Source organism: Cyprinodon tularosa, unplaced genomic scaffold, assembly GCF_016077235.1.
Source record: "Cyprinodon tularosa strain WSP-4 unplaced genomic scaffold, ASM1607723v1 ctg585, whole genome shotgun sequence".
NCBI classification, from domain to species: domain Eukaryota; kingdom Metazoa; phylum Chordata; class Actinopteri; order Cyprinodontiformes; family Cyprinodontidae; genus Cyprinodon; species Cyprinodon tularosa.
The window spans coordinates 1-56,634 of NW_024039324.1; the positions used below are offsets into that span (position 1 = coordinate 1).

General features: G+C 38.6%; 2 protein-coding genes across 3 annotated transcripts; one reads left to right on the plus strand and one right to left on the minus strand.

The window, feature by feature from the left end:
* The first annotated feature begins 761 nt into the window (after nt 1-761).
* olfml2ba (olfactomedin-like 2Ba) lies at nt 762-11,584 on the plus strand. The gene is made up of 6 exons (XM_038306554.1): nt 762-920; nt 3,015-3,161; nt 3,962-4,196; nt 7,207-8,106; nt 8,452-8,628; nt 10,642-11,584. Exons 1-6 carry the CDS (start codon nt 789-791, stop codon nt 11,253-11,255), a joined length of 2,205 nt encoding a protein of 734 aa, XP_038162482.1. The 5' UTR covers nt 762-788; the 3' UTR covers nt 11,256-11,584.
* A 2,875-nt stretch (nt 11,585-14,459) lies between these two features.
* Nucleotides 14,460-55,966, minus strand: atf6 (activating transcription factor 6). 2 transcript variants are annotated; one of them, XM_038306562.1, is made up of 16 exons: nt 55,864-55,966; nt 53,852-53,928; nt 53,581-53,659; nt 51,884-51,981; nt 51,118-51,241; nt 47,019-47,222; nt 42,988-43,157; nt 36,145-36,330; nt 35,953-36,044; nt 33,893-34,039; nt 32,120-32,215; nt 31,912-32,014; nt 31,146-31,219; nt 30,776-30,887; nt 25,066-25,150; nt 14,460-16,034 (listed from the first exon to the last, which is right to left on the minus strand). In XM_038306562.1, the coding sequence occupies exons 1-16, from the start codon at nt 55,964-55,966 to the stop codon at nt 15,838-15,840; spliced, it is 1,947 nt and encodes a 648-aa protein (XP_038162490.1). In that variant the 3' UTR covers nt 14,460-15,837. The 2 variants fall into 2 exon arrangements, with proteins under 2 accessions (XP_038162490.1, XP_038162491.1); XM_038306563.1 differs by having other exon boundaries at nt 15,838-16,034; nt 31,146-31,216.
* Nucleotides 55,967-56,634: the final 668 nt, after the last annotated feature.

The window sequence follows — 56,634 nt, forward strand, 5'->3', positions numbered from 1 at the left end:
GACAATCAGTGGTGGCCTTTATATTGGAGCAGTTTCCTGGAGCATGCTGCCAGTTGGTTCCGCTCTCTCAGTGGTAAAACAGGTCAAGCTCTGCTAGTGAACTAAGCTCCCAGAGTCTCCTCTAATCTCTCCTTGCTTTCGTTCTCCACAGAACCAGATCAGACGCTCACCAGGATCAGGTCCGTTTCCTCCACCTCCTTGCTGCTCTGGAACTGTCTCCTCTCTGGGGAGCCCATACAGGAACAATCAGCCTGCCTGTCCACCCTCAATCCAACACAGGACAATCCTCTGGATAAGGATCCAGAACTCAGACTCTCTCTCCCTGTTTTTGTCTAAGTTGACTGAGCTCTTCTCCATTTAACTAGGAAATAAACTGTTAAATCTGCCTCTGTGTCCGCAGTTGTTGCTTGCTTAAGAGTCTGGTCTAGCAGTATGTCAATCTGGGGCATTTACTAATCAGGTGACCTAAGAAAGCAGCCATTTGTACTAGATTTAAAAGGTTGAGTGGCTGAAGACATGCACGCTTCTCTTTTTTTTTTTGTATAAAGTGTGAAAACAAGCTATATCTTACTTCCATTTCACAGTTTTGGACTACTTTTGTTTTAGTCTATTACATAGAAGTTCTTTGAAGGTAATAATTAAAATGACTTCAGATGGGTTTCATTAATTTATGAAAATACCAAACATTGATGTTACTTATTCATTTCCTGGGAGGTTTGGATCTCTAGATGGATTGATAACATTCAAAAAAGGACTAATGCCACATTTGATGTAAACTATGTTTTCTGATGGCGTTCACTCAATCATTGCAGCTGTCCACCATCCTGGAGCTGCTGGAGGGTTCCTTCTATGGGATGGATCTACTGAAGCTGCACTCTCTGACGAATAAGCTCCTGCAACGAGTGGATCACATCGAGAAGGTAAAATTCAAGCAGTGGTGGAATAAAATGCAATAAAAACCTTAAAATTCCAACTTGATAGGTTAGAAACCTTCCTTCGGCTTTAGGATTCACAAGACTTTTTCCTTTTTTAATTTAGAACAGCTTAAGAGAATGATGTCAAAGAAAGAAAAAAACCTATACCTTAGATCTTTCCTTATGCTAAACTTAAAGATTAATAGAAAAATAACAGAAAATGGGAAGCATCTCTAAGATGAGCTGGACTAGAAATAAAAAACAAAATCTGACCGGGCGCAGCTGGCGCGACAGAAGCAGCGAGTTTACATGCAAAGTCAATGGTTGACGCGCGTCAAGGCGCAGCAAAAGGTCCCGCGGTATGGCAAGCCAAGAAGGTCATATTTCGCATTGAATTGTCGCGTTAAGATTGAAGTTAACCCGCAAAAGCAGCAGACGCGATTTTGCTGCATCCGGTCTGAACGTAGCATTATCCACCAGCCTCATCTTGAGCATCCACTCTGTTTGCTTCATATCTATGATGACAACCTTTACAGCTAAGATAGAAGAGGAGCAGCTGAGACTGTGCTAAAGTCAACATACTAAATATACAGTTGATTTTCAAGTTAACCCATCCCAACAGGTGCAGGAGAAACAAATGGAAGGTTTACACGGCAAGTTTGAAGAAAAGAATGTAGCGAGCTAAACAGTGCTGCTTTATAAGGGATCTTTTTATGTCTGGAAAACAAACATGAAGTAAATAGTTATTGATATGCTGGGCCCTCTCAGGGTCTGCCATTAATATATAACAAAAATGGTCCTAACCAATCATCAAGTTAATAACAAAAAAGCTGCACAATGCTAAAAAGTTGAAATGCCTACAGCAAATGGTTACGATAACATTTTCCTTTATTCAAATATGAACACAAGATAAGTTGAGTAAATGCAAAATGCAGTTTTCTGTGATGGTTTTATTTACTACAAAAAACCAACATCCGGATCAATTAAGCTCCATGTAAAAATATAATTGGTTCCCTTTAGTAAATCATGGGTTAATTTATCAACCCCATTTTTGGTCTATTTTCAACCGCCAAACCCAGACCTGAACATGTGTAGAATAAGGAAATCCCTTCAATATAACCTGTCAGAAAACAAGAGGATGCCAAAAGATCTCAAAAGGCGACAAAAGATTCTAATAAAAAAAAGTGAAGAAGAAAATCATAGATGACTATAAGTCTTGTTAGACTTAAAAAAAAAAAAAAACAATTTCTAAAGTTTCAAGGCAACCATGATAAATGATTATCTACAAATAGAGAAAACCTGAACCAGTGGAGAACCCCTGTGGACATGAGTGACAAACCAAAAGTATCTAAGAGCTCACTGACACCCAGGAGGTCGCAAACGAATCCAGAACATCTAAAACCCTGAAGGCCTCATACGCCTCAGTGAGGTCAAAGTTCATGGTTCAGCATGAAATTTGGCAAAACTGCACTGCAAAAAATTTAAATCTAAGTAAGAATTTTTTTCTTAAAACAATTGTATTTTTTGTTAATTTGAGCAGATAAGAGTCAATTTGTTAATTGAATAAGACAATTTACATTAAAAATGAGAAAATAACTGCAGTCTCTTATTTCAAGTGCATAATAAATAATTACCTTATTTTGATGGTAAAAATGCTAATTCCATTGGCAAATAATCTTATTTTCCTACTCAAATTAAGGGTAAATACAGTTATTTTAAGAAATTTCTACTCATTTTCAGAACATTTTTGCAGTGTGATGTCCAACAGAAAAACCTCAGCTGACCATCAAGAACACAAAAGCTTTTCTCATGTTTGTCAAAAATATCTGTGAGACACCATATCAATGTTTCACTGTAGAAGTAACCTGAAGGTAAAAGTTTGAACATCCTCTGATCAGGTTAGCAAAAAATATTGGTGTTTTTCTGTCCCAGACTTGTGTAGATTGTGGATGGAGGGAAGGTCAGTTTGGATGATCCTTTCTGCAAAAGTAGCGGCAGGAAGGATTTCTATTCTTCTGCTTTCATTCATTTTTAACCAGTTCTAAAATCTAGTGTAGAATCTTTAAAACCTTTGTTTATATTTGGCTTCATATCTTCCAGGCGGTGTCTGTTGGCCAAGCAAAGACTCAAGGGAGTCCTGTATTAAAAATGAAAGTAACTGAAAGCCCAGCTACTCCTCTTCCTCAGCCACATCAGGAGGAGAGATTTGGTGATGTTAGTAAGGCGGCAGCTTACCACTATCCAGAGGTAAGAGAGAGCTTGACATGTCAATGAGGATTATTATAATAATAAAAGAGTCGCTATAAAGTAAAAATATTTATACTGCATAAGATATTTATCCTACTAAGGTAATTACATATGACCCATGCTTTTCATTATCAGTAATTTAGCATGATCCTGATTCTAAATTTGATCCTATTTATATGATGAAATAAAACCTTATTTCATTTGTGCAATAAATAGTTTTAAGAATGAAAAATTCTGGGACAGATATCAGATTTCTGACCTTGTAAAACAAAATGTATCAACAGTGAATCCATCAATCTCACTAAACAATCCAACAGATGCTTTACTATATCCCGTTGAAATAAGAAATTAAACCTTTGTATAAAATGCAAAATAAGAAGGGCTCCAAGTGTATCAAACTCATAAACCTAAAGGACAGTTATCACATGTCAGTTCTTTCTTTCATCTTATTTAGATAAATCACACGTCTTCACTGATTTCCCCTTAAAATCCCAGTTCTGTAAAAGGAATGTGTAAAAGAGTCCGTGAGGCAATATGAATGTTTGGTGGGATCAGTGAACAAAAGCAGACTCCCTAACTGTGACTTTCCTGCTGGGTGTTGATCCTTTCCAGCTTTTAACTTTCATATACTGGGTAGAGTCCAACCAACCGGATTCTGCTCTGTGTTTAAAATTGAAAAGTTATCTTCTAATAACTGCTGTTTTATTTTTCACTAGGATTATTTATTAGCAATTGTACACATTGGAATGCTCCACCAATAAAAAGATGAGACTAATCCTTGCTGTTTTTATGGTCAACAGGAAAGATTCAAAGAAAAGTTTACGACGGAAAATCCAGCCACTCAAAAGCCCGTTGGCTCTGATAGGATCGCTGAGATCAAAGTTCTAAATACCACGGCCAACAAAGAGGATTCTCAGGTGTCGAAGGCTGGATCTAATGAAATGATCATCAGAGGGATGACTTTTTATAAATCTGAGCCTGATGCTGTGGAGCCAGACCCCATGGTGGCAGATGACGGAGAGCCTGGCGAGAACAGTAAGCTTTAATTAAATTGAACTGAAAATAATAAGGTGAAGTCTGCACATAGATTGATTGTACTGCACTGAAAAGAGTTCAAAGCAGAGCATATGGTGCTTTGATAAAGTTTTTACACCCAATTAGCTTTTAACAATTTCTTTTTTTGGTGGGGGTGTTGGTATCTGACATATTAACACAAAGTAGAATATAATCCAAAAAAGGATCAATATTCATTGGAACTAATATTTTAAGGTTCTCTGCAACTTGTGATGTTTATTAGCAGCTGAACAAAGGAGTAGGTTAGAGATAGCAGGTGCAGAGTTCACCTGAGTAACATGATCAAGACCACTTTTGTTGCAGTTACAGCAGCAATTATTTTGATATATTTCTTGCAGATCTACAGGCATATATCCCTGCATATTCTTCTTTCTACAGGAGCAGCAGCTTGGTCAGATTAGACAACATAATTTAACACACATTTTCTTGTTTTGTTACAAGGAGGAGTATTAGAGAACCTCATTTCAAGTGGCAAGATCTTTGCAGCCTCTAATATGTTTTGCAGGATTGCTTAGTAACATGAAGAAAAGCCTCCCTAAAGTACCTTGACGATGCTGTTTTGCTCAATGCACCATGTCAGTTTTACAAGATGTATTCCCTGATATTCAAAAGATTGGAGAAAATTAAAACACACTTTTTTTTTGCAAGGGCTCCCCTATCAAAGTGCAGATCATATTCTAATGACGGAACGACACCAACTTATAGCTTGAGGATATGCAAATGTAAATATATACTACCTTCAAGGTGATTTTTCAAATCTGAAACTCAGCTTGTTGCATGGTGCGGAAACAATCATGTGAACAAAAGAAGAGAGATAATTGTAGATTTCAGAAGAAATAGGAACAAGTTGAAACCTATTACCATCATGGAAGAAGAAGTGGGTGTGGTGATGGAGTATGAATACCTTGGTGTTCCAGATTTTCACTTGTATTTAGTCATTGACTCTTCAACAATCTTTTACACCAAATTTTCATGTAGCAACAGTGGAGAGGAAAACTCCCTTTTAATCTCCAGCAGAACCAGGCTCAGTGTGAGCGGCCATCTGCCAACACTGACTGGGCTTGAAGGAGACAAATGCAGAAATACAGAAAGAAGCAGATATTTAAAAGGCAACTGTCAACCAGCTCTACAGGTGGTACCGTCCAAGAAAACAGGCAGACGAGCTCCGAGCCAACACTCCTCATGAGGATGAGCATATACAGTTAGTCATAGTAAAAGAAGCAGGACTACACTGTAAACAAATCCAAAGATTAATTCTTCATGAAACGAGAAAATAATGAACAACAGCGTGTCTTCAGTCTATGACCTCTTCAGATCTGGCACAAACCAGACCGCTACAGCTATCATCTACAGCAACTCGTTAAAAGAAAAGGAAATTGTTTACTACAACATTTAATTTCCCTTAGGGATTAATAAAGTATTTTTAATTGAATTGAACTTCCTATAGAGTATGCAATCTGCTGATTTTAAAAGGGCGGGAATTTTTGCATGTAGATCCAAAAGGCGAGTTTGGCTTCATCTGATAGGTAAACCTTTAACGGTTTGCCTTAACCTAAACAGTTGAGGCAAACCGTGTATTTATTTTTTAAAAATTGCAAACGAGACTCCATAAGGCCTTCCCTCAATAATATATATAACTGCCATCCCGTAATGAATGACTTATGTTGGGTGCACAGTTAGTAGATTCCCCCAATTTAGCCATCTGCTTCTTTGATGCATGGTTTTCTCTCCCAGTCAGTAGTTCAGGTGGGATGCCATGTCTTAGTGGACGTACAGAAATGCCATACTTCTTCCATCCTTAGATGCTGCAGCTCTGTGAGATGCCGACAGCTTGAGGTGTTGTTCAAACTGTAATCCTGCTTTAGATCTCTTTAACTTAATCTCTCATCCTTTGGTTTCATGATCTCTTTGCAAACTTTTTGGGGCCTTAACACCAAAGCTGTATTAGTAATGATCACAAATTAAACACTGATGGTTTCTTTTAGTACCAGTGGGTTGATTTTAAGCCTGGATCAGATTTAATTCAAGGTTATTATAATCAGCAGAGCTGAAAGTAAAGGCAAGACACACTAATCAAATGAAAACATTCTAGAATTTTTCTTCCATTTTGTAATAATTCTCCAATTTCTCTTGGTATATTATTGAAATCACAATAAAATACAAAGAATGATTGTAACAGGGTAAAATGCAAAGATTTTTAAAAATGTCTTATTATATTGGCTTTTATGTAATCAGATAAAAAAATAACCCATTGAGACAGAAGTCTGTTTCAAGGGTGAACTGACCAAGAGGTCAACAATTGCTTCTCAGAAACACAAAGCACCTTAAAGTAATAATATTTTACACATGGAATGCAGTTAATTACATATGAATGCTGAAATAAACAAATAAATGTAGTAGTAATTGAAATATAGCGAAGTATAGTTAAACCAAGTCGATTTTAAAAAGACTAGCTTCTCACCTAAAGAATCACTGTTTTGTGGATGCCTTTTATGTCAAAAAAAGTTTTAAATTAGATCATTTTGGACTATGTCTGTTCAGTTTGGAGAGCATTCCAGGTAGCAGGGGTAAAATAACTAAAAGCATGCTTTCCCAACTCTGAACATGAGCAACTTGCTGATGCATAAAATCACTTGAGCATAGAGTTAAAGGACTGCTTGTGTTTTGGAGAAGCACACAAAGAAAAGAAATGGAGATAGATTAATTTCATCCAATAAGTACACCTCTGTATGCTCAAAGAAAGCAACTCAGCTTGTGCATGCAGATCATCCTCAAGGCAGGACAATAAATAGTTTTCAAGGACTAAAGGCGTCTGAGGTATTTAAGTGTCTGAGATTTATGATTTATACACTTGGGTGTATTTAGCTTTATTTCCATTTCTAGCTCAAGTTGCAGTTCAACAATTTTGATGATTTTATTTTGTTTTCAAGCAAAAACAAAAAGTTAAAATCTTCAATTTTTCTGCCCTCAGTGTTTGAATACCATGAATTCAGCGGAGACGGCTCCATCAACCTCTTTATTGAAGAGAATCTCCTTCGTCATCAAGCCACTCGGCCCAGGACACGAACTTGGTTGAGATCATTTAGGCCGAAGTCCACTGATCCTGTACCCAAGAGGAACACCCCGTCTTTAAAACTAAAGGAAACAAAGCCCATCTTAACGTCTCATAATGAGATCATTAGTGATAGTGGAATCAAGTCCTTGGAAGTGTCTGCAGAGGTGGCCACAGCGAGAAGCGTTAAAGCTGGACCAACCAGTACTGCAAACAGTTTACAAATCAAAAACCGGGAACCTCTGACAGATTGGCCCGTTCCCATGACAACAGCTCCAGGAGCTTCCTCAACTATCAGCCCACCTGAAAACACCAATCAAACTAAACTGAGTCCAACCCAACCCTCCAACAGGCCAGACATGAAGGAAACGGTAGAACCGTTATCCAAGGGATATTCTCCCATCTCCAAGATGGAAACCACAAGCTTTGAGCTCAAAGATCAAAAGCTGACAACTTCAGATCTAAACTCCATGGCAGAGGCTCAAACCATGAGCCGGCCATCTGCTACAACTATTACCCCCTCACCCTCAGCTCCGGCACATCCCACAATGTATTCCACCTCAGTGCACAGCAACGCATCAACACTGCAAGAGGAAACTACTCCCACCCACTCATCTGATCCCACTTTACCTGGTGACATGGCTCTACGCACCATCACAGCTGTAACCCGCTCCCCTAAAGTCACCAGCACTCCCAGACTGACTGCTGCAGTCAAAAGGAAATACAAAATTAGCTGGGAAGAAGAAGATGTGGGGGCAGAAAACCTCGACATACAACAACCAATGCAAAACCAGAAGGAATCAACTTCAAGAAAAACTGGTAAATGATTATTACTTTATATATGCACCCCATCTGTAACATGGGTGAAAAGAGAATAATGCACCAGTGTTTACCAGGATTTAGCTAGAACAACAAAACATTATTTGACTTTTTCTTATTCACATTGAAAGCAATTACTGAGCCTAATGTTCTCATTTGGAGCAAACAAATGGAAATTTCCCTTTTAGAAATTCCTAAACTTATTCCTCCTGTGGGAAATCTTACTTGTTTAATTTATTTTGAAGAAAACAAATGCCTCTAATTATTTTCAGACTCCTTGGCATTGGTGATGGTGGAGTTAATAGCTGCCTCTAAAATCTCCACCTTTACCTGTGTTTGTGACAGGGGAATGTAAGGACACTTTGGCAAGTATATCTGAGCCAATCACTCACAACACCTATGGTAGACCTGAGGGAGCTTGGATGAAGGATCCCAAATCCAATGACGAGAAGATCTATGTCACAAACTTCCATTATGGGAATAACCTTCTGGAGTTCCAGAATCTGGAGGTTTTCAAACGAGGTGAGACTCCAAATCTTTCTACTAAATTTAGGATTGTGTTTTCTTTACAATAGAATAGAATAGAAAAGAAAATCTCTTTATTGTCCCACAGTGGGGAAATTGTGGCCTTACAGCAGCAAAAGGTTATAGCTAAAGTGGCCATACAATTTGGACCTTAGAAAAGTGTGCAAAACTAACAGATAAGAACATAGACAAATAAATACTGTACAGTGTTTTTACAATATAAATTGTCTGTATCTAGAAAAATGAAAATTCAATAATCAGCTGTGGAAAATTTAACAGTAATGGATATGTGAATAATAGCAGCAACATCAGAGATTTGCTGCTAGAGACGTATTTAACCTACTAAGACAGAAACTGTCCAAAATCAACATGAATGTAACAACTTATGGAGGCCGTTGGCAACAGTGGTGGTGGTTAGAGACAGTAGTCTAGTTGTAAAAAGAAAAAGAAAAAAAGAAGGGAGACGGTGGAATTTTTTTTCAGAAGCATACATAGCCTAATTAATATAGTCTATTAACCTAAGGCAATATGTTGTTCCATGTCAGGCACGTCTGTCTTTGACCAAGGCACCTAACAGTAGAACTGCAGTCAGTGCCTGGAATGATATGGCTATCACTGCCACTACAAGCGTGTAAAGAAGATGGATGGATGGATGGATGCCACTACATAGTTAGGGACAAATTTCTCACTGGGATCAGCTTCATAGTCATTGTAGGCCACTTCTTCGATTTTATTTCTATTATTGCTATTACTGCTAATATATAGTAGAAATTTTACACATTCAGTAATGAAATGTCAGGGATGGTATGGGGGATGGTCATTTAAGAAGGGGGATAGTTTTTTAATGAAGGGGGATGCCATCCCCCCTCAACTTGAGTACTGGTTATAGTCTTACAGCTGCTGGGAGGAAGGATCTGTGATAACCCTTCCTGGTGTATTTAGGGTTCACCAGCTTCATGATTGGGGTGAGAGAAATTACCAAACAGAGATGCTATTTTAATTAGGGTCCTTTTGGCTACGTTCACACTGCAGCCTGAAATGACCTGTGTCTGAACGGCCGGGGCGCATTGATCCGACCTGAACGACCTTAATACCAGACTAAGATCACTGTTCTGGGTCTTGCTATGAAGAAGCGGCAAGAAAAACAACAACCATGGCGGACGATGATGCGGAGAGAAGTATTTATGTTTAACCATCTTGAAAAGTTTGAGTTTTTATCGTTGGGAAAGACTGCTAGATGTGCGCCGGCGCTACCATCCATTTTTATTTCCGTAAACAGAGCACGCTGGCCTGTGACCTCTACTGCTCATGCGGGTCACTTGCGTTGTATGACTACAGTTTATACAGGAGATCACATGTCGCATATATTTGGAAATGTGAAATGTGAACGGCAAACCAAAATAATTGGATTTCACAAAAAAAATCGGAATTGAGCATCAAGGCCTGCAGTGTGAACGTAGTCTGTTTCCCACCTGCTGCACCGAGTCCACAGGGCATCCAATCACAGACCTTTCAACGGTCTCATTCATCTGATGTGAAATGTTGATACCCAGTTAAAATTCTAGGGTCATGTGATGAAAAAAATAGGTCAAGATTAACCCTTTCAGAGCTTTTTAAACGTTATCTGTTGATTACAATCTCTTACAAGTTTAAAGAAAAACACACAAAAAAAAAAAAAAATTTGCATTCATTAAAATTCAAACTTTTGTTAGATAGTGGTTAGTACACACATGACCCTGGTGAATCCCAGATATCACATCAAAAGCTGTGAATTATGGAAGGCTTTCAAAGCAATTAGAGGTGTTAAATGGTATCAATACAGTATACACAATAATTTAAAACGTATCAGTTATCAGTGGGTCTTGAGAAACAATTAGTTTAATGATGTGTTCAGTTTTTCTTCTGGTAGAAGCTTTCCAGGTTTGGCTCTCTATTATAGCTGTAAAAAGTTGCAGTTTATGTTGTGAAACCTCTCTTTTAATGATGTTGTCTTTCTGGATAAAATCTCAGGCCGTTTCACCAACTCCTACAAGCTCCCCTACAACTGGATCGGCACCGGACACGTGGTCTATGGTGGGGCCTTCTACTACAACCGGGCCTTCTCCCGCGACATCATTAAGTACGACCTGCGGCGGCGCCAAGTGGCTGCCTGGACTATGCTGCATGACGCAGTGTTTGAGGAGTCCTCGTCACCATGGGAATGGCGCAGCCACTCGCACGTTGACTTTGCCGTGGACGTTAGTGGGCTTTGGATCGTCTACCCGGCACTGGATGAAGAGGGGTTCTTACAGGAGGTGGTCATCCTGAGTCAGCTGAACCCCATAGATCTCAGCACTCAAAGGGAGACCACCTGGAGGACTGGGCTTAGGAGGAACAACTTTGGGAACTGCTTTGTCATTTGCGGAGTCTTGTACGCCGTGGACAGCTACAATAAAAATGATGCCAACCTGGAATATGCCTTTGACACACACACAAACACTCAAATGATTCCCAGGATGCCCTTCATCAACAACTACACCTACACCACCCAGATCGACTATAACCCGAAGGAAGGGGTTCTGTACGCATGGGACAATGGACACCAGGTCACATACAACATTACTTTTGCTTATGTAGATCCTTAAGAGCCTTTTTGTCTTTTTTGTTTTTTATATTTTTGAATGGATTGTAGATCAGTCCACAATGGCCACAGAAATGAGACAAACGAGGCCAAATGTACAGATATACTTAGTGTTTACATTGTTTATATTAAAGTTTACATTTTGTATAAATAGATTAACCTTCAATATTTGTATCATGTTTCACTGAGAACTGTCTTATGCCAAATGATTGAATTGCTTCATGCTTTGTCAGGTGAAAACCCCAGACAAGCAGATAATTATAAAGAGAATGAAAATAATACATGCCTTTCACATTTTCTTTTAACCAATAAAAGTTTTAATGGTACTGTTTATCCACCTCCCGAATGAATGATTTCCACAACTATCTTTAGTTGCAGTAACAGCAGCAAGTCTTATTGAATATTAACCAGCTTTATGGATTCTTATACAAAAATATCTCCTCACTGGTTTTCCTTAAGTAGCTCAACCTAAGATTAGATGCAAAGTATCTGGGGTCCGTTTCACGAAGCAGGTTTACCGAAAAACTGAAAACAGGGAAATTCTGACTTTTCCGTTTCACAAAGGGAGTTTACTCAACCTCTGTTTCAGTCTGTGTAGAAAGATTCTCCCCAGAGCTAACCTGGTGGGGAGCAGGGTTTTTTTTAATTTTCAGTAAAATCGGAGTATCCTGTCTCCAATCTCCTTACAGCCAATCATGTTGTTTTATTTCCTGAATTAGTTAGATTTTTGTCGTAGTATTGTGAATAAAAAAAAAAATAAAAAAAATTTGATATATATGTATATATATCGTTAACTAGGTCCGTTAGACATATTAGGTTTTAAAAACAAAGATTGCTTGTCTGTTTGACGAGGATCTTCACAGAGAATTAAATATTTATAGGGAGAGGATTCTATAACTCAGCTGACTGGGCATGAGTATATTTGTTTTTTGTTTGTTCAATATGAGCGAGACATGGATTTTTTTTATTCTTATTTAGCTATATTTCCAGTACATATAGAACTACTGAAATTGTTTTCATATTATATACATAAATAGATTCATTATTCCGTGGGTGGAAAGGACTTACTTTAGGGTTAGGATTCCCTCGATGATAAAAACCTAATGATCCTACTGGCACAATCTGAAGCCGTTCTATGAGTCTGATAGCTGCTTATAACAGCCATTTATTGGGATGATAACATCCGAGGCGCGGCTGCAAACATCCTTTTAGTATACTGTGTAAAAGAAGACTGAATCAACATGAGGACCATGAGATAATCCACAGGTTCTACATATTAGAAAAACTCCTTTATGACTCAATTTTCACCTGCTGCCAGAATATTTCTCATTAATAGATACATTGATCTAATACCATTCAAGAAATAATTCCATAATATTATCGCCGTCACAATAACTATGGCAAGCCGTTTGATATGTACCGGTACTAGTTTAACTGAATATGTATTCTTGATTTCTGAAAAAAATATTTTTTCTTTGTCTAAATGAACATTTCAAAGCAAATGAAATTCTCCACATCTAGAATAAACATTCTGGATGTCTATAAATTAATTTCAGATCTCCATATTCCTAATATTACTGCTCAGAATTTGGATTGTTTCAACCAGGAAAAAATGTTTTTCAGGTATCATAAATACATTTTCAGTCAAGCTGATAAATGTCAGGACGGCCAAATAAAATGTGTAAATTCCATAAAAGTTTAAAAATCTATACTTCCAATCCTTAACAATCCAAACTTTTATGGAATGACTATGACCTGGATGACTGAGAATCTTCATCAGCATAAAATGTGTAAACAGTTCTAGATATATAAAACTTAATTCTTGTATATTTTTTAAAATACATTTTTTGATATAAAAATGTAATTTAGAAAATATATTATTACAGTTCCATCTATGAGTGTGATTTTTATCAGGAAGAATCTTATTTTAGTGATCTACAAATGGAACAACACAGAGGAGAGTGTTTTAATAAATCTAAAAACAGGCTGCCATAGACCACTTGATTTAAACTTACGCATTAACTTGAGCAACAACCTTCTCCTTCGCCATCTTCCTCTCCTTTGCAGCTGTGGCGCTGTTTCTCTCACCTTTAAACACATTCTCCCTTTTTTTATATTATTTCTGCATTAGAAACACTAGTTCCAATGGGGTGAAATAGGCACTTCCTGTTGCCCGTTGTCATGGTGACTCGTCAAATCGGTGCTCCACTGATAATGGCTTTTCAACCTTGTTGGGTACATGCTAAACTCTGATTGGTTCTACTTGGAGTTGATTGAACTTATTCATAGCAGTCGTTGTGAAACCGAGTTCCAAACATTAGGCTAGATTAATTTAGAGTTGTGGATTTTTTAAACCTGCTTTTTTAAACAGACCCCTGTAAAGCTTGCAAAAGAAACACAACCCCACAGCATGAGAGCTCCACAATTTGTCCTATTGTGTGCTAATGTTAACCAATCGCCTGCCCAGAGCACATTCCTTGCTTTTTGACACTGCAAATAGTAATTCTTCTGGTTTTATTTAGGGGCATCAGCTAAAAGGGGGATAAATCCAAATACCCCACCAGTCAAATTTCCATTTGCACTATATGCACATTACTTTTTTGTTCATCTGTCATATAAAACCCAAATAAAATACAATGGAGCTTGTGGATGGGTCGCTAACTGCTCAAGGGTTATGAATAATGTCACTATCTGTATTCTTTAAGGATTTTAGAACTAATTAATCCAAATTTCTAAGCAGAGCTGTGATAAAAAACAAAACAAAAACAAAGTTAGAACATTTAAGCAACACACAAAAAAATAAGAAAGTGTTTTTTTTTTTTTTAGATGACACACTGTATTTGTTTGGATCATAATCTATACCAGAGCTCCCTTTTCTCCTAAAACACATTCTTCCTTCTATAATAAATCCCAACAAAATTGACATAGGAAGGATGCGTCTTTGTTCTGTTAAACAAAAGGTTAAGGTTGCTTTAATTGTGGCTTGAAAGTGTTACCTGAAACAAAAAAAGAAGGCAAAGTTGAAGGAAATGGCAAAAGAATGTAGAAAATGAAGGCCTAAACCAGTAATTTAGGGTAAACTCTGAATGTAAACACAGACATTGTGGGAGAGGTGATTATGAATACTTAAGCTTTTACAATAAAGGAAAAATGTTAAGTAAAGCAGTGAAGGGGTTCCTGCAAGCAAACCAAGAGGTGCACACAGGTATACTTTAAGAAAATCCAGTGTTTATTTCAGTTTAAACACATGAAAGACAAAACTTCAGAAAAAGGTTTTTTCATATTGTTGGGCGAACAGAAAAAAATTAATGTTTGAGGGATTCTGTCTTAGAAACAACAACAACAAATGCTACATAAAACGAAACCCGACAAGGAAAACAAAGCATTTCATGATTTTTCAGCAAAAACAAACCATTTGCAAAAAGAAATACACTTTCTGCCTTATATGAGATATATAAACAAAAACTGACCGAAATTAACAAAAAGAAAAAAATTATTTTGTTCACATCAATTCACATAAAAGAAAGAAAATGTTTCTTTAAGAGAAGAAGGGGAAAACAACAACAAAATGAAAAATAATAAGGCATTTCAATGCAAAAGTCAATGCTCCATCATTCCTAATCTTTAAGTCTATAATATACATTGATGCTTTGTAGTTGGATAGATAAACACCGCACAGAAATTCCATCAGGTTTAAATTTTCATAAAAATAAAAAAAGAAGCAAGCCTTTAGAGGTCTTAAAATGTTTGTGATAGTGGCTTTATGTCTGTTTTTTCTTAAAAGACTGACAAAAATGTTACATTTTAACATTTCAAGTGTTATTTCTCTCCATCTTCCTTCATCTTAAATAAAAAAATTTACCATTGAGGACATTTCAGTTGGTATAAAAAAAACAAAAAAACATGAGAAATAAAAGAATAAAAGGACAATTTTAAGCAAACACATAAAACAGAAAGAGACACATGGAACCAGGATTATGTACTGTTACATAATATTTAGCAATAAATATGTACAGTATTAATATCCGTTCATGATCAAGAGACAAAGACATCGTGCAAAGACATAGAAGCTAATTACTAGATTTACTCATAGAGCAAGTGCTGAAAATGGAGCACATGGAATATTTAAATTAAAGCCAAGTAGCTTAAAACCTAAAACTCCCTGAGTTTACTGAATGCTGTTAAAGAAAGTTTAGACAGAAGACATTTACACCTTCTAAGCACCAACATCACAAATATACCTTTACTGTCTTTAACGAATATTATTGGGTAAAAAGTAGACAGAGGTGTCTCACAGGGAGCTTTTAGAAGTTGTGTTATTATGACGGGGTGACTCAGAGTTCAACGCTCGGCTCCCTGCAGACTAACAATTACCCTGAGTGATGTGTGGGGCGGCGGGGGGAAGTCAGTGTTGCCACCCAAGCAGGCAGCCTCTCCTGTTCTATTCTAAGAGGATCCAATCCTGTAAAGGAGTCATGGGGAACAAACTGTATTTACAAAAAAAAGTTCTTGACTGAGGAGTTGTCTTGGATTTCTTCTTAATGTGGTTTGCTGGGAAGTTACAAAAAAGTGCTGAAGAGAAAAGGTTAAGACGAGCCCATGAGCACGCCGACAGGAGGCGCAGGCTTGCCATCGGTCGAAGCGCGCTGGTAAAACGTGTCCGTCTGGTTGACCCGCAGCAAAGGTGGGATGCTAGAGGACCTGATGTGGATGATCTTGGTGTCGGTGACCTCACAGTCAATCTGCATCATCACCTCAAACTCTTTGTCCTTGATGATGCTGTCTGTAATGGCAAGAAAAGAAACAGGATGGTTTTGAAGTCTTAAACCATGACTAAATATGCAAATAAAATAAAAATTGAGTATTTATACTGTGAAACAAGTTCAGCTGCCACGCTAAAGTATCAAATGACCCATTTTACTATTTGATCAGGCAGAGGAGACCAATATGCTTTACATAATTTAATAGACATATCAAACAAAGCTTCATATTTTCATACGAGTCAATCTTCGCTGTACGGATTTCCGACACGAAAAACAGAAGGGGCCAAATTTTCCTCAGCTTTTCCAACTAACCAACACCTACCTAAATCATCATCGATGGCATAAATCTTATTTGACACATAAAACTTCTAATTTCTTGCAAGAGTGAGAACAACAACAAAATGTCTCCCTTCTCGTGGAGTATGTAGGGACCTTTAGCGTAGTGTTAGATAATTACAATGGAATATTCACACACAGAGAAATCTGGAAAGAATACAAACTTTAGTTGGAATAAATTCATTTTGAGGAGGAGTTTGTGAAATTCAATAAGGATTTAGTATCTGATTTATGCCTAATCAGTAATTCATGACTTATCATTTCCCTGGGGCATATATAGATGTGACACAGGAGCAGACTTGTTTAAGCCTTAGAGACGTCCCACTCAAGGAGAGCAGATGTGAGTTGATCTTTAAGTGAGGAAATGTCTGATAGACTACAGATACCTAAATTTCACTATTCTACAGTCAGAGGAACATTAAATCATCATTAAACCCGCTGGAACTCTGACTCAAAGTTTAGAGCTGCTGCTGACAGGCCCCCTAAACTCACCAAGTCTAGTGTGCCACAAAATGATGAACGTAAACAATACAGGTATGAAGTTTTCTCCAAATGATCTGATCTAAAACTGATGCTACTTTGTCCTAAGATAGCAACAGATCAATTTAGAGTTGCAGCAACGAGCAACCAGATGGATTTTTTGGTGTGTAACAAAGGATAAATAATTCTATCTTCATAGTTAAGTATAGTAAATATGTGAAAAAACTTTAAGAGTTTCTGGCACCATGAGCTCAGAGGAAAAAAAGAAAAAAAACTACTTACAATACAAATATGGTGGTGATTTAAACTTTAAAGAGGATAATGATCCAAAACTTTTTCCAGATTAACATAAAACATCTTGCAGAATGTTAAAGAGGACCAAACATGTTCTTATTGACAAAAGGGGGGCTGGACTATGTGATAATATCACTCTCATTAAATAAATATACAAAAGAAAATCTCCAGTGTATTATTACAAGCAACAAGTTTAATCCAATGTTAAACATCTGGTTGAAAACAAGTGATTTTACAAAGAGTGTTGTTTGAGAAAGTGGGGGAAGGAAGCAACAAGCTGAGCTACAAATGGAGCCCAGAGGTGAGTCACACACCGGATTTCGCCTTCGCCCAGATAAACAAAACCTCACTAAACAACAGCAGGACATGCAAGTTGCAGAACAGAAAAGGAGAAAAGTCTGAGGGGAGCTTGGGAAGTGAACGCTGACGATGAGTCAGGATCCCCGTAGCTGCGTTCAGCAAAGCAGAGAAAAAGCTGGGCAAAGCCTCAAAGACTGAAAGTAATTTATGGTCATGAGTGAGGCTATTGTGTTGGAATAACTCCTTCCACCACAGATTGTGTACTGTACTGTTATCACACATAAATACTCTGTATTCTCACAGTCATCTTAACCTAAATATAAGTCATTATTTAGGTTTCCTTTGAGGAATTCAAACTTGGAATCAGATCAGGGACTAAACAATGGTGGTTTGTGGTCCTCCACATCCAACCCTTAAGAAGCCTAGAGTAAGACACACTTTAAAGTGGTTACTCTTGTGATATTCTACAAGGAGAAAAAAAAGATATTAGCAAAATGCTTAAACCCCCAGCTAGCATTTATATCAAAGCTTGAAAACTTGAAGATTTGACTGTCAGCCCATCATCTGGATCACACCTCCCACCTCTGAGCGAGGTGTGCAAGTTTAAAAGCTGCAGGCGGTTTTTCAGACACCTGCACCAAGACACAAGCTTCTCCTTCCCTGGAGCAGGATTTTTTAGGGATGTATTAAGCCAGCAGATCTCATCAAACTGGACCATATGATCACTTCAACTGCAGCTGGAGGGATTTCATGGATAAATAAGTTTTGGGAAGGTGAGATTTGTTCTCGCTCGGTATGATTTTATCGGCTGACAAATCTGGATCTTATGCACCTGCAGTGAAATTTAGACGCTTGAAATGGCTTCAGTGTTTGGAGAGACATCAAAGGAAATCATTTGTTTCAGCACTACACTACAGCTACTAGAAAGAAAGAAAAAACGGGGCTCTGTATGAGGTAGACTCAGAAATATCAAATACAAATCCACACAGGTGCATCTGAAGAGACTAGAATAACTTGCAGAAGTTAATGGCCTTCAGCATTTATTTATTTCTACATCAACACATTTCTGTGATTGTGATTTATTTTAGGAGCTTATGCTTCCTTTTTAGTTTCTGAATAAATAATTTATTGTATCCTGTCATGACAGCACATGCATTACATGCATACATTTCCGCTTTTAACAAAATACTATCTGTAAGACACATTCAAGTCAACCGGTGATGCCCTCACAATCAGTTATGTTCTCAAGGTTTAAAAAAAAAATCCTCCTGCCCAATTTAGAAACACTCCAAGGCTTTTCTGCTGCATCATTACCTGATCCTGTGTGACCAATTGCTTTCAGATGGCTTATCTTTGCAAAGGTTGTAGTGAGTTTCCGTATAGTAAACAAAGTAAAGCTAATGGTGGTATCCAATGTAATTAAGTGCACAACAAACATATGAAGTCAAATGTCTTGCATAAAATAAATCTGGATCTTGCATTTATTGTCCGAGTCTCTTTTTTCCATCTATCCTTCAACAGCTTATCAAAGAATTTGATCTTTAACTTCTTAAGAAGCCTGAAAGGCAAAAGATGAAACACATCTGCATGAAAAAACGAGGTTTACCTCCAAATAGCAATGCTTTGAAGAGGCTGCCAGATTTACCGTCTAACTGCTCTTGGCCTTATTACCCCCTATTTTACTTGTGCCATCTGGAAAGCATCCAGAATGTTTCAGCGAGCTGCTGTATGCTGATAAGGGTCTAATGTCTTACAACAATGCGTTAATGCACTAAGAAACCCAGGAGAGTCCGTCAGCAGGATGGGGGAAGCCAAATTGGAACAAACTCAGAGAATCCATTCATGAAGGAAGCTTTTCTTCCCTTCTGTATATAAGGAAGCATATCATCAGCAAATATAATCACACCGGAGTAGAGCTAATCATCATTTTTTTTTACTTTTTCTGCCAGTCAACACACAGAAATATGAAACATCGCAGGTTGAATGGTCGAGGGCAGGATCACTACTGAATAACAAGATTTAATGTTTGGCGATCAGGAAGCAAGTTCATTATTTTTATAAAATAAAGGACAATTGAAATGGGAAAGATAAGACATTTCTACATTTAACATATACAGTACCAAATTAAGTGGCCAGTGTTATTTAACCTCACACTTCCTGCTTGAACATGAATGGAAATAACTCATTTGTAAGAGTGAGATTCTTGGTGTCTAAAGCTTTCTGTGCTCAGATCACAAGCTGTAGATCCTCAGTGGGGACAGAAGGGGTCAAGAAATAGATGTTGCAAAAAGTATGGATTTCTGCCGTAACCTACTGATAAAGTTAGTGTTTTAACAGCAAGACAAATGTTCCACGGTAGCTTTCCAGGACGTGCATTAAGTGGGCATTTTGCGGGTGAACTAAAAAGATCGCTTGGAAGTTGCTAAGATGTGCTGCCCTATTAAGATGCAGATTCCATGTTCTATATGCATTTAAGAGCAGTTGTAAAGGAATGACGAGGTTCTAAGCAATCTGGCTGGAGGCAAGAATGAAAATCATATAAAGGTATATCGGAGGATGTTCTTTTTCCGGGTTGATCTTTAAAATAAGTGGTCCTCCTAACTGTCTGGTGATAAGTTTACGTAAGGCCGTCCTTCGTCCTAGTCCCCAGTTACAGTACTTATCTTTCTATGTGCATGCGCACATTCAGGCGTATGTATGTGGTGAGCTACAGTTTCAGCCAGTCATTGAAGCTTGCCTTTCTCACTGCAGTTCTTTGAAAACACATAAAATATAACTATGGTTCCTGCTTTTTTTAATTGAAATCCCTGTTGTTAGAAGAGATGAGGACTGCATGGAAAATCGCTGTGCAGGTAATAAATGTTTAAACTTGAATAGTCTCCACTGATGAATTTACGCCATTTGGTTTTCAAACCAAATGGCTCAAGTTGTTTGAAGGCACAAAAAAGGTTTGCACACGCTATGTGCTGAATGCAAACACAAATCCCTTTGCACCTTTATTTGTTTTAAGACATGAAAACCATTGGTAGTTCTGGATATGTGCCAATAGTGCCGCAGTAGAACTGGTCCTGACCCCCTTATTGTCCCCGTATCAAAGAAATAATACAAAATAAATTGATGAGAAATAAATGACGATATGTACTGGAGAAGAAACCCCATCTAAAAGGTCACTTCAATGATTAACATTTATATTTAAAGTGTTTTATTTTATAGATGATTATAGATGATGATTTAATTAAGTTGTTGAACTTTTGGCTTCAGTCATATCACAATAGGGTCACCATTTCATCTGTAATGTCTGAGGTTTTCAGAGCTGCAAATGGCTCTTTAGTTTACTTAAAGCTGAAGTCTGTAAGTTTTTAAAAATCACTTTTTGTCATATTGGGTAAAACCGTCCCTATGCCCAGACAGCAGTACATGTGATATGTAACCTGTGAAAAAAACTGCTTCAATTGGTACCGCCTACTGCCTGTATTTCAATCTGGAAAGAATATTTCGGGACGAGACAAAACAACCAATCACAGCCAGAGGAGCGTCTGATGGAGTGTCAATCACAGCTCACACACGCTGAATCCCCCCCCCCCTCTCACCGCTTAACCTGCCGCTGCCGCCGCAGTCAGGAGGACGCGCGTGGAAGTCATGGCGGAGCGACAACTGCCCTTACTGCCCCTGCCGACAACTTCTTACACGGCAAACTTCGGTATAACCAGCATCTTATATCTAGCTGCTTGGAGGTGAGTGTTATCGCTCTTACCGGTTCACACTCCATGCCGCGTACGCTGCTTCGACGCTTCTGGTCGCATGCGGTAGCCGCGCAGATGCTGAGAGAGGGGTGGAGCTTGGAGGTGGGGTATGAGTGAAGCAGAGAGGGTGGGGGAGTGGCGTGAAACCTGTTTTTCTTCAAATTTTCAGTCGAAGTCTGCTCTCTTCTCAATGTTACAGACTGCAGCTTTAATATATTAAGCGATGAACTTTTGACTTTTTGTTTTTGTTTGTTTCATTCCTTTATTTGGTGCCCCGATGAATAAACAAAACAAACAAAAAGAAAAACATGGACCCACCATGCCCCCCTGCTAAATATGGGCTAGGACCCAGAACCTCCACTGGTGCAAACCTTTATAATATCAGGCCCAATATGTAGATCAGACTATCATTTGAAAACTGACTAACATTTAATAAAACTAAAAACAAACATAGAGTCAGCCCAAGGTGTATGAGGAAGACTGGGTTTGATCCCAATAAGTGTTTCCTTTCCATTAAGACCTGAAGGTCTGAAAGTTGATGTATTCTTGCCTTTATGCTAAAAAAAAAACTTGAACAGAGTTTTAGACAAAAATAAATAGAGTACTGTGACCCAGATCCTAATGTTTGTTCAGAATAGGAGATATAACAATAAAAGGATGAGGAAGGGACATGTAGGTTAATTGTAAACAAGTTTTTTAGTTAGTTAAGTTTTAAAAAGCACTTAAGTTTTCTACTATATCATTCTTATGGATTCAATTTTATGTTATAAGATGCAAGAGCAGGTGATGAAGAGAAGATTTCTCTCCCATTGTCCTAGGAATAGAGAAAGGCCCCCACCACAGCCGCTGCTGTGTAGGGCTGGTCAGCCAGCTGCTACACTTCTCCCCCTCCTTAATCAGAAAGAATCATTTTACCTTTCAAACTTTTCCAGTTGAGAGGATCATGGAAAGTCATTAACAACCTAATAAGGCAAGAGAGTTTTAAGCTACAGCTGGGACCAGTATGTCTGTTAACCAGCCAAGTACTGGCCTCACAGGCAGAGACAGCCTGACTAATCAACAAAACAAGCTAATTGTTACTCTAATAAGTGCAAACTGGTCCTTAAAAGAAACTGCATGCAGCGTAAGTACTACTAACTTAAGGGAATGTTTATATTTTGGTCAAAGTCTGTTTTTTTTAATGAAAATATCTAAAATTATAAATCTATTGACAACAAATAAAGACAATTATGGCACTACTTTGGTTTGAACAAGTGGTTACTTGATATTATACTTTTTTCTATCAAGTGTTTTCGTAAATATTGTGAAACCTAGGCAGTTTTCCAGGGTTAATATAATGAATATATCCTGAAAGGCTAAATTGTCAAAACTATTTTACCATCTTCACACACACGACTGTTTCCACCTGACTGGGCTTCTTTAAAACTGGATCATTAAACAAACACACCGTTCAGTCCTTATAAGGTGTGCCGATCAAAGCGATGCCATTTAACAGAACTGCTGGGGCAAAACACAGAAATACTCTGATCAAAGCTTCTATCAACAGCATTTGGTTTTTAACCAAGACAGACCGGACAATCACTGCAGATTAAAACATCAAATCTACCTCCTCCCAGATGAAAACCATTAAGTGACTTTAGGAGGAAGGCATTCCTAAAGGAGTGAACCCACAGGGAGCTGGAAAGCATTATCGTCCAGCGTGGAGCAATCAAGCTCCTTTAAGAGAGCTGGGCCTTTCTTTTTCTAATGGCATCAGCCCTTATAAATATATAGATTTGAAGTTCATCACTTTCAAGTTGGCATAAATCAACTGCGCTACTAGAAGCTGTCATCTCTGTGTGACACGTGGGGGTTAAAGAAAAGAGAGCATCACGTGTGTGCTGTGCTGCACAAAATCACAATCTGGCCTCACTTTGTTATCGTCTGTTAGCTTGTTTTTCATTGCTTTTCTTGAAGCTGGGTCAAAGATGTCAGGTCAAGCATCTTGTAAAAGAGGATACCGTATTGTCTTGTCTGCATGTTGGATGCAAAGAACCTGAGGTGATCCAAATACTTTGCAGGCATTAACGACAAATGGTGCAAATGGAAACCTTTCTCTTTGGGGAACCAATGACTTTAAGGTCTTTATGAACGCCATCTTTGTTGGCATCTTTTGGATTGGACACAGTGGCAGTTTAATGGCTCATCAGACAAATACAGAACTTAAAGTTTCTCAACAACAATACAAACCAAGAACAATGTTCATTCTCATTGGCCTATATCCAAATATTCTCAATCTTTGTCTTTCTTTCTGACAAACCGAAGAACTGGAAGATTTCAGTTAAAAAGCACTGTTAAGCTATCAATAAAGATAGGGCCATCTTAACAGCTAGTAAAGTCCTGAACACAACATCATACAGTTTATTGTGCAAAGATTTTGTAAAGGTCAACCACAACTAAAAACATTTGTTAGCTGATGCTCTCTTTCCACCAACACCCTAAGTGACCTAACTCTGGCAAACTGTCCTTATGGACCAGCAGGTCTTAAGGCCTTACATGAGCTCATGGAAATATGAAACAAATTGATTAAATGATTCATCAAAGAACAATTTGGCAACCACAGTGGGAGAAAGTCAAAGGTTTTATGCCTTTAAATATTCAGAGGTAACTCATGTATAACAGTTTTTTATATATTTGCAGGCATTAAAATGTTTGCATGACAGGTTCTGAAATGGGGCGGGAAAAATGCCTCAGATCCCATCTCCCCAAATGCAACCAAGCAAATACTCATTCCCACCCAGTGAGACCAGGAGAGAGACCCATGTCTTCAATAGGATCCAGATTCAATTAACAGTTGAAAGCATTTAGTTGTTGCTTAAGGTCTTTAGACCTAGACAAACCTTATTGTTATTTTCTATGCATGGAGTGTATACAAAATGAAATTTTGTTGAATACAGCTTCCAACAGTGTAATGAGGTGGCAGTTGGAGTAAGATAAACATTATCAATATAAAGTGCAGCGGTATTAGAATGTAACAATGTAGGAGAAAGAAGAAAACTGTTTAAATAGTGGTGCAAAATGGCATTGATGTGAAAAAGTCCAATGCAGTGTAAAACTCAATATGGTGCAAAATACAGTAAAACATTTGAGATGTGTCCTATTTAAAAGGATTAAAAATGTTTGGCACATTGGTAGTGCAGAATAATGATGCAAGTGTGATGCAGAGTCCAGTTTAGAGTTAAACAGTTCAACAAACAGCTGGGATTCTTCCAGTCCAAGGTTATACTAATCAGGAAATAGTACAACCTTGTTTATATCAGTTAGTCTTTAAATCCCTTAATGGATCAGCACCTCAATACATAACAGATCTGTTGTCTGTGCTTCAACCTCTCAGATCACTCCAGTGTTCTAGGTTAAGTCAACTCTGTCCACCCAGAACTAGAACCAAACATGGAGAGGCAGCCTTTAGTTCCTATGCTTCACTTATCTGGGAAAAAAAACTATTGACAGTAAAAGTGCTGAATGCCTGAGTTCTTATAAATAAAAGTTAAAAACCCATTTCTTTAGACCTGTTAATTACTGTTAATTGGGGTATCATTAGTTAGTTTGTGGTCCAGCTGCTTTATGTGCTTTACTACCTGCTTTTATCATCATCTTTATTGTTTGCTTTTATTCTGCTTCTATTTTATTGTTTCATTCATGTCAAACACATTGAATTGTCTTTGTGTTGAACTGCGCCATACAAATAAAACCTGCCTTGCCTTGTAAAATTATGCCTGAACTTACTTGGATCCAACTGTAATCCTGAACTGTAATGTCAAGAAAGTCTGTTTACAAAGTTCATTTCTCATTTTAAGTCTCCAGTTCATTGATTTTTTAATAAACACCAACAGTCATGTGCGTGTGTTGCAGCACTTACCATTTATGTTCATAGCTGGCAATACGACAGACATCTTAGGTCGACTCCCTTTGTTGTGGTTAGTGGCAGGAAGTAAAAGATGATCCTAAAAAAACAGAGAGGGGAATGTCATGGAATGGGGAAAAATCAATCCACTCAGAGGTAAATAAATGCTGGCTGAGGTTGTAACATTCTGAACCTTAACACTTCCCTGGCTTTTGGTGAATGAGAGCTGTGGTCTCATTCACCAAAATTAAAACCATACGTTTTAGGATGCATTATAATGTAGATGGCTTTGGAATCACTTGCAAGAAGTTGTAGAAATTATCCTTGTTTGATCTGGACCAATAGTCAATTTTGTTAAGTGTGGTTTGCTTTCACATTGTCATTTTTGAAAGCAAACTAAAACTTACAACGAAGCGACAAGTATGATGATTGTGGCTCAATTTGGACCAAATGAGTATAGGGCCAAACAGAGCGCAGACCTATGAGGGAGTCCTGCTTGAAACACCTCTGCTTTGCAAATACAGTATGTGCTGCTATTACTGCTACAAAGTGTCAGTCAGTGTCAAGATAAGCTCATTCAATTCTGGTTACAAGACCTTTTATTAATTTTCTGAAACACTGTCAGAGAATGAGGCTTAGCGTTTGTCAAAGCAATGGAGACAGGGCAGTTCTGCTAGAAGAAGACCAAGAAAGTCTGGTTGCTAACTGGTCCTGTAGTGCTTGGTGGTCCATTCCAAATGGGGGACTGGCGGCCTAGTGATTAGGGCACACAGCTTGCAATCCTGAGCTTCTGAGTTTGAACCCCACTCCCACAGACTGTCACTCCAGGTTTCTGAGCATCACCTTTAACCCCACACTGCTCCTTTGGCGCTGCACAATGGCAGCCCACTGCTCCCCAAGGGGATGGGTTAAATGCAGAGAGTTCATCTTATTGCTCTGTACTTGTGACACTGTAATGAAACTGTAACTCCATGTAGTCCTTTTGTATTGTGGGATAACACACTTAGAGCCCATTTTGCCACGACGCTTATACAGTAGCATCCATTCAAAATGGCCCTTCCCAGTCAAACGCCAGCCGAATGGCAGCCCACTTCCCTGCGACTCCCAGCAGAATCCCATCCAAATTCCAGCCACTGGAGTTAACCCATCCTTCTCCCGGGCATGCATATTTTTTAGTCCGACTCTAACCTTTCACTGAACTACAGGGAGATGACGATTCTTTTTAGATCTTAATGTATGCAAATCATGACAAAAAGAATATTTTAGTACAAAGATTGATGTTTAAAAAGGACCAGCCAAGGACCAGCCAAAGGCCCGTTAAGGTAAGTGGGGAAATATTGATTGGCTACTACTGTATAAGACTTTTATATTTTTGAGGCTCCAGACAGATTAGTTTTTTGTTTTTTGGTCCAATACGGCTCATTAAGCAGTTTTGGTTTAAGACCCCTGGGTTAGATAGTTGCCAGGACAACAGCATCTGACTGAATGTATAGTGTTATATCTGGTAGAGGAGCTGATCATTTTTCCAGGAGCTGGGCTTGGTTCCTTACTTCTAGTGAAATGAACTCTGATATGTTGGTCAATAGTTCCAAGCTTAGAGTTTAGAAATTGACTTTTTCTCTTCTGACACGTTTAAACCTTTTACACCAATGCACTAACTAAGGTCCATAATGAAATGTATGAGAGAGTTTAGTTTTGGATGTGCATGGAAGGTTGCCCTAAATCAGACAGAAAACCTCTGGTGTTAATTAGATAGTGGACTGAAAGCCAGGCCTTCTCGTCCAACATCACCAATGAGCTGCTGGAAGAATATATGAAAATTCTCTCCTAATTGTTATGTTCTGTAATATGGGTTGAGCGCTGTATATGCACTCAGCAGTGCAAGATAAAGTGTGAGCTTTGGGCCAAGATAAACAAGGATTTCAAAAGAGTGACCAGGCATCCGTAACTGTAGGGTGGAGGGAACAGCAGTCACATAGCTGCTCCTCATCAGCGCGCTGGCCTAACGCCGAACCTGTGAAAGTGACGTGCAAGCTGCTGCTCTTAGCACAACAGATGGAATTTCCATCAGACTTAATGACATAAAACACAATAGTAGTCAGGGGTGACTCCATGACCTCATCGCTTTACAGTTTTACATAAAGGTACTGATGTTAAAACAACACAAAAAGTCCTGCAAAACAAAAGAACAGGAGTCTCATATTTTCTTCCCGTTTTTCATTCCATTGAATCACCCCATTTTGTAACGTCATAGAGATGCAGGTGGTCGACCTGACTGCCCATACTGACCTTGACTGTCTGACCCAACCCTGGTACAACATGATTAAATCAGGGACCTCGACTGCAGGAGACAAGCTAACCGGACATTATCAGCTGCAAAGGATTTTCACCTTAAGAAACACAAGTCAGCCCTGGTGGTGAATGGCCTAATCTAAACAAGATTTAAATTTAATCCAGAGCTTTGGCAGTTTTAGAATAGCAATATGAGAAACCAACAGCTCACATTTTTTATGCACAAACACACATACACAGGAACCCAGGAAACAAAACAAATAAACTGAGTGAGAGCAGCCAATAAAGCGATGTAAGAAACAAACTCTCACAGTGAGAAACAGGACCTTATCCTGGACTGCTGCTTTCAGCGTTCCTATAAGGGCTTCTTTCCACACAGCCTTTCATTCTAAGCCTCATTCTTTTTTCACTTAGATACAATCAAACATAGAACATTATATTCTAGTAAAAACAAATCCAAAAAGTAAGGCTGAACTGGGATAACCTAACCTGGCATAAGCCAGATTGAACTGTGTAGTTCAATTTAAACTCTACATCCATCTGGAAATGCTCCAATGGAAACGTTTCACAATAGGGAGGGACATTCAGTACAGTTCTTCGAGCTGATCGGCTAAATCACCTAATGGCACCTGACTCCTATGTCGAGCTTTAAGCATATCACAGCAGCAGTAGCAGATGTGATGCATCACAATTTTCCCAACTAGAGGATTTAACTGATAAATCAAACTCTTACCAAAGAGTGGTCGGGAGAAACGGCCAAACATCTTTCCCATCCACAAAGGCACACATCGTGTCTTTGAGCTCGTTTTTCAAAAATAAATAGAGGGTACTGCGGTAAAATCCTGGTGCCTTCTGCTTTTAAGTTGACGTCATACACGTCACTGCATTTCATTGGTCCCAAACGTATCCCCCTCTCCTCCAAGTTCCTGCCTCAAGTGGAGGAGTTCAAGTAACTTGGGGTCCTGTTCACGAGTGAGGGAAGAATGGAGTTGGAGATCGATAGACGGATCGGTGCGGCTGCTGCAATAATGCGGACGCTGCACCGGTCTGTCGTGGTGAAGAGAGAGCTGAGCGAAAAGGCAAAGCTCTCAATTTACCGGTCGGTCTACATTCCTACCCTCACCTATGGTCATGAAATTTGGATCATGACCGAAAGAACGAGATCCCGGATACAAGCGGCTGAAATGAGCTTCCTCCGCAGGGTGGCTGGGCTCTCCCTTAGAGATAGGGTGAGGAGCTCGGTCATTCGGGAGAGGCTCAGTGTAGAGCCGGTTCTCCTCCACATCGAGAGGAGTCAGTTGAGGTGGCTCGGACATCTTCTTGGGATGCCCCCTGGACGCCTCCCTCGGGAGGTGTTCCAGGCACGTCCCACCGGGAGGAGGCCCAGGGGGCGACCCAGGACACGCTGGAGAGACTATGTCTCTCGTCTGGCCTGGGAGCGCCTAGGGCTTCCCCCAACAGAGCTGGAGGAGGTGTCTGCGGAGAGGGAAGTCTGGGAGTCTCTGCTTAGTCTGCTGCCCCCGCGACCCGGTTCCGGATAAAGCGGGAGACAACAACGAGTACGAGTACCTGTCTGTATCGAGGCCAAGGCATCTGTTGGCTTCTGGGAAGATGCATTCTAGGGAGTTTATGAATTCACAAATCTCACAACAATCCATTTTGCTTTTAAGGTTAGGGACAACCCGCCACAGCAGAATTATTCTTGAATATCACAATACCTATATCATGAAAACAATTCAATAAACTTGACTTTCATCTTGCTTCAAAATGCCATCTACATATAATAACAGCAATGTTAAAATAATTATGGTTACATTTTCTGTTTTTGCACTAGTACAAAGTGCTACCTACTAGAAACGAAGGAGAAAACTAAAGAAATCTCATAAAGCTTAATTATCTAATGGAGGCCTTAGTGGTTCACTGTTGAACCACATTGAGTCAAACTCAGTGACTGGCAAACAGGTGTGGTTATACAATAAAAGAAAGGTCATCTTTCATCGCTCTACTCAAAATTTTGATCACACTAAATAAAACGTTTACAAAAACGTTTTTTTTAATATGAATTTCTTTTGGTGTCCAGTGAACTTCAGAAGACATTTCAAATTATGAAAGCTGCATCTTCATCAGACTTTAATAGCTACGTTTACATGCGCAAAATTTCCCCGATCCGATCCAAACCTTGGTTGATCGGAAATTCAAAATCTCTGTTTACATGGGCACTAAATGAAATGATCCGATCATGACGTGTGTATACATGTACCAAGCGTTGGATCAGATTAAATCTTTTGAATCATGCGCAGAACTTCCTACCAAACTTGGCAGTTCTGTCTGCGTCTGGTTTTTGGGAGGCCTGACAAACGATGCGCTCGGAGCGAGCGGAAAGAAAAACGGAGAGAGGAGGAAAAAAGCGCTTGGCAGCGAAATGTCCGAGAGAAAATGTAGAGAATGAGCGATTGAACCGGCGTGGGAGAGCGAGTGGGCTGTGGAGAGAGAAAAGAGGAAGAGGAGGAGGATAAATTCCTGCTTCCTGCAGCTTTAAATGAACTTGAGTGTGTAAGTCGGCGTTCCTAGACTCCTCCCGCCATGTTGTTCACAACAAGAGCGAGAGCGACCGGTGGTTTCCTGTTGTCGACAAGGCGGAAAAACGTCACGCTGATGTCGCACACATGCACAGTGAAGATTATTTTACTCTTAAGATCCGAATGGGTGTTTACATGGACGCCAATCAGAATGGCGCTCGGTAAAAACCACCTCTCTCTTTCGGAATTAAATTAATTTCCGATCGGACCGAATCGGATTAGAATCTTCAGTCTGACATGTTTACATGAAACATTTTTGATCTGATCAGGCCTTCGATCCGATTATTTGTGTCCATGTAAACGTAGCTATTGTCTTTCAGCTCCAGGATCCATCTGAACCTGCAGATTTCTAATTTCAAGCAAAAAGGAAAGAAAAGTAAATCTCATTCTGAAAAAAAAAAAAAATGTATTTCTTTATATATAAAGAAGAAATCAGAAATTGTGCTTTTTGTTGCTTAGTTAAAACTTAATTGGAGATTTCCTATAATATGAAGATTTTGTTTGGCTTTCTGAGCACTAAATGAGTAAAAAGGAATGCTTAAATATCACATGCTAACTAAATGGTTTAAGGAAAGTACTAAGAAATGCTAGTGCAGTTTACTGAGATATTAGAAGCAGCAAAGTAAAGTACTAATAAAACATTTGTTCTTTTATATCAAAAAAATTACCTTTAGCGAACCCTTTACTGCAAAATAGGAGTTCTAAGTAGGATCCAAGGTAATTTTCCTAATACTTTGATTACAAAACTGATCTGAGCAGAACATTTTTAAATAGAGCTGTTGATCTAATCCTGCTTTTGAGACAGGAGTTATTTTTACTCGTTTGAAGCGGATGGTTGCTCCGGTTTTACTCACCCTGCGAAAGGACACCACGTAGAAAGTGTCTGCACGCCGATTGAGCTCATCAAAGAAGTCACTGTAGGTGTGCTGAGGCGCGTAGTAAATCTGCACCTCATTGCCTGGATTTCTGTTGATGGATTACAGAGACACAGACATTAACCCTGATTAATGATTAACGAGTAGCAGGGGCAGAATATGACAGGAGGATTTGTCTGGATTGGAAAAGTATATTTCACCATTAACCGTGAAGTGTAAAAAAGCAGATTGTTAAGAAAAACTCCAGGAATGGAAAAAATGTCTGATTGTAACTTCTAAAGTTTAATCACAAAACATAAAACACACATAAAGCTAAACATATCAGCTGACAAAAGATAAAGAAACTAACTTTTTCTCTGCTCTTTCTCCGTATGGGACTGGGACTATTTGAACGAGATCATCTTCCTTATTTTCCGTTTTCTGCTGAGAAAAGAAACAGAATTAGTTTCAATATTTATATCACAAATCAAGAGGGATTCCATAAAAAAAGCAAGCAGCACATTATTGCAAGATTAGCCTAAAATAAACCTTTTTTATTTTATAAGAGCAGACTGAAACACATTTTAATGAGGCAAAACAATTACACCCCAAAGGAAATGATTCCTCCTTACATCAGAGGGCAAAAATCACTTCGATGCGAATGCTTTTTAAAAGCTTTACCACTAATCACATGAATCTCAGTGACCTAATTTGATCTACTTGTTTTGAAGGTAACTAAACAATGTCTCTTCTACATGGGCAGCTGCGAGAGACTACGCTTGCTGTGGCAGATTAACTGGAATAAAATGTTGGAAAAGAGAGCAGGGGGCACTAATCCTAGAGCTCCTTTCGAAGTGTTATGTTTACTTTCTCAGGGCTGCAGGATTAAACTCTGGCCGACAGAGAGAGATGAAAGGCACCAAAGGGGGGGACGATGTTAGGGGTGGCAAAAAAAAGGTGCTGAGAGGAAGTATCTAGATTGCATAAATAACTGACACTGTAAATCACAGCTTGCTAAACAAAGTAGGTGTAATTTGCAGAATATATAATATTTCATTTCATATTTTAGGTTGGTTTCTTATAAAGGCCAGTGTACTCCAGATTTCTGCCCCTAACATAAAGCTGTTGTAGATTACCAGAATGTTTCTGATGGCTTTATGGTGGCTGTTACTCATGCGTCTGGAATAGGTCTGCTGTACTTCGTGGCGATGGACCCAACCCCTCAATTCATGAGCCAACCTGTCAAGTTAAAACAGTGAAAATTTAATGATTTTTGCGGATTCGTGCGAAAAGAATGAGAGAAAGCTAACGTGCGGGAGGGCGGAACAATATTCCATTTCTTACTCAATGCACTTGGTCCTGTTAACAGGAGGCTGGCAGGGGGGAGGAGGTCTAAGAAAGTCAGGACTTTTCACAACCATCAGCGCCTTGTCCTCAGATCTGAAACAACAAGACAGACAAACCCTATTAGCTTAGGGGGTAAAAAAAACACAAGGTAAATAACACACAGTTAGAATAAATGCTGCATGTAAGGATAGTTTGCTAAATGTGCATAGTTGATCCCAAATCTGTGAGGAAACAGCCTGGATAGATACACGGATAAAATAATGAAGAAAACACGGATGTATGGTTAGTAACACAGAAAAAAACATGCAAAGACAGGGGGAAGAATTGTTGGCGGGAAAATGCTTGGATGGATGAATAGGACCTTAATAATATATAATAAATGACATTTTTCAGGGGATCCCTGAGGTGTAAACATGGAGCTAATGTCATTTTGATTAAGGCTGCAGAGCTCCAATCGCTGAACAGAGCAGAGATGCTGACCCTTCTCTAAAAGACAAGCACAAAAACACAGAGCCATTACAAAAACACTAAAGAAATGTTGGTGCTACTTTCAGACAGGACTGTTCCACACCCGTGTGTCTGATGACCAAACCACGCTGGGTGAGCAGTCGAAATCAGGGAAGTAAATAATGGATATTATTCGTTATTATTTTGCTCTTATATCTGTCCCTCTCACCAGAAGTGAATGGTGCGGTGTGTTGACGTCTGTGCGGTGTGTTCAATGGTGTTATGCAATTTAGCAGGTCAACCCGGCTCTGGCGTTTCCCAAAGCTTGTTGATCAGAGCCGAAGCGATTTTAACCCAGGTCACTTGCTTAGTCGTTTGACTTGGGTAGACACGCGTCAGTGAGCTGTTCTCACTGCTACTAAAAGCAGATTGTTCCCAGGTTTAAACAGCTTTTTCAGCCAGTGTGAAATGGGTTTATACAATGAGGGAACAATCCTGATCAGCAGCAGACTTCGTCATAACTCCACCTAACATTTCACCTTCTTGGAATGAATGATTCAGATGGTTGAGGTGCTGATGCAGACAGCTCAGTCTGAACCCCCCCTCAAAAATGCTCCTTTTTAAGAAAAATGCAAAAAATAACATAATCCTTTCCTTAGCTTTTAATGTTAGCCGTTAAGTACACTACATATACCTCAACTATACAACAAGTCAGATCCCTGATTATAATTTTAATACCTTTCTATTCAGTTGGACCCTAATTTCTGTTACACCCCCCCTCCTCCTTTAAGTAAAGATTGTTGTGTACCTTACTGTCTAAGCTGGTTAAATGCTGCTGGGAAACCTGACACTGGTGAATGGTGTGCATTAACATGTGACAAACTCTGCTCAGATATCTAACCCACAACTCTGCTGGTTATGCTGCAGAGAAACAACATGACCACCTTGCAAAATACATGCAGGTTTTTTTTATTTGCCATAAAAAGTGACATTTATACAATTTGTCAACATGCCTGCTTCGCCTCTAGGTCATTTAAAGAAGAGATGGAGGGTTATTATCAACACAAGGCTCAATGTCAAACAAGGCCTGGTTCCACTTTTCTACCTTGTTACTCAAACTCTGAGCACCAGCCGTCTGGATGTAGGTCTGCAGCCTTTCAAGAGGCTGACACTGGATAATCAGTTGCACGCTTGTTTCAACATGGCATAATTAGCCGCACAGGGTCAGACAGAGCCCAAGCACAGGTGCATCCTGTGTCTATCAACACACTGGGTAAACACAAAGATTTAAGCTATGCGGCTGCAGTTTAGCTCCACACACACCTGTCCGGCAGCTCTGAAGGTCTGCTGGTGAGCTCGGGACCCAGCACCACGTCAGCCTCAGCCTCAGCTGAGAACTCGAGCAGGTGTCTGCCAGCGTGCTGCATGGGAGCAACGTCCAAGTTGGAGAGGGAGCTGCTCTGGAACAAACTGATGACGACACAGGAGGACGGATAAAGTAGGTTAGGAGCAGTCAGAGAACTAATGCAAAAAATATTAAACCATTTTTCAAAATGAAAAAACAAGAGATTATTTTGAAAACAAAAGCAAATTCCAAAATCTGTTCTAAAAGGAAAAGTTGAGGCATACAGATATCCTGCATTAATTTTCAAGACTTTTAAGCACAAATTTCAAGGGTTAAAAACCAAAACCAGAACAATTAACATGATCCATATATTTCAAAATCTTAAGAGGTAGCTTCAAAGTTAATTTAGCTCCAAGTTATCACAACCATATTTGTAGAGCAGAAAAATTGGGTGACTGTCCTTGTCTTTTGCTTTAGATTTTCTTACAGCTATAAGAATAAAGAATAATAGTACGGAAGAGTATTAGGGTCAGAATTCTGAGAAAAAAGTCAGAATTCTGAGATTAAAGTCAGAATTCTGACTTTTTTCTCAGAATTCTGACTTTAATCTCGGAATTCTGACTTTTTTCTCAGAATTCTGACTTTAATCTCAGAATTCTGACTGAATTCTGACAATAAAAAAAGTCAGAATTCTGACTTTAATCTCAGAATTCGGACTTTTTTTCCCATACTATACTGAAATAAAATGGAAAAAAAATCAGTAAACATTTTTTTTTTCAGTGGCCCTAATCCTCTTCCGCATAATAGAAATGTAAACCACATTTTAATTTTTTTTACATTTTATCAATCAGATAAAATGTAAATAAAATCTGTTTATATTTGTAGTTTTAAAAGGCAAAATGTAAAACGGTTCAGCTAAAATCAAAAAGGAAAAACTTCTTCATTTCTAAGAACCAGAAAACACTTTTCCAGCCCTGGAAGGCAAGCAGATCATCACTCCCAACAAGTAATGCTTACATCTTTGTGGAAAAGGAAATTCCCGGAGGAAAACATTTTTGCAAAATGAAAACAGAATTTCTCGTTATTGTTGAGTTGAAGGCTGAGCTTTAGTTTGAGGAATTACACAATCCTTCCATCTGCTGCCAAAAATCAAGATTTCTGCTTTTTTTTAAAAACCCAGTTTGGGTTTTTTATTACAAAATTAAATTTGTCACCAATATTATAACAAGCAACACATAAAACAGCTAAATAAAATATTTTACACTTTTGAACTCTCTCTCTCACTTTTTAACCCTTTTTTTTTTAGCCATTACATTTTTGCGAGCTCACATTCAGTCTGAAAACAAAGGCAGTGTGGAACAGGCAAGCTGCATTTGTTCTGTATTTTCCAATTAGACCACTTGAAGCAACCACATTTCCCTGAACTTAATGCCACTTATCGCTGAAGTGGAGAAATACTGTAATAAAAAAACTATAAATTTTAACCCTGAGCCTGTTTCTGACAAAATCCCTGAACCTTTACTTTTGATGCAGAGAAAAGGCAACAGAATCCTTCTTTGTTTTATGCTGTTTTCGTTAGGCTTGTTCTGTTTAACCTCCAAAAAGAGGGAGAATCTCAATGAGTCATGGGTCTTCCCGTTTGGTTTTCTAAAAGAATCAAACACAAATAGTGTTACAGTCATCAGGGGACTTTGTATACACTGCAAAAAATGTAAATCTAAGTATTTTTTTCTTAAAATAAGTGCATTTTTTCTTCAATTGGGGAAATAAGAGAAACACTTTGCGAATAGAAAAAGAAAATTTGCATTTAAAATGCTAATTTCATTGGCAGATCAACTTATTTTCCTACTTAAATTAAGGGTAAATACACATTTTTTAAGACATTCTTACTCATTAGATATTTTTTCAGTGCAACATTTCAGCTCCAGTTTCTGCCATCATTGTCTCTCCCCTAGTTCCAAACAAAACTGCAGCTACCCACTTCAATAGCTGTATGGCACAGATGAAGGACAGCAGATGTTACTTATCCGACCCTCACCTGGTTGGTCCTACATTGAGCACCAGGAACACCAGAACCGCCATGAGGCACACAGCTCTCCTCTTGGGTGCTGTTGCTTTTAATACAGAGTTCTACAAAGAGAATGAGGAAACATGACATGGATTACATGTTAATACATAGTTTTTGCCCCCTCTTGTCGATTTTCATTTTCCATCCAACTTCACTCCTTACCTCGCTCAGGAGGCCTTCCAGCTGCTTCTTCAGGTTGCCGTTCTCACACTTGAGCGCCTGGTTCTCAGACAGAGCTACTTTGAGACGAGCTTCCAGCGAGAGCAGATACTCTTTCTTCTTTTTGCGGGAGAGCGATGCCGACTCCCTGTTCTTTATCATTCGTTGCTGTTTTTGGGAGAACTTGGTCTGGAATGAGAACACAGAGAGAAAACAGTTTACAAATTTCCTTTAAATGTATTTTGGGTGACAGCACACAGTGGCTTTTATCTTTTTCCACTTGCAGGTTATAACAAATTCCCCCAATTTATTTATGTGAAAGGAACAACAGAAAGTAATGCAGTGGAAAGACAAAAATGTCATCAAGTAACAGGTTTAATTTTTGCCTTTATTCTGAAAAACAGCTTTAAAAAAGCAACACAAATCATGATACTACCACCACCATGTTTCATACAGATGATTTGATTGATAAGAATAATATTGTTAGTTTTTCTCCACATGAAGGCTAAAAAAAAGCTAAATTTCCTCAGGATTTTCTACCCCATTTCGTTTTTAGGCTTTTAACACACTTAGGCCTAACCTTGTGCCTCTAGCTGGATTGCCGCAGGATCTGAGTTTTCAGTCTCAAAACAAATCCCTCTTGAATATGTCTGTCTCGTAACAACCAGTCAGACCAATGCTATGCCAGCAGTGTTTGTTGGGGCAGGACATGTAGGAATGACGACAGTCAGAAGGGTCTTGCCGGAGCATTAGAAACATGGCTACTCTGGAGGACTCAGCTGTTGATACCGCAATTGACTCTGTTTTAAAAATAGCGACAATTTCTCATTTATAAAAGGAGCAAAGAAAAGCGATCTGTTCTTTGTAAACATCTAACAATGGTCTACATTTTAGTAAACTTGTCCCACCTGTCATTCCTGGTGAATGTGCTAAATGTTCCTCCAACACAGACGGCCTGAACCGCAGCCATCCCAGATTGGTGGGTGTGTACAAAAAAAAAAAATAATTGGAATATTGAAAGACATGTAAATTAAGGACTTGACTTTAGATTTTTACAAAGAAATGAATGGATTATAAAGTTAAAGTTAAAAAAGCTAACACTAAAGAGGCTAAACAACCCAACAGTGTTTCACCTTCTTCTATTTCCATGCATTACAGTGAAATAATATTAAACACACATGTCCAAGATGTTTTGTTGTATTATGGACCCCTCTCTAACAAGTGTCACAGACAGGCCTAATGTGCACTCATTTATGCTTTGGCATAGAACATTTATAAAAGACTCTCAGAGGTCAGAAGCTCTTAAGTGATGACTGTTAAAATGTGAGGGTAGGATGTGTTTATGTGGTGCGTCGCCCCGTAAGGATTGGATCCACATCCAAGACACATAAACACAGGGAGCTGAAGGCATGCTATAGATCTGGACGAAGATCAGCCATGGCCAAGCTTAATCCCTGCTTTCATCATCTGTACACACAGGGTCAATAAATCTTATTTAGAAAGCAAATTTGTTAATGCAAATATTTATTTAAAAGGGGTTAAAAAGCACTATGCATAAAAACAAATAAGTAGTAATCCATGCTTTGTAAATCTTTCCACCTCACCTTTTTTATAAATGAAATCTAGTCATTTTATGCAAAAGTATACTAGGATGAACTCGTAGGGAAGATAAAACCCGTCCATCTAGACCCCTCATTGGAGGAGCTTTCTCTAACACAATCCCCTTCCTTAGAATAAGCCTCCATAAGCTCAGGCCTTATAAACCCACTGGTGATCAAGGTATCTGGATTGCTGTATTTGTTTTCTGTCTCCTGAGAAACCCCCATGTCTCTTAGCCCAGAAGTGGGAGCCCTGCCACCAGCCCCAGCCTGGGAACACTACAAGTAAATGGTTACCAAGGTAACAGGGAGCTTTACATCGACTCAACAGTGAAGGGGAGGAGGATAAATGTACGGAAAGTGGCCTGTTTCAATAAAGCTCCTTGCATTTGGAAATGATTGCAACCTCATTGGAAGGAAAACAGCTAGGCATACAGAAAAAGCACATTTGAACCCAAACGTCTTACTTGCTCTAATTCTGCTCATCACTATTACTACCAACAGTCAAAATTTTTACAACATGCAGACCAATAGTAAATTTGAGTGTTTGTCCCTCAATCATTGGGTAATATATTCGGAAAAATTTGTTGTATGGATATTTTTGTCCAATAACCTCAAGGATTTTCTTTCTGTATCTATCAATTTTCAATGATAGAGTGACTGCTAAACAGAACTGTCATTATAGGCTTTTATTGGGATTTTTTTATTTTAATTTTTTTGCATAAAAACATGCAATTTTAAGAATATATTTTAGGTTTTCAGGTAAGCTGAAAATGAAAAAAATGCCTTTTTTTAAATTAAGACTGGATTTAAATGGGTCAGTACTTAAACATTGTTGTTTTCATTTATTTTATAAAACAAACCCCAATAAAAGGTTTGGAGAATCCTCTTCTTTTGATAAGCAGCTCTAACTTATCATTTCTGAGTTTATGTTTGTATAAAATTCACAATTTTTTTTCTATTCTCACTAAATCTCTAAATAATCAATTGTGTGATTATTTTAAACAGTTCTTTTTATAAACAATCTAAACTTTTATGTGAAATGTCCATTACTTTGTCTTAAGGACAGTTATTTAATACAATTATTCCAGCATCCGACAAAAGTGTAAATATATAAATATAAAGTTTCAAACTCTGAGATTAATATAAAGTTTCCTTTAACAATCCTGGCCTGCTTAAGAAATTCCCAGGCTATCTCCATTCTAATTTTCCCCTCTGGTCTCGAACACCCAAACGGCTCGATTCCACACAGTGTAATCGTTAGTTGCGTAGCAGCCTATTACATTAAACTGACCCAATCCCCTGATGGCTGTTTACAGCTGTCGCAAAGGGCCTCGGACTGCGCAACACCTGTCTGAAGCATGTAATCATTAGCAGCCGTTTAAACTCTCAGACATACAGAGGCCAAAATATAGTACTTGTGGAAAAAGAACAACCTCCCCCCCCCAAAAAAAAACAGGAGCAATGACACCCATAGGCATCCATAGGATGACAGCCTGCTGCAGCACCTGTTTTATGCATGTCATCTTTAAGAGACATTTTACAAGTGTAGCAGCCAGCCAAGTTAAAGCAAGTTAGCGCAGCTGTGGAGGACACAGAAAGCATGCACTCTCACACGACACCAATAAGCTCAACAGGCTCTCTGACTGAACATTTAGTGACATCACTGCGTCTGCTCAAAAGGCCACCAACTGAGACACAAACTGTATTTCTGTGTGCTTTCAGAGCTTTCCCTTTGGCATGAACCAATTCCCTCCGATGTTTTCCCTTCTCAGTGCTCAGACCCGCCCCCTTTATCACCCCATTGTAAATGTTACTGACCGTATCTTAACAATGGCGGGGAGGGGGGTGTATTTGCTTTGGCCTCGGGGTTTTGAAATTCCTTCACATCACTCTCTAGATTTGGCAGGGAAAGTGTGTCTCCACACTCGATTATACCCACAATAACCGGAGAAATTCCAGCATTGTTAGGCTCATGATGAATTACAAAAGGCTAAAAAAACAAAACACTGTGCTATTAGGTCATAACTGAAGGTATTCCCTTTCCCATACATCAGGCCAGGACATCAGCTCTATACAGTGATAATAAGGGGCAATGAGAGCGTTTTACTCTGCTTTGTTGGCCATTTCTACCCACTTTAAGAACATCGGATAAGTTACCATGGCATTAGAAAGTTAGGTGTGGACAATGAACACAAATATCCAAGAAGAGACAGGAGAAAGAAACCAAACAAGAAATGTTTAAAAAAGAAACTGAAACGTTGACAAAACAAATGTGAGAGAAATGACTGCAAGCAAGCATCATAAATTACAACTGAAGACTGGGGAGTTTATTATTTGACAGTTTTGTTGTCTGGAACAGTCCCTGCAGCTGATGAGGCATTGTGAGATCAGTGAATAATAAAAGGAAATCTTAGCTGCATTACAACTTTAAATAAACTAAACACAAAGTGTTAACTAAATCTTTTTTATAGATGTATTGTTACTGCCTTTCTTTACTTTGACATGACAGTCAATCCACCCATCCTATAAACAAACTAAGCAGAGACAAATATAATGATCATTAGTGGATTATTTTCACTCCCATTTAAGTCTAATGACATTGTCACAGGTTCTATAAGACATACAGCTTATTTTGCACTTATTAACAACCATATAAAATGTGTAAAAAGCCTTTAATAGGTTCATGTTTTACTGCTGAAGCTTGAGCTGACAAGAAAACATTTTGATACTGATTCCAGGTTTCCTCTGAAGTCTGACTTGACGTTTAAGACCCGAACAAAATCTGTTTCTAATAGTTATTGATTATAACACAAGAGAGGAAAAGAGTCTGTGTTGGACACTGCAAAGTCATCCACCTTCCAAGCATTTTTCTGATTTACTTTGACTTCAAAAAAGAGCATAAAGTACAAGTTTCGGTGAGCACGTTTCTGACTAAAACTGGAAGTTTAAAGTTTTAATCCTTTTAATCAATACTGAAAAAAAAAAACTTTATTATATGAGCTGATCATCTGTGGAAAGAATCGATAGGATGAAACTGACCAATGGACTGTAATTTGGCTTTTTAGTTTTAAAGATTGAAGCCATTACAAGTACAGTTCTACATTTAAAAATGTTTTACACACTTATTGTGCACACAGATGCAACATTCAAGGTAAAACTGATTGTTAAAAAAGAAAAAACATTGATTTCCTACTAGAATTAAATGTAGGAACATATTTATGGTCCATTATGCTTTGGCAAAAAATAACAGTTTATCTTCAGCTTCCTCAATACTTCAACCAAAATTTTATTGCATTACCTTGGAGCTTAAAATCTGTTTAACTTTATTCTGGATTTTTGTCACACTGCAAAAAATTTTAATTTAAATAAGTAATTTCTCTTAAAATAAGTGCATTTTCTTTAATTTTCTTTAATTAAGTGAGTCACTTTGCCAATAGAACAAGGCAATTTACATTTAAAATTAAAGTAAAAATACCTATTCCATTGACAAGTCATCTTATTCACCTACTCAAATTAAGGGGAGATACACTTAGTTTTTACTTACTGGTATTTCTAGATCGTTTTTGGGTATTAAAACACTTTTTTAGAGTTGAAATTTAGAGTTCCTGGTGCTGATTTGATAAAGTTTTCAAATTGGTGCTAAAGTTTGGTTCTACAAACGCACAAATTGATTTGTACATTTACAAGCCCTTGTTTTACCATTTTTATTTGGTGCTTCATTTTTTTAAGGAGGTGGAGCTGTTTTCTATCAAGGTCTTAAAATAATAAAATGGTCCTGGTCTGTATTCATTAGTGTCTCCGCTGACAGGCCCTGGTCCATGAAATGTAATAAATCTTGTCTAGCCATTTGGAAAAACACAATCATTAACATAAAGAAACTGTTTGACTGCATATCCATCAGCATTCTATTTTCCCATTATAAGCAGAACTTAAAAGTTAATGGTTCTTGAAATTAAAGTAAATACAAGAAAAGGATCCCAACTGATGAGTTTGTGTTGGACTTGATCTATCCAGTGTGAGCTTGACAATCAAAATGTCGTACATTACATAGGGAGTAACTGAGCATTTTTGGAAGCTTTAATTCTGTGCAGCTGCAAGAAAGGGCATATGAGCATGACCCTGCATGCCCATACATAAACAACAGCTGAAGGCATCATATATTTAATGAAAAAACTCACTGGCAGACTGATGGTGAGGAAACAGCTTTAAAAGTCAACCTTGCTTGTATAATAGCTCCTATGACCGAGAGAAAAAACCTGAGAAAGAGAGACATGCTGATCCACTGAGGACAAAACAATCGGTGATATTAAATGGAGCCATGTGTGCATCTTAAATGCACAAACTGAGATGTAATGTCTTCCCATTTCATTTGGCCGTTTACGTCTTTTAATCAGGTTTATCCTTTCCTAAAACCTTCTTACATCCTCAAACTTGGCTGCATTTTTGAAACTTGGCTGCATTTTTGACAGCAGTGAAAGACGCTTACCTAAGAAAATGTCAAAAAACAAAGACAGATGTAACCTTTTTGGAGTTTGTTATAAGGACTAATGTGATGGGAATGTGAGACTTGTATTGTTCCCCTAAGCTTAAAGGGGAACGCAGTTTTTTTTTTTTTTTTTTACATGTGGCCCTTGATTTTACGTTATTACATCATGTTCTACTCACCCATATGAGTTTTGTGTCATTTGAAGCTGTTCTGAAGATATTCGGTTAGGTTATGTCCAAGTAACGTCTTCCTATGGGCAACTTCTTGAAGGCACAAACTAATTCGTAATTCGTAATTTATTCTTTATTGTACGCCAGCATTCATAACATGTAGGCGAATCACTGTCCCCCAGACATCTGCGGTTATATTTTTTATATTTCTATTTTTAAAAACAAAGTGGCGCGTGTATGACGTCCAAACTCCAGGAAATAAAAGACTGTCCCTCTGGAACACCTTGATTAAGTTGTAAGTTAATCAAGGTGGCCCCCGAGCCGGCCAGATGGGTATAGCCGCACAGAGTACATAAATGTACATAAAAGCTAAAGATGCTCTAACTGGCGGCTCGTTTTCCGTGTGGACTCTCAAGCATAATGAGCCCTTTAGACCAAGTCTTAGGAGATGCTTGTTATCAAACCATGTGGACGAATTATTTGTCCCCAGCAGTTCTAATCATGTTTGATCTCACGCTGAAGAGATCTTAAACTAATAGTGTGTGTTTTCTGTTCCTTTCTGCCAACAACTCAAAAATGTGTGACTTACATCTTCGTCTGAGGAAGGGGTCCGAAGCGTGACAGAAACCATCGGGGGAGCAGCTACCGGAACAGGCTTGTCCTGGTTGAGTGTTGGCACAGCAACCACACTAGCAGGGACGGCCTGTGGAGTCTGGATCTGGAGTAGTTGGCTGGGCTGAGACAGCACTATAGAATGACCTGAGGGGGAAAGACACAGAGGGGGGACATCTTTTAATCCCAAGCTTTACTCAACATTCACTTTACACCAACAGTGTGATCACAAGCATGGGGGAGAATTTCCTGGAATTTGGTTAATGGTAAATGCACCACAAATATTTGCGCTGTTTAACCAGGTGGGTGAGGAAGCTTGGTCTTCATGGAAAGCTCAACTTTTTATACCTTTAATGTTAGGTAGCTCATTTTGTTTTACATTTTAAGGATTAAAACATGCCGTATTCTTCTAAGTGCTTGCAGTCAAAGCTTGGCTCTATCCTATAGATAATGTCGGTGGGTGGGTTGCTGTTCTGCATCAGGAACAGTTCAGATTTATGAGCAGAGCTACACTGAAAGTTAGAGTGATAAGACCACATCTTATTACTGAACATCAGTGAACTGAACTTGAAAAAGGGTCGACATTTCTCAAATATTTTCTGCAAAGTTGGTGGTTTGAGACCAATATTTGAGCAAGTTACTAAATGGAGTACACCATTCTGACCAGTAATTATAACAAACATTAATATTCCTGTACTAAACAAATAGACCAATAATCCTCTTTAATTATGTGCCCAGAGATAAACAGCAATTTCAAACCTGCTCACTACAATTACTAAAAGTAACTCTCCTCCATGATTCTGATAATTAAATTTATTTGTGTATTTATTTGTTTTTTATTTAATATGCTAACTGCTAAACACGATGGCTTCTTTATCTAATGGCTAAAGGCGTAGTGGACGACCGTCCGAGTTTCAGGTCTGAGTTCCAGGGTAATCATCTTATCGACTGGTCGTCCTTTATGCCAATGTTTGTGACATGCCCACCTAATGCTATTGTTCCCTGGTAGTTTTCCTCTTGCTCCTCATGCACCCGTCTAGTGTTTATGCATCCAGGGAGCTTCAGTTTTAAGCTGTTTAGTCATTCTTATACTTTGAAAGTCACAAGAAGCAAACCATCTTACAAGTTGAAGAGAATAGTAACTTGGGTGTTTCTTTTCTCCATTTTCGTTATGATTGTCTACACCGAATTAAAGGAGAAGTTCGGTTTTTTACACTTTAAGCCCATTTTCTGTAGTGTCCAGGATGAAATCGAATGATCGACACCAAAAGTTTGACAATTGCTCCTGTCTCTGCTTTTTGGCTCATTTAGAATCCACCCCTGGCTGCTTTAGAATGGCTTGCATAGAGCATGTCCGATAATGTCCTTAAAACAACCTTAAACGTTCTTTTTTTTAAATATGCTACTCACCGTGTCGTCAGCGCTGTTCAATGACGTTCAAAAAAAAGTTTCGTAAAGAAAAAACGTTCCTGTAGTGTTTTATTTAGCATTTTGTAAATCCCATTGAGTTCTGTAGGAATAGTCAATATTCCCCTGCCACCGGAAACGGAAATGGGGCCTGTTTACACAGTTGTAGTCTTTTCGCTTCACTCTGTGTACTCCGACGTCGAGGTGCTAACGTCTCTGTTAAACACTTAAAAAAACTCTGAAAATGGAATACGAAAGGTGGATTCTTGATTCTCGACGTCGGAGTACACAGAGTGAAGCGAAAAGACTACAACTGTGTAAACAGGCTCCATTTCCGTTTCCGGTGGCAGGGGAATATTGACTATTCCTACAGAACTCAATGGGATTTACAAGTGAAAAAGTGAAAAGCCCTTTGGGAAACTCCCATTGTCATTGTGACACAGCACACACAAGTGAACACTGCACACCATGAAATTGCATTTATGCCTCACCCGTGCAAGGGGGCAGCCCTCAATGGCGCCCCAAGGGAGCAGTGTGGCGGGACAGTACCATGCTCAGGGTACCTCAGTCATGGAGGAGGATGGGGAGAGCGCTGGTTAATTACTCCCCCCACCAACCTGGCGGGTCGGGAGTCGAACCGGTAATCTTTGGGATCCAAGTCTGACACCCTAACCGCTCACCCACGACTGCACTACAAAATGCTAAATAAAACACTACAGGAACGGTTTTTCTTCACGAAACTTTTTTTGGAACGTCATTGAACAGCGCTGACGACACGGTGAGTAGCATATTTTAAAAAAAGAACGTTTAAGGTTGTTTTAAGGACATTATCGGACATGCTCTATGAAAGCTATTCTAAAGCAGCCAGGGGGTGATTCTAAATGAGCCAAAAAGCAGAGACAGGACCAATTGTCAAACTTTTGGTGTCGATCATTCGATTTCATCCTGGACACTACAGAAAATGGGCTTAAAGTGTAAAAAACCGAACTTCTCCTTTAAAATAGCCTGTACTTATGTAGCACCTTTTCAAGTCAAGAACTCTTGTGTCAATTATTTGAAAATGCCTTTATCAATACTCCAATCTTTTTGGAGTGAAAAGCAACAAGAAACAATTAAAGATCCAGTTAACATGGTGTATTAAGATAAAATGACAAATAAAAACTACAATTTCAGGCTGTCTGGGGAATGTACACGCTAGAAGCTCTGGTTGTGTATTGAGGTCAATCATACCACCCAAGTCCCTCTAAATCCCATCAGCCTGGGGATCCCCCAGCATTTAATTGGGCTCCGTGTGTTTAAAGTACAGGTGGTGAAGATGTTTGGCATACTGACCTTTGCTTTTCAACATCCACATTCCACACTGAGAGATTCCTGAGTTATGTACTTGAACTCAAACAAACATGTGCCCACAATTTAAGGCCCAAGAAGGAATAAAGAACCAAAACCAATAGTGTCTGATCAAGCAAGCTTGTGAGATCAGCTTTAACTCAAAAAGAACCAACATTCTTCATCTCTAATGCCGTGTTAATCAACTGAAAGCATTTGTTAGAACTGCTAACAAATCTGTGTTCTGGCAGCTCTTTGTTTTCCGTCCAGATTCACCATCTGTAGGAAGAATTTACAAGGGTGGGATGAAAAGAAAGAGCAACCAGCACTTCTGTTTGCTCGTTCTTTCAGAATAAATGACTGCATATATCAGAACCTGCAGAACACATCTCATTTTTGAATGAAGTTTCTTTATCTAGCTGTAAACACTGAGCAGACCTTCAAACGAACAAATTCAAATATTTAACACAATGAATATCCAGCTGGAGACTTTCTCTTCCAATCAAAAAAACATAATTTACCCTAACCCATTGTCCATATTGGCCAATACCTGACCATAACTGACCTTAAACAGCAATGTGACTAAGGCTCTGTGCAGTGACATAAATGAATTGAGAAAGCTTCCTGGAGAGGTGGCGAAACTTCTTCAAATCTTGAAAACCAAGTCCAGTGGATATTTTTTGAATTTTTACGGAGTGACATAAGTATTTACACCAGCCTTCATTGTTTCTAATCTATGACCCCAAAAGAAATAGCTAGAGCGGGTTTCTTAATGAGGAATAACTGAGATCAAAGTGCCATCTACTGGCTCTGTAAAAAACTACAATTTGCTTCCTCTCATCAAAACCACATTAACTGGCAAAGGCATATAAAAAATAAACTACTGACCGATCTTCTCCTTTAAGGATTTTTCTTTATTAATATTGCAAACTCTGAACTCCTTCAATACGGTGAGAAAAAACATTTCTGATGACAATCTTGAGAATTTCCTCGAGGGAATAACAAGAGTGTGCAAAGCAGTAATCAAATCAAAGGGGGGCTATTTAGGAATCTAAAAAAGAAAAGATATTTTGAGTTTATTATCTTCTTTTTAGTTTGATAAATAATTCTATATACTCCTGCATTCACAATGTAAAAAGTATTAGAAATACAGAAACGCCTTTAAACAGGATTGTTATGACTTTGTGAACAAATAGTTGTGTTTCGTTCTTTGAAATATAATAACTGATATTTACTTGGTAAAGGGTGTAATTTAAAAGCTGTGTGAGAACTGACCTGTAGAGGGTGCCGGTTGGATGCTCACTGGAGCCGGTTTGACGACAGGCAGCATGGCGGTTTGCAGGGGCTGGATGATGATCGTCTTGGCCTGCAAGGGAGCCGCTGCAGGAGCCAAGGGCATAGCTGCAATAAGTGGTTTGGGCTGGATGGAAAATTTTGGACCCATCTGGATTGGCCTCTTAGCAGGCTGAGCAGGTTTGGCTGAAGCGTTGGTATATTTGAATTTCAAGGTTTGGGAGAGATAAGATATGAAACAGAAAGAAAAAAAAGACAGGATTTAGCTCAGGCCAGGAAATTAGCATTGACAGTTCAAACATCAGTTCTAACAGTCAGCAGAGAAAACTATCCAGGTTTTTTCAAAACTATCTATTTTTGTATTACTGGATCTCATTGCTGTGTTTGACTCCGTCTGACATAAAATATTGCCGTGATAAACTGATATACACTATATTGCCAAAAGTATTTGCTCACCCATCCAAATTATTGGAATCAGGTGTTCCAATCACTTCCATGGCCACAGGTGTATAAATTCAAGCACCTAGGCATGCAGACTGTTTTTACAAACATTTGTGAAAGAATGGGTCGCTCTCAGGAGCTCAGTGAATTCCAGCGTGGAACTGTGATAGGATGCCACCTGTGCAACAAATCCAGTCGTGAAATTTCCTCGCTCCTAAATATTCCACAGTCAACTGTCAGCTGTATTATAAGAAAATGGAAGTGTTTGGGAACGACAGCAACTCAGCCACGAAGTGGTAGGCCACGTAAACTGACGGAGCGGGGTCAGCGGATGCTGACGCGCATAGTGCGAAGAGGTCGCCAACTTTCTGCAGAGTCAATCACTACAGACCTCCAAACTTCATGTGGCCTTCAGATTAGCTCAAGAACAGTGCGCAGAGAGCTTCATGGAATGGGTTTCCATGGTCGAGCAGCTGCATCCAAGCCATACATCACCAAGTGCAATGCAAAGCGTCGGATGCGGTGGTGTAAAGCACGCCGCCACTGGACTCTAGAGCAGTGGAGACGCGTTCTCTGGAGTGACGAATCGCGCTTCTCCATCTGGCAATCTGATGGACGGGTCTGGGTTTGGCGGTTGCCAGGAGAACGGTACTTGTCTGACTGCATTGTGCCAAGTGTAAAGTTTGGTGGAGGGGGGATTATGGTGTGGGGTTGTTTTTCAGGAGCTGGGCTTGGCCCCTTAGTTCCAGTGAAAGGAACTCTGAATGCTTCAGCATACCAAGACATTTTGGACAATTCCATGCTCCCAACTTTGTGGGAACAGTTTGGAGCTGGCCCCTTCCTCTTCCAACATGACTGTGCACCAGTGCACAAAGCAAGGTCCATAAAGACATGGATGACAGAGTCTGGTGTGGATGAACTTGACTGGCCTGCACAGAGTCCTGACCTCAACCCGATAGAACACCTTTGGGATGAATTAGAGCGGAGACTGAGAGCCAGGCCTTCTCGTCCAACATCAGTGTGCGACCTCACAAATGCGCTTCTGGAAGAATGGTCAAAAATTCCCATAAACACACTCCTAAACCTTGTGGACAGCCTTCCCAGAAGAGTTGAAGCTGTTCTAGCTGCAAAGGGTGGACCGACGTCATATTGAACCCTATGGATTAGGAACGGGATGTCACTTAAGCTCATATGTGAGTCAAGGCAGGTGAGCAAATACTTTTGGCAATATAGTGTATTTTGTAAGACTGTAAATGACAGGGAGAGAAATCTTTGTGCTGTTTGGTAAATATAAATCTGACCAAGAATATCCACACCTAGGACTGCAACTACGATTATTTTGTCAATTAATGGATTAATAATTGGATAGAAAAAGGTTCCCTGATTACTTTTTACTAAATTAAACCAGGCAAAATTCAAACTTTTCCCCTTCAGGAATTCTGGATAGAACTCAGACAAAAAAGTTTTTTTTACTTAAATGTAAAATGTTGATAGATTTTTCTACAATTTTGATATAATTACTGCTCTAACTGGGTCGCTCTTTCAGCTAAAGAAATGTTTTACAGTCTCTATTCTCCATTTAATGATGAATCGATTACTAAATTAGTTGACGATTATTTCTATAATCGTTCATCACGATTAATCTAATTAATATATTCTAAATATATTACAAATTCTCTTATCATATGCTAATAGAATAACTTTTATTTAATTTCCATCTTAGCAGAGTTTGTTATAGTGCATACTAAATTATAAGCGGTCAGGGACCGCTGACGTGCTTATTAAAATAAATTAAAAGATTTAAAGAAACAATTAGAGACAGAAATAAAATTCAAAAAGGTAGATAAAAACCAGCAGATTTATAATGTCTCATGAAGAAACTGTCTGTTACTGCAATGTATTTCATAATTGGGTAACTGCAATGATAAAAGCTTAATTTCCCATGAGCTTTCATCAGGTCAGTGGCACCTCCAGCAACAGCTGGTCATCTAATCAGAGTAACTGAGAAGGGGAGTGCAGGTACAGCAGCTTAGAGCGCTTGGGAGAGGAAAGACGATTTAAAGAATCATAAACAAGCGTCTCAATGTCAATTCCTGATTGGGTAGGCAATCCGCACACAGAGAACAAGAGTAGTAGTGTGGCATATCTTTCATGTTCCAGTTAGAAGCAGTGAGGCAGCATTTTGCAACAACTGGAGATAAAGATGGACTTACTAAAAAGTAGTAAAAAAATGTAACAATGACTGTTTTAAGTCAATAACATGCTCTTTATATTGGCCAGTGTCCTCAAGTAAAAAAAGATTTGGATTTCACATTTGAACCAATCTGCCAATCCAGGCTAATAAAGAAGCTGTCCATTTTATAGCCAAGGTTTTTCACAATAGGAGATATGGCCTTAAAAGAAAATTATATCAGATTTTCTTCTACCTAATCTGATTATTCTTTATTTGTCTACCATAAGTTTTACATGAAAAATTAGAAACTAACTAAAATACTTTTTTTTACTTCAACCATCCCCTCTGGGAGGTGAGCTTAATCAACTAAATCCAGTATGAAACTTGCTTGTTTCACAACAAACAACAGAAGCACACAAAAAAAGAAGAAACAGAATTAAAAAAAAGAAAATCGAGATTTCCCAAAAATTTTATCTTAAAGATAAATTTCATTATTGTATAAAATCCATGAATCAACTATCCCTGCACCAGTGAAAGTGATACTCAAAGTAATCCCCTCATTCTTATTCGTATGGACATTTAAAAGGTTAAAAGCTATTTAACCTGATAATATTTCAATACCTTCATTGAAGCCTTGGACAGAATTGTTGTTGTCATGTTGTAGAAGCACATACACTTTAGTATCATCTGCATAACAATAAAAGTGACTGTTTTAATAACTTTTAAACAAGTTAAATTCAACACAGGTAACAGAAAAGTGCATTGAAGGAAACAGAATAGTGATTTAACACGACTAAAATTAGTTTGAAGGTTACCAAGACATTCAGCACAGGCTCAATGAAGGCCGTCTTATATTTGACTGTAAATAAGATTATATTCTTAAGGTTATTAGAGCTGAAATAAGTATCACCAAGTTTTCATGCTCCGTGTCGTCCTTCAATTATTATCTAAATAGCAAAGTCTACTCACAACATCTCAAGGGTATTATGTTATTGTTTGCCCAGCGGTTTTGAAACAGTGATGTGTGAAAAATCCAGCCCCTTTAAATGATATCAAATATCAGTGGCTGGCATAATGACGAAACAATATAATGGAAGAAATTTAGATTTTATAGTTCAAAAGGCCCAGAGATTAAAATGTGACTGCTGTCAGAGCAGCAGTGCAGCTTTTAAGATGACAAGTTATCACCATTATGATGCTTTCTGAAGATGAAAACAGTAAAAAACAGAGGTAAAATTTGAGCCCTGCAGGATCCCACCAACAAACAGGGGAGGAACTAAATCTAAAGTTCTATCAGCCATGCATGATCTGAGCCACTCTAACTCATTACCCTGTATGGCTTCACGACGCTGTCAGTGGGATATCAGAACGTCACGATCTGCTGTGTTGAAGGCTGATGGTAAATCTACAACTAGGACTGCATGGTTCTTTAAATCTGTAACTAGGAGAATGTCATTAGTGCCTCACCTCGTGTTCCCTGAGTGCTCCTCTTTGCAACCTTCTTGGGTGGCGGAGACGCTTCAGAAAAGCCACTGGACTCAGACGAAACTGAAATTGGGGAAAGTTGCGACTGTGGGGATAGTGCCTCATCCTGGATGGAGAAATAGATGCAATATAAGATCTCTGTGTCATGCAAACACATATCATCTTAAAGCACTGTCACTAAATAGATGTATTAAAACAAACCAAGAGCAGCGCTGGAATCAATACTTTCACCTTCATGTTCCCTCAAGCTTATTTGCTGTTAAAATATGAGGGCTTTTCAAAAGCCTACAGCTCAAAAGTGTGTCCTTGAACTCTGGGGGTAATTAGCAGACAAATGTCTGCAGACTGTGTTGGACAAAAAAAAAAAAAAAAAAAAGAATGATGTAACCCTTGCCCTTATTTTGACACACACTGTTAACATCTGCCCGATAAATTATGCTAATGTATCTGAAGTTGTCGACACCTTCTTTAATAAGAGGCTGGCACACAATTTACATAGATAGTTAATCATCAATCTGACAAGGTGTTTGCAGATTGTGTTACTAAGTTTCTAAACTGAGCAGATTTTACCCAAATTTTAAATAACAGCTGCCAACATTTGATCCCCTTCTGGAAAAAAAGTTTCCTTTGTTCTGACTGCATTCAAAGGGTACATACGGACATGCTCACAAGCAAAGCCACTGGAAAACAATTTGCATTGGAAATACGGATTCAAATTCAGAAAACAGGGAAGGGGGAAGCTTCTTACATGTAAGGAGGAGGGAGACAGGGCTTCAATGGATGCAGGAGAGGGGACGGAGCTCAGAGTGTGAGCAGGCGACAGAGAGTCCACGCTCACCTCGCCATCTGGATGCACAAGGACACAAACCGTTTAGTCATTAACATGGAGAATCATGCAGCCCCTTCATAAATCTCACTCCAAACAATAAAGCCTCTTAGAAAAATTACATGCAAATGAAATATATATTTCTGGAAATGATTGCAATGAGGATGCTGGTGAAAATAAAGCTACACTTTTTCCTCATTCCCTCCTATCTTCCTTTTGTCACAATTTATACTTAACAGGCTTTACCAACATGGTTATAGAATCTAAGGCACAGGCAGAGTCAGAGGTTGGAAACTTTGCTCAATCACTGGTTGCACAATATGAGTGAGCAGGACTGCAAACAGATTTCTCCTGCCATTTATTCGTTCACAAACACATCTAAAACAATCTTGTACCATTACAGCTAAAATGGTTTGAGTCTGACCCATCATGCGTTGGCCAATCATGCTTCACTATTATGGTTCAAGGCGGGACATATAGTTGTGGCGAAAGCAAGAGCTGCTGAGCCCATAGCTGAACCAAAATAAACATGGCTGGGCAAGAGGACGTACGTGCAGCGGCTGCATTTACATCGGTTTTGTGAAAAATCCATGATTTTATCTTTTAAAGAGGATCAGTGAGAGCATAAGAGCATAAGTTGTGGTTTCTCATGGTGTCTGCTGCTATTTCCTTTGTTACCATGATTGACTAAAGCCAAACACTAGTAGGTGGGCGGGCACTAGGGGTCGCTTCGCCAAATCAGCCCAAAAGATGCTGCTAAATGTTCCTCTTGTCCGATTTAATGAAAGCAGTCCCAGATTAAAACTGTTAAGAACTAAACCTGAATGCTACACATTATTAATCTGGCTTGCTTGGTTAAAATTATAAATCTCCATGTGGAAGTTATTATATGGGGATCAGTAGAGTTTTTTTCTAACTACAGAGTGAGTGATCAAACTCCAAGCCTATGATCTCTGGGGTTCTGCTGAACCTAGGATTCAGAAAGAGGTGTGGGGTTTTAATTCTGGTCAGGAAACACAGTGGAACAACTCTCAGCAGGGTCCTGGATGCATGAACCTTTTTCCAACCAGTCTAAATGTGCTTTATGGACTTGGAAGAGGTATTCACCTGTGTCCCTCTTGGGATCCTGAGGAGGGTACTATGAGAATCTGGAATACCAGGCCTTTTAATACATGCTTATGGGTCCCTCCATGACCGGTGTCAGAGCCTGGTTCACATTTTCAAGATTTAGGTCAGACTCCTTTCTTTCTAGTGAAAGTTGGACTCTGCCAATGTTTCCCTTTGTCATAGATTCTGTTCATCATCCCGGGTTGGGAAGATGTTCTGCCCTAAGTGGAGGAGTTTAAGTATCTTGGGGTCTTGATCATGAATGGTAGAAAGAAATGGAGCGGGAGATTGATAATTAAAGCAATAATACAGTGGAATAAACACATTATGCAACTCCAATACCTTCCACAAAAAGTTATTGAATAAAGAAATATAAAAAAACTTTTTTTAACTTACTAAAAAATATAATGCACAAACATAATTTCTTTTCATTTCTCTACCATGTGATACACACTGTATTGAAATAGAGACAGAAGATAACGGAATCATGATTATTAATCCTTTTGCCATACCTGTGCAGGTGCTGCTTGTGTCCGTTTCATTCCAGGGGGGAATGTCGATATCAAAATCTAGAGGGTGACCTTCGCCCACCTAAGGACCCAAAAATAAAACATTAACTCTATGCAAACCATGAGTAAATGTCATCAATTCAAATGCATAGCATCAACATAGTTTAGTAAATAAATTAATCAATCTGAATTGATGTTTCTGTTTTATAAAATGTGTGCCAACATGATGAAAGTGATGCACCATCATTACTAAATTAGCTATGAAAATACTCACATAGGCGCCATTTTCAAGGGCCTCAAGCAGCTCATCTGCATCGCCAAAGTTTTCCAGTTCATCGAACAGGCTTAGGTCTGTGTAACAACAAGCACACAAACACCTTCCTGTTCAGCATATAGCAACACATTTGCAGTAGGATCTAATATTTGTTCAAAATCAGGTAATCTATGAATGCTGATAAACATATTCAATAATCTGACCAGGAGTTATTTTCATAAAAGCATAACTTCTAAACGCCTTCATATCAGTAAATGACATAGAAGAAAAAGTTACATTGAAGGAAATGGACTGCTGAATAACATAACCAAAGGAGTTTTAAGGTTAATAAGACATCCAGCAGAGGCTCAATGAAGGCCGTCTCATGTTTGACTCTGATGCTGTAAATAAGATTATATTCTTTAGATTAATAGAGCTAAATAAAACTACCACTACGTTTTCATCGTCCTTCTCCATTATCCAAATCTGAATGTTTACTCGCAACATCCCAAGGGTATTATGTTACTGTATGCACAGCGGTTTTGATCCAGTGATATCTGAAAGAATCAATATACTCTAAATGATACCAGTTTTAAAAATGTTGGTCCCAAGGTGAGAACACGATAAAACAATAGAACCCAGACAGAGGAATGCTTGAGGTTAATGTTTAAAAGCCTAGAGACACTTTTTAGATGAAAAGCACCATGTTAACTGCAACAGTTGATATGATTTTACCTATAAAGGGAGGGGTGGCCTAGTGGTTAGGACATAAAGCTTGAAATTCTAAGGTTCTGAGTTCGAGTCTCACACCCACAGACTGCCACCTGGCTCCCTGAGCAAGACCCACACTGATCCCCGGGCGCCCCACGATGGCAACCCAAGCAGAGGTAAATTTCTCCAATGCGGGACCAATAAACTTAAATTATAATTATTAGTAATTTTAGATTTTACCTCTGCATTCATTATGCTATAAAAATGTTGTTGGTGCATGATTTACAAATGCATTAAATCACAACTTCTATGTTATGTGAGAGTATTTATTCCTCTCAGCTAATACAGTTAGAGAATATTCAGATATTGGGGTCTTTTTTTCTCAGGATTAAGGTCCGAGTCACTTTCTAGGGGGGTGTTTAAATCGTAGAAAACGTGTAGAAAAAAGATTGTTATTGTGGAAATTGGGAAATGTAGTAAAATATAAATAAAAACTTTTAAAAACTTCCAATCTAAGCTTGATAGAAGAACCAAACTCATGAAAAACTAACAAAATATTGAAACCAGTTATTATACTTCAGCAGTGCTGTACAATTGGTATAACAGATTATATGATGACGTTTTACAACATCAACAACAAGTAAAGGGTCCGCATGATCTAAATCTAAGACTTAAAATCAAGAACAAAAATGTAAGTATTTCTAAAGCACACATTCATAACTTGCTGAGTTTAAAAGAAATTATATTAGTGACTAAATGCATTCAGATGTTTATCTAGATGTAAAACTGAAGTGTAGCAACTAATTTTTTTTCTGATTTGTTAAATTCTATTAAACATGAAAGCAGAAAAATACATCATTACTTTTATTCTTTATTTGCCCCTTTTTATTTCCCAATGAGTTATAAACATATTGTAAACAATAGCACAGGATGCTAGGCTAACAATGCCACAGCAGCTAAACTGATATATGGAAATATATCATATAAATATGTATTAGATAATTGTTAAAATGTATATATTTGTAATTATTAATTTGAAATCGTACATTTTTGCTGTCATTTACATAATAACTGGCAATGTTACGTCATCTCAGCATCTATAGCATGCTAATGCTAACTGGATAGCAACAAGTTGAAAAATAACCCAATAAATAACCAATAATAACCTCAAAAACGCCGTAGGAATGATTCTAAAACAAAACATTATTAAACGTAATATTTATTTCATTATTTCTTGAAATGAAGACGTCACCTAGTAGTAAACAGTTTAAACACACAGCTTCCTAACATGGGTGTTTCTAGAAAGAATCGGGTCTCCTTACCCCACTCTCCTCCCTGGTCGATAGAGAACATGCTTGTCTCGCTATCCATCTTCACAGGGTCTTGATGGCAATTTCCGAAGTCTAACTTTAAGTCGGATGACATGCTGCTTTGAACTCATTAGTGACTTATCTCTCAAAAGGAAACTAATCGCGATGAAGCGCAGACTCGCATCACTGTCATGTTAAATACACGTCTGTCTTTACTCCAACATCTACGGGTGCCGTTGAGGGACCAGTGTACTGCATACGTCTCAGTTGGCCAATTTGCGTTGCCTAAAATAACCACCAGATGGCGGTATTGGACTGTCAGGGATTTTTTTTTTTCCAAGCTGATTTCAACTGTCAGTGCTTGACCTCTATGTCAAGTGTCTTAAAACATCTTTAATAGGAAATAAAAGCTAAATTCCAGTTACTTGGATAATGTATCTAATGACAATAAAGGTTCTTGATTTGCAGATCATTAAACCCACACATTTGGCATATTAGGCCACTATCTCGGGCCACTATCAAAATATATCAATTAAGCATTCTATGTTATTTATAAAGGTATTAATTAAATAAATAGGATGTTAACTAATGCATCCATTTGTGTATATAAGTGAGTAATGTGCTGTGTAATTTTGGGTGTTGGGACCAAATACTAGTCCTATACATACACCAATGCTAATTCAGTAAGTACAATGAAATGTATTGCTGAACATGTTACTCCAGGGCACATATAATCTGGTACTTTACTGAGAGGTTCTGTGGTACATGAAGCCTAAAGAAGTC

Excerpts from the sequence above, each read along its gene's own strand:
- olfml2ba (XM_038306554.1), top strand. The coding sequence starts at position 789 with ATGGCGTTCACTCAATCATTGCAGCTGTCCACCATCCTGGAGCTGCTG. Across the intron at positions 3,162-3,961 it reads CAGCTTACCACTATCCAGAG|GAAAGATTCAAAGAAAAGTT; the intron begins GTAAGAGAGAGC and ends TATGGTCAACAG. Across the intron at positions 8,107-8,451 it reads ATCAACTTCAAGAAAAACTG|GGGAATGTAAGGACACTTTG; the intron begins GTAAATGATTAT and ends TGTTTGTGACAG.
- atf6 (XM_038306562.1), bottom strand. The coding sequence starts at position 55,966 with ATGTCATCCGACTTAAAGTTAGACTTCGGAAATTGCCATCAAGACCCT. Across the intron at positions 36,331-42,987 it reads CCCCTTCCTCAGACGAAGAT|ACCAAGTTCTCCCAAAAACA; the intron begins GTAAGTCACACA and ends TTCTCATTCCAG. Across the intron at positions 31,220-31,911 it reads AAGCCATCAGAAACATTCTG|CAGAAAACGGAAAATAAGGA; the intron begins GTAATCTACAAC and ends TTCTTTTCTCAG.